Source organism: Canis lupus, chromosome 20, assembly GCF_048164855.1.
Source record: "Canis lupus baileyi chromosome 20, mCanLup2.hap1, whole genome shotgun sequence".
NCBI lineage: Eukaryota > Metazoa > Chordata > Mammalia > Carnivora > Canidae > Canis > Canis lupus.
In genome coordinates, this window is record NC_132857.1 from 36,348,568 (window position 1) to 36,420,656 (window position 72,089).

The window sequence follows — 72,089 nt, forward strand, 5'->3', positions numbered from 1 at the left end:
CGGTAGCTGTCAGGGTGTGATTTATGGAGGTTGTTTGTGAGATTTGATGTCACTGGGGACATAGCAATTAAAACGCTCTGCCATTGGGCCTGCAAAGCAGCCTTCTCTGCGGACCCAGGCCTGGACTCCAGGGTGGAAATGCAGTACGGCTCGGCAGCCAGGCACGAGGATGGATGTGGCTATCCCCCGCATACCCTCCCGCCCCTGGGCCTCCCTCCCTCCCCAATCTGCAGAGTTCTTGGTCCTTTTGGACAAAGTCCTGTTCTTACCTGACACCTGCAGCCAGATTAATCTCAAAATAAGCCTGACAAAGTCACTAAAAGAGAAAACAGTTGTCTGTTGCGGGACCCAGCTGCATATAGGAAACAGCTGCTTGCTGGGCTCCCTTTATAAAGAAGGCAGAAAAGCATCACTGCAAAGGGTTTAAAAAATGATCGGAAAGCATATATTGGAAAGGCCAACAGAGGCCTGTAATTAACACGATGCTAAGTATCTGTGCTTCTACTCAAAGCTGCGTTTCCAGGACTTGTTGTAACTTGGACATAAATACTCATTACGAACAGAAACCAAACGTACGAGTGAGGCCTCAGCTGGATGCTGTTTCCCCTCGCGTCTCTTTGCTCTCTAAGCAGAGATCCTTAATAACGCAGAGAGAGCGAGGTGTTTTGGATGCACACGCCTGCTCCAACCACGAGTCGCCGGCTGCATCTGTGCAAGCGCAGACACCTACGCCCATCGCACGTGTGCCCGGGGGCCCTTGAGCCCTGCTCGGCGCTGCGGTAGTGGCAGAGGCCGCAGAGTCCTGGGTAGAGGCAGCGGGAGGAAGCCCCAGCCCGCCTGTGGCCTCTGCCACAGAAATGTGGGGAGCCTTTGAAGTTCCCACAACTCAGGTGGAAGCCCCTTCGAGCGGCCCTGGAAGGAAGTCATTCGTTTTCACACAAAGGCGAAAATTCCTCAGGACCCTGGTGTTTCCACTAAAGCAAACCTCTGAAAAGTTGTTCTCCAGGGGATCAAGGACCAGCTGTTCCCCATCTCTGTGAGGTCGTGGAGAGAGGAGACGGGCCGCCTGAACTATAGCATGAAAGACGCAAGCTAGACAGGAGGAGGCACGGCCAGGGGGGCAAGGTCCTTGGTCCTCCCCTCCTTGGAAACTGGGGAGATGGCATGTGGTTTGCAAAACCCATGTGGCTGCATTCAGACGGAGGAGGACGTGTGGTGTGGCGTTTCAAGATCTGTTCTGTGTTCATGTAGAAGATAGCAGCCCGTTGCCTTCTGACCTGCCATTGAGTTCGCTGGGGTGCGTGTCACACATAGGACTCACGACTGAAAACCTGGTGACGGCCTTTGGGCATCCCTCAGCTCATGCCCAGAAACTTCCATGGAGATGAGAATGCTGCTTATTTGTTTATTTAAATATTTAAGATATTTAAAAAAAAGATTATTTATTTATTTATTCATGAGAGATACAGAGAAAGAGAGAGAGAGGCAGAGACACAGGCAGAGGGAGAAGCAGGCTCCAAGCAGGGAGCCCGACGTGGGACTCGATCCCAGGTCTCCAGGACCATGCCCTGGGCTGAAGGCAGTGCTAAACCGCTGAGCCACCGGGGCTGCCCAATATTTAAGATATTGTAAAAAATATCTTAAATGACTTGGTAATCATTTATTTATTTATTTATTTATTTTTGATCGCCCTACCTCTAACTCTCTTTTCTTGTGTAGGAGTTTCTCATCCAGTGGATCAGAGTGAAAGGCAAAAACTTCCTCTCATTGCTGAGGCTGAAAAGTCAAAGCCTTCTCTCCTCCTTTTGCAGACTGGACCACCGAGTCTCCTGCTGTGGACGAAGCTCGTCTCAGCTTTATGCTGGCTTGCCCAACCACAGGTGAGCTGCAGGGGAGGCACGTGCATTGTGTAGTTTGGCCCGTTGCCGACACGGTTTGGAGAGGTGATGATAGGACAAGTGTCTATCTGTTTGGGTGCCTCTAATACTGGCTTCAGGTTGAGGGCTGAGCAGATCCCATTAACCAACTCTGCGCAGGCAGACCAAATAATAAAGTCCTGAACAAATCCTGGGGGGCAGAGGGCTGTGGTGAGGCTCTTTCACATGACGCAGAGCTGCAGGCCTCATGGAGCTAGATTCGGATCCTGACTCAGTGGTCTTGGGCAAGACTCTTATCTTTTCTGAGCCTTGCTTTCCTTATTTTCAAACCATGGGCTCTTACAGGATTGTTGTAAGGATCACATGAAGCTCAGTGCTTGGCACATGGCAGGTGCTCAAAAATGGTAAGCTTTTTGCCATCAGGGGGAAATCCTGAGGAAGGAGAGATGTGAATTAAGGCTCGTGGGGAACATAACGATACTGTGGTGTTACACCAGAGCCACTACAAAAGACCCTCAAGTGGAAAATGTAGATGTCTCAAGTGGCAGATTCCTCCCTAGTTATCTGGTTGCAGGACCTAATGGAGGGGCTGGAATAAAGAGGTGTGCTCTTTTCCATTTACACCCCTACCCTACCTGAGGTCATTCTCTTCCCTTCTCTGTCCTGTGCTCTGGGGCCTTGGAGGCTGACCTGCATGCAACACATCTCCTTGGCTTCCAGCCCTCTGGTTTCTGCCTGGGTTTGGCCAATTCCACCTGCCTCCAGCTCTCTCCAGGTTCTTAAAACACCATTCCCTTGAGGCCAAGGAATGGATATAGCTTCCTGCCATTGCTAGTCTTTAGGGCTTTGATTTGCTGTGATGCTTCTTTAAGGTGTACTCACATTTCTAAAACTGGTCCCTTTATTAAATTCTCTTGACAATCGAATCTGAATGTGCTTTCTCTTTCCTGTCAGAAGTCTGAAAAAAGACTGTGACTGGACACAGACAGAGTTAATCTAGGAAGACTTCCTGAAGGAGGGTGTCTTTTCCCCAGATTTTTGGAGGAGAACCCCAGTAACTTGATAAGGACATCAACTAGAAGGCTGATGTTCCTGTGAGGAAGACTAGAGTCAATGAAGACTTAAGAGTTAGACTCTGCATGCTGCATGGACTCCTCACAGACAATGGTGAAGGTCCTTATCAACAGGACACCCCTGCAGACTCAGAAAGGGAGAGAATAATGGTGCTAAAAAGAGAAAACTGTGTCATTTATTTATTGCCTACTGTGTGACAAGCGCTCACAACTGTGCGATAGGTATTATTATCACTTTATGGCTGAGACATGGGAGCCAGAGAGGGTATGAAACTTGCCCAAGGTCATAGTACATGATGGAGTTGGAGTTCATAAAGCATGGAATTCATAAAGCCCAAGCAAGGCTGCCCAATAGTCATCACTCTACCCGGGACTAAGAGATTCCTGGAATGTGGGACTCTCAGTGCTAAATTTTTGTTAATGGCAGGATCTGTTGAGTGGTTGTGGAGGTGGTGAAAATGGGTACTGACAGTAATGCCTATAACAAATAAAGTTAATTTTCTTGCCTCAAGGATCCTCTAGAGTTGATTGGTAAAAGTGGAAGCATGGAGGGAAGGAAGGAAGGAAGGAAGGAAGGAAGGAAAGAAGGAAGGAAGGAGGGAAGGAAAGAAGAAAAGAAGGAGGGAAAGAAGGGATTGTCAGCTCAGAATATTCCATACAGCAGCAGAGAGGTGGTGCAGTCAATCCAGACAGCATGGGGATCCCTGGGTGGCGCAGCGGTTTGGCGCCTGCCTTTGGCCCTGGGTGTGATCCTAGAGACCCGGGATCGAGTCCCACGTCGGGCTCCTGGTGCATGGAGCCTGCTTCTCCCTCTGCCTCTCTCTCTCTCTCTCTCTCCCCCCCCGTGTGTGACTATCATAAATAAATAAAAATTAAGAAAAAAATCCAGACAGCAAATAACAACATTTCTATTTGTCTAAGGACTGGAATAGCATTTTCCCGTCTGATAGACTTTCTTCTGCAATTTTTTTTTTGCTCTAATTAATAATAAATGGTAGGTACATTGTTTAAGCACAGAGAACAGAGGAGAGAAAAGGTGGTGTCCAGATTCTGGAAGTAGCAAGAGGTAAGCCTCATGATGGGCAGAGCACAGCCTTAAGGGCCTTTGGAGGTATGCAAACTGCCACGCAGTCGGCCCACTGTTAACTCAGATTGGTGGGTGAGTGTGTGACGGATAGTGTTGTCTGTGTAGTTTCAGGATCGTCCCAGGCTCAGCCAGGATTCCCTGAAATAACAACAACAGCAAAGGTGTCATTTATGGAACTCCTGCTGCTTTTGCTCCAGGGATTTCCTAGACATTATTTTAAATACCTTCAGAGCAATCAGAACAATCCTTCAGAGCAGGTATTATTAATTCCATTTTCAAGATGAAGAAACTGAGGAAGAGCAGTGTCTATGGACCTCTTGTGTAAAACTGGCAGGTCTGGGCCCCCCAGTGACATTCCTTGGGCATCAAGTCCTGACCCAGGTGACAGCTGCATGGCACCTGAGTGCCCAGGGCTCTGGCGATGGCTGGTTACATTCAGTAAACATTCACGAGGGCCTGGCATATTCCACCAGAGGGGAGAGGGTGGGTTCATGGAGTTATCTTTGAAGAACTCAGATGGATTTTTTATGTTCTCCACCACTGTTGTGATAGCTGCCTATGTTCCTCCAAGTTCCATTCATTTGCACATGCTGTGTCCTCTTCTGGAATGGTCTTCCTCCATTTGACCATCTGCAGAGCCTCTACCCATCTTTCAAGATACAGTTCAAGTACCACCTCCATGGATAGGTCTTTCCCAACCCCCCAGCCCTAATCTGGGTGAGGTCCCTCTTCTGGGGTCTCCTCCCATCCCATGTGGATGGTGACCTCAACACTGATTATTCTGTAATCTTCTGGTGACTTATCTGTGACCCCCTTCTCACCACCAACCCTAGGCTGTGAGCTCCTCCAGGAGAGTGATAGTGGTTTCTTTGGTTGGTGCAAGGCAGATGCTCAACACTGTTGAATAAGTAAGTGATGAGGCCAGAGTGTTCCAGGAGCTCTGGCTGGGGCACACTGATCTCCATTGCTTCTGGTAGCAGCCGGTGGACCCCACTCAGAATCCTGTTTGCTTTGTGCTAGATTTTCCCCACACATGCTTCTGGGGATCATGCCTCGGGGACCCTCAGTGAGCTGCTTTCTCTACTTGGGTGTGACTTTTCACCAGTCCGTGAAAGACTAGATGCTGCCGGTGGTGGCAGTGACTTCGGAAGGGAGACACAGAGGAGCCACCATAATTTATACTGGATGGTTGCCATCTCATTTTATCAATCTCCTAAGATTTGATTAAAGAGACCTCTAAGGACAGGGGTATATTAGACACAAGCTGTTAGAGAAAGCATTTTTCACAAGGATCTTCTCTGGAGAAGGAAGGATCCAAGCTCCATAAATATGCAGCATGCCAAATCCTTAGGCAAGAGTTGATTCACAAATTTCCGCTCAGCCCAAAGTGGGTCATTTGCTTGTTTAGAGAGGGCTTTCTACCTGGGTCCCTCTGAGCAGTTGGCATCTCTGGTGTAGGGAAGGAGGGGTCAGAAGGCTGAGTTCCCAGCATTCTCTATCAATTACCAGCTGGGTGGCTTGGTGAGATCATAAACCTGACTGGCATCTCTTAGATGGTGGTGTGATAATGATGATGGTGATGATGATGATGAAGCCCTCACCAGCCTTCCTTGTAGAGCTACCAGTTGGACTGAATGAGCTCACACCTACTTCGCAAATGTAAATGAACACATTCTCATTTTAATGGTTAAAAACAGGGCGGAAGAACCAACTTGGACAAACAATTCTGCTTCAGATGCGTCTGTTTTGCAATCTAAGCAGGCTCAGTGAAACACAATTCACAAAACTTTATGTTAGGTGTTTGTTGGGCTTTGCATCTTGATCAGGGATATTCCCTTGTGAAAGTGCCACTTGATTCTGGCTTGCTGATGTCAGCATTGTAAATATGATTTAATTGATTAATAAGCATTAATGACTGGTAATTAAGGCATAACCTGTTAGCTGGAAAGGGCTCACAAAACATGCCCATAAATGGAAGGATGGCCTTGCTTCTGACTGTTCTCTGTTTGTGGACAGTAGCCCCATTGTAGGGTCCACTGCCTTCTGCAATATGGGTTATAAATAAAATAAAATAATATATTAATATATTTATTGTACTTTCATCCACTGAAAAAAACCTCGAGTTTTGTCAAATGAGTCTTTATTCTCTGATCTGAAGGTCATCTGTTGAGAAAGCCCTCTGCTGTGGTTGGTGGAGGTGGTCTACTCCAGCAGGTTTCACTGTCTATAAAATCCTGGGCTTCCACTGCATTCATTCCTCTTTGATTATCGAAAACTTTCCTCTGCTGCTAACACTCAGGAACAATGTAATAAGTAACTTCCAATTAAAGTTTTCCATATGTGGCAAAAATTGTAATGAATGAATAAGTAAAGACCACATAATGGAAGCCTATTAGCCAAGTGAATATACTCTTTTAAGTCAAATTTCTATAGCACTTTTGTATTATCTCCCATCAGAAGAGAACGTGCAATTACCAATTTTATCTTATCTCGGGCTTATTATTAAAGAGTAGTAACGGAAACTTCATTCCAGGAGCCATAATGTGATTTTTGATTAATAGAGGGATTCTTATGTGACAAGAATATTTCTCCTAGGCCAAGTGTGCACACGGATTTCTGCCCGAGTTGGCTTGTAACTGGAAGCTCCATCTCAGGTGGGAGCAACTGTTCAACAATAGAACATATGTTTCTACACAGGGATCAGATTCTTAAGGTACTCTGGAGGCGTGAGAAGGGCAGGGGAAGGTTGACATTGGCTTTGCAAGAGACCTATGTTTGTTTGGTCTCTTCCCAGCAGTGTATCAAACCTGACGCTGATTCGTGTCCAAAGGGGTGAGATGAGCACAGCTCATGGTTTTTCGTCATTCCTTCCTTCCCCTCTTGCAAGCTCTTCTACTACCTGCCAGTCTCTTGTGGAGTCCAGGTACATTCTAGGCACATAAGGGATCTATCTGTGAGTCAACAACCCACAGCTTCCCACTTCCAACTGCACACGGAGATGGTTTGAACTTGAATCCAATCCTTCAAGCCCAGCTTTTTCTGGAGAACTGTTCTCAGGAAGTTATTTGGAAATTTGCCCTTGGCTCCCAGTGGCCGGTGTTTATTCCAGTGACCTGGGGAGCATTTGTTAGGAGACTAGGAGAGGGTTGTCCCAGTTGCCATGCAGCAGACCTGTTTGACCAGAAGTCTGAACTGTCCTCTTCCTAGGGTGGGGCAGGACCCGTCCCTCAGAGCCAGAATGCTTCTCTTGGATCTGGCTCCACTCTGGCCAGCTACATGACACTGAGCAATCATCCTAATCCATCCGAACTTGTTCCCTCAGCTGGAAACAGGAATCCTACCTACTCAGGGACTTATTGTGAGAATTGAGGTGGGCAGTGTTTTAACACGTAGGTGTCATCATGATGAATGAGGCTACTGGATGTTGACCAAATGGGCTTGGGTGCCTAGTATTGGCTAAATTCCTGTGGCTCTCTGTTCCTCCTTGAGGATGCTCCTTGAGGATCATTGTCATTTCCTATCCCCAGGGTAGGTGTGCTCCATGCAGGGGACCCATGCCTTTGACAAGCTGCTGACATGGGATTTAATCCTGTGGAGAAAACATATTTTCTATCATTTGGCAGGATAACTCAGATGCCTAAAACAGGACATGCCCTTCCACCAAAGCTTTCCTTCTAGAAGTTTATCATAAAGGAAGTAATTGAGCAAGCATGAAAGCTATATGTATACAAATGTTCAGTGAAGCGCTATCTACAAGGGCCAAAAAATCAAAACAAAATACAAATGGAAGGTGCTGCTAAGTATATTCAGTATGGTACAGCAAAACTTTAGAGTCTCATGCAGCCTATTCCAGATGCCGTGGTAAAAGGATATCTGATGTCATAGAAAGATGGCTATGATTGGGTAAGCAGAAAATCAGGTTAGAAAACAAAATATGCCATGTGATTCTATTTTTGAGGAAGATTTAGGAATATAAGTCAGCAGAATAAATGTCAGTTATTTCAGGGTAGATTGTAGGGTTTTTTTAATCCTCTCTTTAGCTTATTTCTATATTCTAATTAAAAAATTAATCAACATAGGGATGCTTGGGTGGCTCAGCAGTTGAGTGTCTGCCTTCAGCTCAGGTCATGATCCCGGAGTCCAGGGATCGAGTCCCTCATCGGGCTCCCCGCAGGAAGCTTGCTTCTCCCTCTGTCTGTGTCTCTGCCTCTCTCTGTGTGTCTCTCATGAATAAATAAGTGAAATCTTAAAAAAAATAAAAATAAAACATAAAACATAAATTAATCAATATAGATGACCTATGTAATTATTTTAAAAATGAGAACATGTTATTTTGTTAAGTCTTTCTTTTAAATCGAGCCTGTAGAACAGTAAAGGCCCCATCAGCAAGCAGGAGCCAGGAGCAGGTGGTGGGATTTCAGGGGTCCCAGGGCCCTTTCTGCCTCTCTGCTTCATGTCCCCTAATGTCCTGGCTGGCACGCAGGTTCCCCACGTTGGGGAGAAGGCCCCTCACTGATGTTTCTGGCCCGGCCCCTTGGCGGAGCGGAGCAGCCCATCTGGCTGTGCCGGGCACTCTGTGGTCAGCGGTGATTCACGTCTGGGACGAGATATGATGGGAAGGAAGGAGCAGGCGAAGATGTGAGAAGGGCAGTCTGGAAGGCAAGGAGAACCTCAGAGCCTGAGGGAGGGGGCTGCGGGACAACTGGCTTCCGTCCAGCCTCGCCACACCATGTAGTGCCTTCCAGAAACAGAAGATGCCTGGGTCACCAGGGGGAGAGATGGGGCGGGGTTGCACCCAGGGGCTGGCTCACCCAGGCCGGGCTCGTGCCCTGGGGGCGCCACCCAGCGCCCACTGCCCACTGGTGCTTGGAAGGAAGGATAAATACAGCTGTCTGCATGGGCACGGGTAATTGGTTTCTTCCTCAGGAGCTCTTCTTTTTTAGGGCAGAATGCTATAACTGGAAGGCCACAAACACCGGTGTGTGAAGGTAAAGCCACCAAAGAGAGGGTGTTTTGGTCTCTGGTGGTTGGGCCTTTTTATTAACCTCCTGGGCTGTGGTTTGGCCGGTCTTGTCTTCCTCAGACCCTGCTGAACACAGAACAGGATGCTGCCCTGCCCCAAACCCACCAGTAGCTCCCCATAGCTTGTGGGGTGGGGTAACAGGGCCCCAGCTGACCTCTCTGGGCCTGCCCCGCCCCCTCTGATCACACACCTCCTCCAGCTTCTTCCTCTCACAGTGTGTTTTGATAATGCTGAGGCTTTAGGCACATGCTGTCCCCTTTGCCTGGAAACCCTTTCTCCTTCTCCACACACAGAGCTCTTGTTCGTCTTTCAAGAACTAAATGGAACTTTCTATCAAGAAGCCTTCCCTGATTCACTCCATCCCATGGAAGCCATTCTCCTGTGTTTCTTTTCTTTTCTTTAAAGATTTTATTTATCTATTTGAGAGACCGAAAGAGATGGTAAGAGACAGCACGAGCAGAGGGTGGGGGGAGAGGGAGAAGCAGGCTCTCCCCTGAGATTGTGACCTGAGCCAAAAACAGACGCTTAACCGACTGAGGCACCCAGGCACCCTCCTTTCCCATGTGTTTCTTTTTATTTATTTATTTATTTTTTATTGGAGTTCAATTTGCCAACATATAGCATAACACCCAGTGCTCATCCTATCAAGTGCCCCCATCAGTGCCCGTCACCCAGTCACCCCCACCCCCTGCCCACCTCCCTTTCCACCACCCCTTGTTCCCATGTGTTTCTTAAACACCTAGGTCGTTAGCCATGTGAAGGAAGAGCTGAAGGAATAAATGTGTTGAGATATTTTTCCTTTGAGGTTCCAGGCTGTGTATGAACTCTAAATATAAACCTCAGCCTTGCATTTTAAAGAATAATGCTTTTATTTTATTTTAAAATAAGTAGTCACACGGTTCAAAAGTATAACATGAATATATGCTGATCAAATATGATATTCAGCAGAAAGTCAACCTTTCACTAGAGCCCCTAGACCTACACTTCCAGTTCTTTCCTGGACAGAGAAGCCATGTTACAGTTTCTTGTAAATCCTTCTAGACACATGAAAGCAAACAGACACACTGCATTGGGATTTGCCCAGGTCTTAAACAATTGGGGCCATGCCCTGCCCTGCACTTCGCTTTTTCCACTCAACACAATAGTTTGCAGATTGTCTGATTGTCTATAAAGAAGGTTTTTTTTTTTTTTTTTTTTTAACTTTCTCTTATTGTTTCTAGGATTCATTTGAATCAGTGTGTCATACTTTCTTTAACTTGTCCTGCATTGATGGGGCATTTAGGTGGTTTCTAGTCTCTCACTCTTACATTTGCACTGCAATACATGGTCTTCCGTGGAGTCACTTCTCAGAACTACATGCATATGAGGATATTCATAGGATAACTTCCTAGAAGTGGAATTGTTGGGTTAAGATCCAGCGCACTTTTTGGGGTGCTCTTTTAATTTACATAATTTAGATAGTTTTTAATACTGTTAGTTTAGATAGTTATTACCACATCACCCTTCAGTAGAGTTGTGTTAATTTACACTCCCCACAGCAATATAAAAGGTGGCCAATTAATATCCATTTTGGAGCACACTGTTGTGAGCCACCTAGAACTCACAACCACGAGTTTCTCCAAAGGGTGTCAGTTTGAAAACCCGGTTTCATTTTCTGTTGAAACCTGTAGTGGACAAATGGTTTCAGCCTCAACATCTCTATGTTTAGGAAACCACTCTTCTTCCTTGATGGAGCTCTTCCAAGTTGACTCCCTGGTACTCCTTCCTTCCCACCAAAGGTGGTCTTGGCCACAGAGATGATTGGTTTAGGGCTGACATGTGAGCCTCTCTGTAAAGGACTACAAGCAAAGGAGACAGAGTGAGTGGTGGGGAGAAAGGCTGAGGCCTGATCGTCTCCATAGTGCTCCTAGATCCAGCACTGCCTGAAGCTGGACTTCCAAGTTATGTGACCTAATACATTTCCTTTGGGGCTTACTTTCTGTCATTTGCAATGGAAAGATTTCTTTTTAATTCTGATAACGGCCTTGTGAGACAGGATTTTCCTTTTCCATTTTAGGGATGAAGGTCTTGATGCTCAACGAGTCTAAAAAATTGTCCAAAGCTCACAAAAACAAGTAACAGAATTGGGTTCAAATTCAGTTTGTCAAGCTCCGATACCTGTGCTTCAGAAATTTTTCTGTACTTACTTCAGTAGTACTCAGTTTGGCCGAGTGTGTTCTTCTTGTTTCCTTCATATTCTGACTTCTGTTCATGCCCATATATCTAAGCCATGCATTTGGAACAGCATCGAGGAGAAGGTTCAAGAAGCCTGTCTGTTGGAGTTCATACTTGTTTTTGGGAGGCCAGCTGGCAAGGTGTGGTAGGAGAGGATGTCCTATGGCTTCCTTTTGAGGGAGCTGCTGAACGAGGAGCTATCGATGAACCTGTTCTGTTAATGGTCAGTTCTGACCCAAGCCCTTCCTCTGGTACCACAGTGGAGTCACTCTGAAGCACACAGACTGCCTAAGGGCCTTCCATTTGCTGGCTCTGTCCTAGTCACAGAAGAAACGGAGGTGGACAGACCCATATGCCCCCTACTGTGTGTTTTAAAATCAAATGTATTAATAGAAAGTTTGAGGTACAGTGAGATGAGTAGGACCAGGAGATGACTGCCATTGAAAAGACTGTTACCCATGGTTTCCAAGAGAAGGGGGCACACAGGGAAGCACCAGTGTTGGTCAGGGGTCAGAGGGACCAAAGGGAAGACATGTGCAAGAGCCTTTATTGTGAGTTTCCCGGGGAAGGAACAGGAGAGGCAGGACTAACAGAATTAGGATTGGCTAGTTGGAATAATCTCAGTGGCTCTGGGATGTAGGGACTGTCCCTAATTTTCTAGTACTTGGCCCTGGGGTATTTAGGGCAGCAAGCAGTGGTCCAGAGTGTGAGAGCCTGTCGAGGAGGTGTTTGGGGTGTGGGCTCTGAATCGGTTGATTCTTATTTGGGAAGGGTGCTCTCGGGTGAGTCCTTGACTATTGCTAGAAATTGGTTAACCCTGGGAGGGGCAGTAACTGCAAAGTCAGCAAGGCTCCCAATGTCACCAGAATACAGAAAATAAAAGCCATGGTCAATACTCAACAAGACTAGAAATTGGGGCCGTTGGGGGTTTAGTCAGCCAGCCAACAGTATCCACCCTGGTACATACTGTTTTGGTCCAACAAGTATACCTTTCTTTTCTTTTTTCTTTATACATTTTTAAAATTTAAATTCAATTTGCCAACATATAGTATAACACCCAGTGCTCATCCCATCAAGTGCCCTCCTCAGTGTCCATCGCCCAGTTACCCCATCCTCCCACCCACTTCCCCTTCCACAACCCTTGTTTGTTTCCCAAAGTTATGAGTCTCCCATGGTTTGTCTCCCTTTCTAATTTGTCCCACTCAGTTCTCCTCCTTTCCCTTATATTCCCTTTCACTATTTCTTATATAAGGAAATAATTGAGAACCTGAGCAGGGAACTCTGTCAGCATGATGTTTACAATAAAAAAGGACAAGAAACCCTAACTGTACGACAATTAGTGTATGGCACATAGTTTATCACTAATTCCACACAACGAATCACCCGTGTGATAATTGAGAGTATCAACTTAGAGACATATTTACTGAGGTAAACACGTGATCAGAATATAGTATTGAGTGAAAACATGAGTTACAATCAATAAATATGTGTAATCCTACTTTTGTTAAAAATACATATCATTAAATGTCCACTTATATTTTACAGAGTTTTCTCCTTCTTTGAAAAAAGATTGAAAGGAAATGTATCAAATTGTTAACAATGGCACTCTCTCGGGGATAGGATTGTTGGTGATCAAAACACATCTTTTTCTTTTTTTCCATCTGTGTTTCTGTATATTACATAATGGGTGTTTATTACTTGTGTAATAAGTGGGGGAAGTTTGTAATAAAGATACATAAAATATCATCGCTGTTTGCCTGTGACTCTGTGGAGGGCACTCTCCGGGTTATGAAACATTCATTTGCAGATTTCATTGAATGAAAATAGTTCCACATGGGGAAGAAGTAACAGCAGTGTGAATACAGACAGTCCCTCATTTGTCCCTGGGACGACGTGGGCTCATGGAGTGAGTTCCATAAGTCATGTTCTGTAGATTTGATCTGTGTTTGATCCTTCTACCATGTTCTTGTCATGACCGGAAACCACCATCCAAACCAAGGCTGGAAATTTGTTTGATGTTCACAGAAGGAAGATGGCAGATCCAGCACAAACTTTGTGCTTACTTAGATTTGAAGTAAAAGTGAACATTGAGGTTGCCAGTGCTGGTAGAAATTGAGAGATATTTATCCTGAAGCATTTCTGTTGGGTCAGGCCATATGGAATTGCCAATAAAATGATAATTTCTGTAAGGTAGGCAAGACCTCTCTGAACTAGATGATGAAGGAAGTCAGAGAACATCTGTTTGGGGATTTTGCATAATGTTTTATTTGAAGTTGTTTCTGAAGCTCAAGAACTATATTAAAAATACTGGAGTAGAAGATCTCTATGGTCCTTTTTAAGTAAAAAGTATTGCCCTCTCCTTCCCCATCCCTCCTGACTCAATCCAGGCAGCCCATTCATATTCACCATTCATATCAGCCCCAAAGAGGATGTGTAAGTCCCAACTAGCCTTTCCAAAAATGGCTGAAGGTCCCTCCCACCTGCCTAGTCTCTGGAGCTCAACCATTGGCTCCCTGACTTCAGCTTTGATCCTTGTCTCAGACTTCCCAAATTAGTCATTCATCTACATTCTTTTGGACATCCTGACCAAACTCTCCCTTTTTAAAAACTGGGTCAGGCCACTCCTTTGTTCTAAAGTATGTGGAACAAGACTGGAATACAAATTCTGTTCCAATATGGCCCCATGGAAAGCCAACCTCATTTTGGTGATTCAATGGCTACCGGGCAGCCCCCAGGGAGGCTCATGCAGACAGATTCACAGTGCTGGGGCTCTCTGAGAAGTGCCATGCAGTCACAGGCCAGCTGGGGCTCATATACATTCCAATGAGGTCCTCAGAGACTGGGGGTGGGAAGGAGTCCCATCCATGATGGGAGGTCTTTGCAGCCATCATTTTCATCATCATCACCAACAACATGATCAAAGCTTCTTGGAGGAGGGAAATTTGGGGGCTGTCTGTATCTAGAAGGAGGCAACAGAGGAAACTTGGAGGAGCAAGATGTGAGGGATCCCCCAGGTGGAAGCCCGCAGGTTACTCAAGGATGCAATCATCAACCAAGCAATGTGTTGGTGTACAGAGGAGCCTCCATAGTAATCAAGTCCGAAGGCTGAGGGAGAAGCACATGACACCTGCCTCAACTCAAAGAACCTATTGGAGAGGAAGAGAGTGAAGGAGCACAGAGGATGGGGTTGCCGGCGGGTGGTGGGTGGTGTGAAGGGCCAAGACAGAGGGGCCAAGGGCATGATGAAGAGAATGTGAATCTCAAATAGAAGGAAGACTGTTTAGGGTGGGCAGGGAGGGGTGATGTGATCGGGGTAGGATGGGCTTGCACTGTGGAGTTTCCAAGGCACCTGCAGAGGTAGGTGACTTGCCGCCTTGGATGCTCAGAAGGACCCACCATGGCAGATCCTGCCTCCTCCTATAAAGCTCTATGGGAAAAGCTGTGCTGTGATTAAGATCTTTTAATTAAGGAAGCCGTTTGCACAGGATGCAACAAGAGGCTGATGGAGAGTTTGCTTAAATTGGATTTTTTTGGTTAACTAGAAAATAGTAAGAGGAACTCGTCTTTGTATAAGTAGAGGGATGTGTCATTTTGAAAGGTGCTGTGCAGCTATCTGTGAATGAATTCATCTGCGTATATTGTAGCCACTGGAAAATAAACATTTATTGAATGCTGACTCTGTGCCAGGCATCGTGCTAGCGGCTTTACACGAACTCTGTCCCTTATTCCACACAGCCACCCCACAAGGCACAAGCCCTCCCTTTCCTGCAGATGAGAAAATGAGCCTCTTTGTGTAGAAGATGACTTCTCCTTCCTTGAAGGAAAAGCTCATCATGAAGGGGGAAGCAGGACAAGGGTAATTCTGAACCCTGATTTCCTCCTTTCTTACAGTTCTGGGGTCTTTCTCTTTTTGTCTTAAGGCCTCGGCCATGTCCTTTCTGATTGGACCCATCGGCCCATCGATCTCAGGGTCCCCTCTCTCCTGCCTCAACTGTCCCCAGGGACACACTGCAGAATATGCTGGGGCTCCATAGCGGCTGACATCCAGGTCCCAAACCCAGGCAGGCAGCAAGGCACTTACTATGCTGGTCACCTGTCTGGTCCTTCAGTGCCCCTGCAACCCTGGATTTGATGACATACTAGACAGTCCACGGATGCTGGAGCCAGTCCTAAGTCAGAGCTCCTGCCTCCCTCACAGGACTTCTGGTGTTGGCTTCATTCCCAGGACTGAATTTTTCTTGGTTCTGAGTGACACAGTAACCTTGTTTTTTGTCCCGAGTCAACTGAAGGACATCTCCTGAGCGCTATACTCTTTGGACGAGACCCTAACTGTCTGGTCTATGCCAGGAGCCAGTTTCCTGACCTCTGCCTCTCTAGTCTAAAGTCAGAAGCCAGGTCCCAGTGCCAAGGCCCATTTCATGTGTTTTGTGTATGGCCCAGCATCTTTTTCTTTGGGGGAATCCTTCTCCTACTGTTCCACAAAACTCCTGCTCAGTTGATGGTTTGGGGATTGGGGAGACTACAGCTGCCACTCTGTCCCAGTGGCCCAGTCCTTTTTGGCCTCAGTAATGGGTTCCAGGAGGGCATGTGACCCGTGCCAGGCTAGAGTCCTCAGGGCTTCCTGACGGTCCTAGCAGGAATGACAGGGCCCATCCCTCCAGGGCCATGAGAGCCTGTAGCAGCTCAGAGCCTTTCAGAGAGGGAAGCAAGGCCAGCCTAGTAGCTCCGAGAGAGGCCGTGGCCTGAGGACCGTTTCAATTGCCCTCGATCCCACTGTGCCTGAAGGCAGTGTGCCCCTTGGACTTTTCAGCTTTGTGAACCATAAATTTTGTTTTTTCCAAATGAATCTAAATTTAGTTTTTGTCACTTGCAATGGTTTTATTTTGCTCTTACACCTGAATGATAGGTTGCCTATATACAGAATAAAAAAAAAAACTTTTCCTTAAGAAAAAATTCAAACATATATAAAAATAGAATAACATAATAAACTTTCTCTTGTCCATGGATATTTTAAATGTTTCTAGCAGCATAGAATCCTAAAATTTGTTTGAGAAATATTGGTTGGACTCTTGTGTGATGGGGAGGTTCTAGGTTTGGAGGTACAGCAGTGACAAGACTCAGTGCTTCCTCTGTTGGGGCTTGCACGCCAGTGGGGAAAGTGGCCATAGCAAGTTCACAAATGCACACACAAGGTCATTTCAGATAACGATAAATAATGGGAAGAGGGTAAGTCAGGGTGCTGAGTGAATGGTGAGGGAAAGCTCCTTTCGAAAAAGGCTATCTGAGCTGATATCCAAACGATGAGAGGGAGTCCCTGCCGTGATGACTTGTGGGATGACTTGTGTTCCTGGCAATTTGAGTCCTTTGTCCAAAATTTCTCCAGATGATAAAGGAGGCTTGCAACTGAGGTAGAGTGATACATATTGGCCTAAGCAAAAGGAGCATCACATGCCTAACCAACCAGGAGCCAGGACTACAATCTTGGACCAAGGTTGCCATGTTTGGTGATATAGGTTGTATTCTGCACAATTCAAAGGAGAGCCATTCACACACACCAGGGGTTGGCCAACAGTTTCTGTGAAGGGCCAGATTGTAAATATTTTAGCCTTGCGGGCCAGATGGTCTCTGTCACAACTATTCAGTTCTGCTGTTGTAACACCAAAGCAACCACAGACAATATATAAATGAATGGGCGTGGCTATGTTCCAACAAAATGTTATGGACACTGAATTTAAACTCCAAAATGAAAATCAAAATAATTAAGATGAGTCTTTTGATTTTTTTCAACCATATAAAAATGTAAAACCCATTCTTTTCTTGTGGACTGTATGGCAGACAGCAGACTGGATTTGGGCCACAGGCTAGAGTTTGCTGACATTAAACCGCGTATGTAGTAAGTAGCCTGGTCATCTGAACGTCCCCGTGTCTTTCACTGTCTGTGGTTGCACTGTTACTCCCACTGGGAACCTTTGCTGTCTTCCATGTCCTACACTCACCGGGAAGCAGGTGCAAGCCAGGCATGGAAGTTACAAAGATGAGCAAGATGCCTTCCTCTCCTGCAGGAAGCTCCCAGATGGTTCACCCCTCCAGGGTCAAGCAGAGCCCCTGCTGGGGTTAAACACCCTATGTCACCTGCCCAACGGTGCTTTCTCCCTCCCCTGAACTCCTGGAGTTTTTCCTGTCCTCTTGGCACTTACTTCCACAATATGTCTTTGCTGGAGCTGTGTGGCTGGTTGCGAGTATGCCTCATTTCCCACCTGGAGCAGGACCCGTGTCTTTGATTCCCACCTGTCCTTCACTGAATGTCCTGCTGTTCCATATACTTTGAATCGGTTTTAAAAATCCTGTTCATATTGGGAAGGGTTGGCTTCCTGTGATGGGTGGGGTTCAGGGAGCAGGAGGAGAGGAGGTGGTGGGGAGTTGGGAGAGGGGTATGCCCAGGTACTCAGACAGTTTAATTGGGATTAATTACTGCTATTTCTACTGTTTCATTTGATCTGTAAATGGATTTTTTAATGTTCTAATGATGAAAGGATGGCCATTCATAGAAATAAGTACCAGCTACTCTGCTGGGAGTGCTGTCTCCTTCCTGGCTGTCTTCTGCAGTCACCTCTCAGTGATCTCTGCAAGCTTTATTTTTTTTAAAATTTTTATTTATTTATGATAGTCACACACACACACAGAGAGAGAGGCAGAGACACAGGCAGAGGGAGAAGCAGGCTCCATGCACCGGGAGCCTGACGTGGGATTCAATCCCGGGTCTCCATGATCGCGCCCTGGGCCAAAGGCAGGCGCCAAACCGCTGCGCCACCCAGGGATCCCATCTCTGCAAGCTTTAATCTCTTGGTGACTTCTCACCCATGGCCTTGTTAGCCCCTCATTCAGTAGTTCCTGTTGGAGCTGGGAAAAATAAAACCACCACCCTAAGCTAAGCCACTATCATCCATTGCTGAGTTCGCTAACTGGTCTCCTTGCTTTTGCTCAAAATATACACTCAACTCAGGAGTCACTCTGATCCTATTAACAAACACATACAGCTTCCCCCTGCAGTGGCTTCCTTTCCCAACTATAATAAAAGTGCTTTTTCTCATGATGACTCAAAAGACCCCATAGCAGGGATTCTTCAACTTTATTGTGGCCTGGAAATCTCTGGAAGTACAATGAAGCCCATGGATCCCATCTCAGGATGTTTCAAAATACATGAAATAAAATTCACAGAATTTCAAAGGAAATCAATTGTCTTAGTCTGCTACAGCTGCTATAAAAAATAAATGCCATAGACCGAAAGGTTTGAACAACTGAAATTTATTTTCTCGCAGCTCTGGTCGCTTGATGTTTTGTTGAAGGCTCTCTTCCTGGATTTCAGAGGGCTGCATTCTGCTTCCTCACATGGTCTTTCCTTGGTGCATGGCCATCGAGGGAGGGGGGGAGTGGGGGGAGAGAGAGAGAGAGAGAGAGAGAGAGAGAGAGAAAGCTTTTTTTTCTTTTTCTTCTAGAAGCACGAATTCCATCCTGAGGACCCCACCCTGATGGGCTACTCACCTCTCAAAGGCCTTATCTCCAAATACCATCACATTAAGAGTTAGGGCTTCAACATAGGAATTTTAGGAGGACACAGCATTCAGTCCATAGTGCCAATTATATTGGGACATAGTTATTAAACTATTGATTTTCAATAGTTCAAAATTGGGTTATAGTAATATATTTACTTCTTTATTAATGGAGTGTACAGTAGATATAGTTAAAATATCAGCAAGTCAAAGTTTATTTTTGAAAGGCATATTAGGGTGAAGGTTATAGTAGCTTAGCTTGAATAAGAACATCCAGTCATGGGGTCGTCTTTGGGAAGAGAATATGCATGGGATGCTGAATATGAAGGTTCAGTTATAATTTTTTTCTCAACCTAGTTCATGGACACACTGAATGCTCCCCACGGACCTTGCTTGATATAATGTAACCTGGTCTTAACCTCTCAGACCTCATCCCTCACCTACTCACCCCTTTCCTGCTCTTCTCTAGCCACAGTGGCCTTGTCATTTTTTCTCTAACGCTCTGGCACATTTCTGCCCCAGAACCTTTGAGCTGGCCATTGTCTCTACCTAGACTGCTTTTTATGGTGAATATCTATATGGCTCATGCCCTCATTTATTTCAGATCTGTTCTCAAATACCACCTTATCAACACGTCCTTCTTTGACTATTTCCACCAACACTGTGCTCCTTATTCCCCTTCCCTACTTCATTTTTCATATTTCCCACTAACTTGCTCTGTATTTTCCTAATCACGGCCTCTATTTCCTGTATCCCCCAACTGGAACATAAGACCCACGTAGGTGGTGATGTGTCTGTTTTGTTCACTGCTGTGTCCACACTGCTGGGCACAGAGCAATTACTCAATAAGAATTTACTGATCGGATATGCAAGCCAACATTTACTTTGGCCTGAGCAAAACACAATTGGAGCGGCAAGTCTGCCTTTTAACTTTCTGCCAAATTTTGATATGCAGAATCCTATTTCTCATTCGTCTTCACTACTGTGTTGGAAATGTGCTCCTAAGTGCTAATAAAACCACTTTTAAGAATTCAGTGGGTTGGGCAGCCCGGCTGGCTCAGTGGTTTAGTGCCATCTTCAGCTCAGGGCATGATCCTGGAGACATGGGATCGAGTCCCATGTCGGGCTCCCTGCATGGAGCCTGCTTCTCTCTCTGCCTCTCTCTCTCTCTCTCTCTCTCTCTGTTTCTCATGAATAAATAAATACAAATCTTAAAAAAAAAAAAAAGAATTCAGTGGATTTAGGGGATGTCTGGGTGGCTCAGCAGTTGAGCGTCTGTCTTCTGCTCAGGGTGTGATCCCAGGGTCTGGGATGGAGTCCTGCACTGGGCTCTCTGCAAGGAGCCTGCTTCTCCCTCTGCCTGTGTCTCTGCCTTTTTCTCTGTGCCTCTTATGAATAAATAAACAAAATCCTTAAAAAAAAGAAAAGAATTCAGTGGATTTAGGAGAAGACACCTACCTTAGGTAAGATAAATCAGTCAGAGAAAGACAAATATCGTATGATTGCACTTATATGTGGAATTTAAGTAACAAAACAGATGAACATGGGGGAAGAGAAGGAAAAATAAGACAAAAACAGAGAGGGATACAAACCCACAAGAGACTCTGAACTCTAGGAAACAACTGAGGGTTGCTGGAGGGGAGGGGGTAGGGGAACAGGGTCAGCAGGTGATGGGCATTAAGGAAAGCACTTGATGGAATGTGTACTGGGTGTTATACACAACAGATGACTCTCTAAAGTCTACCTCTGAAACTAAGAGTACAGCATATGTTAATTAAATTGAATTCAAATAAAAAAATCTTAAAAATGAAGCTAAGATTTGATTGTTGGGACGATATGTGAGGGCAGGTATGGCAAAGGGGTCTAATCCTGGTTCCTCTGTGAGCTGTGCAAGCCTGGGTGGGAGCCTTACCTTCCTGAACCTCCCTGCCTCATTTGCAAAAGGAGAGAGAATCTCCCTCCTGATCTCAAAGGGTTGCGCTGAGCTTTAAATGAGATGCTTCATGAGCGCAGCAAAACCAGACTCTAGAAATAAATGACAGCTGCTGGCCACACTTGTGATAAGTCAAAGAAGAAGAAGAAAGCAGATGGTCCTTGGAAGTTTTCTGCTCTGCTGGAGACCTTCAAGATTCTGGGGAAAAGCCACGGTCTTGCTGAAGGGAACATACTGTTCTGCCGGCCTCTCTGTGCTCCTGCCGGCTTTCCCATCAGGACAACTTCGTGCTCAGAGCTGCCCCAGCTCTGGCCGCCTGCAGATGCCTCTGGCTTTGAGGAAAGGTCCTGTAAATCAGAGCTGAAGGGACGGGATGGAGCCACTCAGGCCAGGCCAGGATTCAAAAGGCAGCAGGAAATGAATACATTTGTTGGAACACATGGCAAAGGGGACTTCAAACGTCTGAGGAGTGAGTCATCAGGTACGCTGAGCTAGCGAGCCGTCCCTGGCTCCCAGACCAATGGTCACTATTGGGGGATCCAGCTACAAATACGATGGTGTACATTCCATCCAACAGAAATGATTTTCAGATTAGCTTCTGTTTCAAATTATCCATTGCCTGCCTCCCATTTGTTAACGCAGATGATTGAAAGTTGACGGACCATCGACGCATTATGTATTATTTTACTCACTCATTCATTAGTCATATGTAAAGTATTGAGTTCGACACTGAGGGCATAAAAAGATGATCAATCTGAAAATTATAAAGAGTTTGGGAGTTTACACAAACAATCTCAGGGCACCTGGGTGGCTCAGTTGTTGAGCATCTGCCTTTGGCTCAGGTCATGATCCTGGGGTCCTGGGATCGAGTCCTACATTGAGTCCTGCTCACTGGGGAGTCTGCTTCTCCCTCTGCCTCTCTCTCTGTGTCTTTCATGAATAAATAAATAAAATCCTTTAAAAAAATTCTCATGTTATCCTTAGAACATGAAGTAGGTAGAGGCTAACTTAATGATTGATTTGTTGAATGACTGATTCATTAAATCATCCAATACACATTGAGACCCCGCCATGTGTCAGATACAGTGCTGGATACTAGGGAGTGGAAAATAAACAAAACAAAGACCTGTCAACATTGAACTTACTTTCTCTAGGAGAGACAGAACATAAATAAGTAAGCCATGCAGTGTAATGTCCAGAAGTGATAGTGGCATCAAAAACAATGACCCTGGGCTGGAGGTGGCTGCTATAGAAGTCTTGGTAGGCAGGAGGTAGCTTTGAGGAGTGAGAACTGAAGGAAATGAGAGTCATCTGGGCACTTATGTGAGGGAGGAATGGTGCTTCTGGATTCCTCTTTGGAAACTGAGCCACAGAAAAATGAAGTGAATTTCTCAGGGTCACACGACCAGATGGTGGCTGAGTTGGGGCACTGTTCTAGCCTCGAGACTGTAACCCATACTAGTGGGTTTAAAAAATCCCAGTCCTGCCTGCAAGGAAGCCTATAGCCCAGTGGTCAAATACAGCCTCCAGCCAACGATGGCTCCATAAAGAGCATGCGATGCCCTAGAGCAAAGTGGACACATATCTTGGATGGGTAGATAGAGCAGGGGCAGGAGAGCTCATGGAGTCATTAATTAAGACCCTGTTCATTTCTTTCTTTAAGATGAGTGGCCTATTTCTGCTCTTTCATTCTGGAGATTAGTGTATGAAACTGTTTGCCAAGTTTTATACCTTGAGGTGAATGAATGCAAAACTCACCAAAAGAAAATGTGTGTCATCCGCAAATTCTTTTTTAAATAAAGACAGAAGCAGTTTTCAGTCACAATATCTTCAGAAATAGAACTGTAAACTTTTGTGTTTTAGAGGAATTTACTCCCCATTCTGCCTTGCTAGCCAGGGGGCTGGAAATGCCTGTTGAAGACCCAGCCTCTAAGGAAGATGGGCATTTAGAAGCTTCCCACCCTGGGTGCCTGGATGGCTTGGTTGGTTAAGCACCTGCCTTCACCTCAGGTCATGATCCCAGGGTCCTGGGATCGAGTCCCACATCCAGGCTCTCTGCTCAGTAGTGAGTCTTCTTCTTCTTCTTCTCTCTCTGCTGCTCCCCTTGTTTGTGCTCTCTCTCTCTCTGTGTCAAATAAATAAGTAAAATCTTTTTAAAAAATTAGAAGCTCCCACCCTGACTCCTACCTATTGCCTGGGTAAAGGAACTCTACTACTAGGTCCCCCCAAATCCCCCAATACCCCCAAAACCAAAAACACCAATGGAGAGATCCTAAGGACAGGGGAAGGGACTAAAATACATTTTTACTTTCCTCTGTACTTTTGGAGGGTTTGATACTTGAGATACCAGAGAGTTTTTTCCCTCCCTCTTAAATGTCATTTTTTCTTCTTCTGCATTTAAAAGTGAAAGGCATAAAGTGCCTTTATGATAGGAAGTTCGAAAACTTAGAAAACTTAGAAAAACAGAAAAGTAAAAAGAGTAAACATTTCACCCTAATCTTACCTCCCAGAGAAAACAGCAAAAAATGGTTTGTTTTCTGATCTTTTTGTCCTGGGCTCGTATTTGTTCCTTTATTGATATCTGATTGTGTTTATAACTGAGCTTCTTGTTTTAATTAGTTAGATCATATTGCATATATATTGCTTCATGTTATTAAAAACTCTTCATAAGCATCATTTTGATTTTTTAAAATTTTCCCCTCTGTTTTGAAAATACCACATGTTTATTGTAGTGACTTTGGAATACACACACACACAATTATTTTGCATGTGCCAAAGCACACCACCAGTAGGATGAGAAGGCAGCCCTGTGAATCAGAGAATATGTTTGTAAGCTATCTATCTATCTGATCAGGGATTGATCTCCAGAGTACATTAAAGAACTACTACAACTCAAAACAACCACAACAAAAGCCAAACAACCCCATTAAATCCCATGGGCAAAAGAGGGGCGCCTGGGTGGCTCAGTCGGTTAAGCGTTCAACTCTTGATGTTGGCTCAGGTCATGAGCTTAGGGTCTTGAGATTGAGCCCTTCATCGGGCTCCCTGCTCAGCATGAACTCTGAGATTCTCTCTCTCCCTCATGCCCTGCCCCTCCTCCCTCCCTAAAATAAATAAATAAATAAATCTTTTAAAAAATGGGCAAAAGATTGAATAAATATTTCTCCAAAAGGAGATGCTCAGATGGCCCATCAGTACGTGAAAAGATGCTGGACATAAGTAACTTTTAGGGAAATGCAAATCAAAGCTACAGTGAGATACTACTTCTCCACAGTTCTTAGCATGGCTATTATCAAAAAAAAGAGACAACAATAATATGAAGTATTGGGGAGGATGTGGAAAAGTTAGAACCCTGGTACAGTGCTCCTGTGTAAAATAGCACAACGATTTCTGGAAAAAGTCAACATGGAATTACTGCATGATCCAGCAATTGCACTTCTGGGTATCTACCACAAATAACTGAAAGCAGGGAGTTGAACAGATATTTGGCACACCCATCTTCATACCAGCATTGTTCACAAGAGCTGAAAGGTAGGAGCACCTGGGTGGCTCAGTCGGTTAAGTGTTAGACTCTTGATTTCAGCTCAGGTCATGATCTCAGGGTTGTGAGAGTGAGCTCTGCACTGGGTTTGGAGGCTGCTTGAGATTCTCTCTCCTTCTCGTTCTGCTCCACCCACCATTCTTCCAACAATCTCTCTCTCTCTCTCTTAAAAAAAAAAAAAAGAGGGGATCCCTGGGTGGTGCAGCGGTTTAGCACCTGCCTTTGGCCCAGGGCATGATCCTGGAGACCCGGGATCGAATCCCACATCCGGCTCCCGGTACATGGAGCCTGCTTCTCCCTCTGCCTAGGTCTCTGCCTCTCTCTCTCTCTCTGTGTGACTATCATAAATAATAATAAAAAAAAAGAGGCAAAAGGTAGAAGCAATCTCAATGTCCATAATGGATGCATAAACAAAATGTGATATATACATATGATGGAATATTATTCAGCCTTAAAAAATAATGAAATTTAACTGTTAATAAGTTATTCTGACTCTTGCCAAAACAGTAGAAGAGTCTTTTTCCGGACTATTGCAGTTGGTGTCAAGACTATTACTGGAGATGAGAGAAAATGGACTCAACTTGAAATACAACAAAGACAGCTGGGGATTTGTAGCCAGGGAACAGAGCAAGGGGATCAGTGGTTGGGAAATTACCAAGAGGAGACACCCAGGGTAAGGTGCTTCTTGCTAAACTGACATAACGGATTCTTGCTGACAATAGGCCGGTGACTTGCAGGAAACTTGCTACAACAACAAGGTGATATGGGTCCCACTGGAATGGAGACCACAGTTGAAGCCTCATTGAGCAGAGGGCTCAGAAGGGCCTGGGTCACGTTTGGTTAAAAAGACAGCCTTTGATGGATGCCTGGGTGGCTCAGTGGTTGAGCATCTGCCTTCGGCTCAGGTCACAATCCCACGGTTCTGGGATCGAGTTCCACATTGGTTCTCCCGCGGGAGCTTGCTTCTCCCTCTGCCTCTGTCTCTGCCTCTCTCTCTGTATTTTCCATGAATAAATAGATAAAATATTTAAAAAATCATTAGTCTTTCTAGTACCCAGAAATAACGCCCAGTAACATTGTGATATATTCTGTTCTCATCCTCTCTATATGGATCTATACACATATATAGCTGTTTGCATGTATAGATATGCACATCTGTACACACACAAATATAACAGTCAAATTCATACTAGATATAAGATTTTATATATTTAATAAGCTTTAAACATATACTGGTCAATAAGCAATCTTGTTAAGCAGCATTTAAAGTCGCTCCATTCCGTTTCATCCTATGACTTTTACCATAGATGTTTTCACATAGAACCTATTGTTGACATTTATGTTACTTCTATTTCTTCATGATTATAAATAATTCTACAATGAACATCTTTATTTATAAAACTCTTTCCCCTTGCATTTCAGATTCTTTCTTTAGTTCAGCTTCCCCAACAGGAAACATTCAGATAGTGTGAATATTTAGACGTCCTACATCAAATTAGCAAGATGCCTCTATTCTTTCCTTCCTTTCTACCTTCCTTCCTTCCTTCCTTCCTTCCTTCCTTCCTTCCTTCCTTCCTTTCTTCCTTTCCTCCCTCTCTTCCTGACTCCCCCTCTCCTTCCCTTCTTCTTTCCTCTTCCTTCTTTTTATCTACTTTTTGAGGAATGGGGCAGGTAGACTTATAGATGGGCCTCAAGATCCTTGACTCCCGGTGTAACACACAACTTCTCCCAATTTTTCAACCAAACACTAATCTAGATCCTGCTGCGAAGAGGTTTTTCAAGAGTCATTACAGTTCCAAGTCGGTTGACCTTAAAATAGGGACATTATTTGGATGGGCCTGACCTGATCACATGGCCCTTTAAATGTAGGCTTGAGGTCAAAGACAGAGGGGTCAGAGATTTGGAGCACAAGGGCACTCAAAAGTGTCCCATTGCTGGTTCGGAGTTAGAAGGGACGTGTGGCAGAGAACGCAGGTGGCTTCTGGAGCTAAGAGCAGCCCCCAGCTGACAAGCAGCAAGGAGATGAAGATCCGGCCTCATGACTGCGGCCACCGAAACTCTGCCAATCCTGAATGAGCTTTGACAGTCCTCCAGAGCCTCGGATGAGAACTCAGTCCGCTGACACATGGATTCAGCCTTGTGGTGGCCCCAGCTGTGCTGTGCCAGTCTGCTGACCCATGGGAGTGTCAGCTAACAAGTGCGGGATGATGTAAGCCACCGAATCTGCAGTAATTAGCTATGAAAAATAGAAAACAAATATAGGGATGTATTTGTGTTTGTAAAGTATATGGCTGCATGTGTGTGTGTGTGTTTGTGTGTGTGTGTGTGTGTATTTATGAGACAGACAGACTGAGGGAGAGATGCACAGCCAGTTCTGTGAAGCGTAGATTTCACATGGCCCGCTATGGTTTTACGGGCCACTCGTCCCTCTGCCAGGCTTTTTCCAGTGGACCCTTTACATACAGTTGCTTGTTTAATACCTCCGTCAGTTATATGATTAGCCCCATTTTGCAGATGGGGAAACTGAGACACAGAAAGGAGAATTGACTTTGCCATGGAGACACAGCTAGTGATCATCAGAGACGGTACTGGAAACCAGACCTATGTATGCTGACAGTCTTGCTTTCTTCTGGGCCTCACAGTTGATGCAATCTCAAAAGACTAGATGACAATGTGGATAAAGGACTTTATCAACCCAGGGAGGCCAGAGGGGGAAGGCCATAGATCAAGAAAGGAAGCACAATGTGTCTAAACACTAATCTCTCTTAAAGCCCATTTAGTGTCCTGCCTCCTCTGGGGAGCATCAGCCCCCACCCTCAGCCTCTTGTGGACTCCCTGTCATTCCTGTGCTGTGGATTCCACCTCTTGGCTTGTGTGCCTGTTTCCTTGCTCTGTTGGTGTCCTGCTCCCACGTGACTGAGCAGGTCACAAGCTCCTCTGGGGCCTGGGGCCTGGGGCCGGGGGCCTGTTCTTCTTTGAATCCAAAGCACCCCAGCTCCTCACCCAGAACTGCCTAGTGCAGTCCTCTGGGGAAGGATGATCAGTAAGATTTTGTTGAAGAAATAAATAAGGCAATGGATTCTTCTAGAATGCTTAACTCCTGCCCTTGTGAGGAAGTGCCATCTCCTTTCATGAAAACAACTGTCACCATCTACGTGGGGACTCTATCTTTGCTTGGGTCTTGAAGGCCTCAGGGAACGCTATTCCTTACTAGGTACATGATTCTGCAGTGATTATGTTCCCTTTGCCATCTCTCTTTGTGTAGAGCAGACCTGTCTGAATGTTCTAGCTTCTCTCATCTTGGCCAGGGGACATGAAGGGGGTGGGGGAGGACTGGCTGGCTCTTTGGTCATTCTGCTGTAAGTCACAGGGTACAGCAAAGGGGACATGATCCCAGATAGAACCAAGCATCTGGGTCATCTGGTTCACAGGACACATGGCTCTTCTGCAGCTCGTCATCAAGTCTAGAGATTTCTGCCCGCCACCCAGGAGCCCATGCAAGGCCCTGGGACACCAGCCCAAGAAAGAGAGGCTGATTCCAAAGTCCAGAGTCTGGCTGACTTAGGGCCCATTCTTAACATCTGGTTTCCCATCCGAAGACCACTGCCTTTTCCTGTGACTTCAAGAATGCCTTCCCCACCTCCTGGCAGGTTAGCCTCCCCTGTCTAAATGCTGGTGTACAGCTGCCTTTCCAGCCTGCATAGCGTATCCCCACACACCCATCAACCCCCAAAAAAGCACCCATCTAGCAGGAAGAGGAGGTTGCCTTCTGGCCAGCAGTCTCAAGTCTAGTGGTGAGCTTTGTCTTACAGAGTGACGGACTCAGATGTGAGAGATCAGGGTGAAATGGAGGGTGGGTAATTGGGGTGTCTCCAGGATGCCCCAGATTGGAGTGGGGCCCTGGGTAGGGGACCTTTTCAAACAACAGTGGCTGAGGCTGAAGAGAAGGACCGGGCACTGCAAGGCGCCCCTGGAGCTCCAGGGCCTGTATTGTCTTAGCAGTGGAGCTTGAGCAGGAGGCTCTGGGAAGGCAGGAGGAAACCATAGTCTGGCATTTCTGAGTGAGGGAGGAGAAAGAGGCAAAGGAAAGAAGACTTGGCAGTACAGAGGCAGGAAGCAAAGAGGGTAAGCGGGACGTGCCCAGGGGAGTCGATATGGAATCTGCGCTTTGTTTACGGAGCGAGGGTCCAGGAGAGACCCAATCCATGCTGGGGAACACTGACATGAGGATGGGTTTGTCTCACATCTTGATCTACTTTCTGAAACTTTCTGGATGGAGAAAACCCCCAAGCCCTTGTGCCAAGCTATTTCCCCCTCTATTTGTTAAACCCATCTGTAGTTCAAGGGAAATCAGATTCATGTGTTTTCAATTCATTTACACTTAACTTATTAAAATATTGCTTTGGAAGAGCTATTTGATGTCCAGGAAGCCATTTGCGTCTCTTAAATAAATCTTTAAAGTCCCTTTTTCTTAGAAACAGGAAATTGCATTTTGCCAAATGCAAATTAACTTGCACCTCATAAAGTTCAAGTTGAGCTCAAAACATACACTGCGCGAGGGTCGGGTGGGTTTCAAACTTGGCAAGGTATCTCAAAGTTTAATCTAAGCCAAAAGACAGCAATTGGAGGCTCCAGGCACATTCCAAAGGGTGGGATTATTGCAAGCTGCCAGCAGAAAGTCAAATTCATATTTTGCTTCTCTCTCGGTTATCTGGCAGTTCACTATCATGACTCCCTCCCCACCCCTCCTTTCTCCGTCAGCCCTCTTTGCCCCAATCCAGGTCAAGAAGACAAAATTAAGATGTGGGTGTTCCCCCCACTGCCTTTGTCAAGAACTGGGGGAGGCTGGGAGAAGGTCTAAAAACCTGAGCCTGTGGCATCAGATTTTATCTGGCTTTCTTTGTTCCCTATGAACACCAGAAGCAAAGGGCATTATCCTAGCAGTGCCTGGCCTTGGAATCAGACACACTCATCTTCTCCTCATATGTGTGGAGTGGTGAGTGTGTTCCACATATGCCTGGGCCCCTTCCCTGAAGCTTTTCAGATCCATTATCCCATCTGTCTGCACTGTCAGAGTGGGGCAGGGTGGGCCAGGACTATTAGCTTCATTTCACACAGGAGAAATGGAGGGTCATTGACAGGTGAGGTAATTCACCCAAAGTCATTAATAAAACCAGGCTGTCTTCCTCCAGGACCCTGAGAAACCAACTGTGACACTTTATCTGGGCTAGGTGGAGGGAAGACTCTCCCAGAATGATGGGGCAAGGCACATAGGATGCTAGTGAATGAACCAATAGCTGGACCAGCGATGTGAGTCGTGTTCTGCTGAGTTCCATAAATGTTTCTTGAGCACTCATCCTATGCTTGGCCTGGAATAAGATCCAGGAAATACAGATGTGAACAGCAAGTGTTCCCTGACCCCAAGGCATCCCAGCCCAGTGGGGAGACAGGTGCGTGGATCAATAGCTAGAACAGATAATGGTCAGTATCACCCCTAAGGCATGCATAGGGCATTCTAGAAGAACACAGGGAAGGTGCTTAGCCCAGTCTGAGCATTCTGGAAGGCTCTCTTTGGGGAGGGGGCTACCTGTACTGAACCTCTAAGGATGAGCAAGAGGCAGCCAGGAGAAGAAAGGAGGGAGGACATTCCAGCCAGAAAGGGCAGCAGGAGTGAAAGAGTGGGACATAGAAGCAGCATGGTGAAAGTGGGGAATTCTAAGCCCCTTGTAGATCGGAATTGTTAGAGCACAAAAGTATCAAGAGGGAGGGAGGTGGTGGGCGAGCAGCAACCAGACTTTACCGACTTTTGTCTGCCACGCTAAGGAACTTGGACTTAATCCTGAGTACAGGGTTTCTAAACCTTTTCTTGATGGATCCCTTGGAAATCAGATGAAGTCTATGGACCTTCTTTTAAAAACACCGCACTTAGTGTCATGCACACAAAATTACAAGGCTTGGATATCTTTGAAGCGCAGCCTAGGGAACCCTTGCTTAGGAAACAGAGATCGCTGACAAATGTTGAGCAGGAGAGTCACGTGATCAGACTTGCACTTCAGAGTGACATTCTCCTGCAACATGGAAATCAGACTGGAAAGAGAGTGAGACTGCAGGTAGGGAGACTGGCTAGAAGGGCAATCTAATAGTCGAAGCGGGGGACGGTGAGGACCTGGCAATGCCTCCTTGGAGAGAAGCTGGAGCAGGGGACATGGGCTTGGCTGCAGAGCAGACCCTTTGAGGATGGAGAACTGGTCCTGAGGGACAAGTCTAGAATGACATCTGAAGTCATCAGTGGGACAAGTAAGAGTTGGAGGTTCCCACAGATGCAGGAGGAAAAGGGTAAAAGACATGAAGAAAGGATAAAGTTAATATAAGATTAAGCTCCTGTTTTTCTCAATGATTGGTGATATGCTTGGAATTACTCATGGCTGCAAATTCTGGGAGCGATGCTTACTATATCCATTATTGTGCCAATCAGATGACATCCATAGAACTTCTGTATGCAGTGGGTATATTTTATTATTAAAAGTCAGTTTTTGACTTGGGATTTCAAAAACAAATGTAGTATTGTTAACACAGACATTTAAACTTCCAGTAATTTTTAGGGGGGAGGAAGAGTTCTTTCATGGTGCTGTGTAAAGGCTATGAAAACGTGCCATTCAGATCTCCCACCGCTGGGAGCATAATTGCTTTAAATGCTGCTCTTTGATCTTCCATCACTTTGGTGGAGAGACCATGCTGCTCTCAGCCAATGACTGTGCAGGGCAGGCCCCATTTCAGTGAGACGAGATCCTAGTGAGGAAATCCATGTTGTTACCTTCCCATTCTTTGATCCTCAGACTCATTTGCCAATTATCCCAGTAATGTCCTTTACAGTAAAGGGGCTCAGAACAGAACCATGGTTGTGTTTACTTGGCGTGTTTTTTAAGTCTCATCCAGTTTGGAAAGGTTCCTCAGTCTTTCCTTGATTTTCACGCTCTTGGTACTGTTAAAGAGGATGTTTCATTTATTTTATAGAATGACCTATACTTTGGGTTTCAACATGTCCTCAATTATACAACTTTAGCAGCAATATCACAGAAGTGATGCCGTGTAATTTTTAGTACATTCTATCAGAGAGTACATAATTAAAAATTTTCCTATCACCAATGATGTTAGTTTTCATCACTTGATCAAGAGAGTGTCTGCTAGACTTCTCTACTTATTTTTTTTTCTCTTCGTAGTTAATAAGTATTTTGTGGAGAGGTAACTTGAGTGTGTATATATATATATATATATACTCCATTTCTCATAAAAATTTTAATGTATATATATATTTATTTATTTATAGAGTGTGAACTCATAGATTCCTGTTTTATTGAATAGGTTATGATTATCTATATGTAATATATAATACATATAATAAGTTTCGACCTACCATCTATCTACCTAATCTATTGATTGATCTATCTATACTGATGATCAGAGTTTCCTAAATTTGGCCATTGGGAGCGCCTTCAAACTGCCTTCTGTGTCCTTTAGATACGATTCCATCAATCTTTGAGCAATTCTTTGCTTTCTGGCACCAAAAAGACATCTCAGGCTCATTTCATTCTTTCTTTGCCCAGTACTGAAATCAGCCATTTCTCTAAGGAACTCAGCTTCTTTTTGGTATAAACTGGAATTTAGAAGCCACAACTGGTTCTCTCGGAGTGCTCACGGTTATTGAGGGGTTGATACTCTCCGGGTCTCAGTGGACAGAACTTGAAAATAGGTATATATTTATTTTTAGAAACCATGAATTCACCTTTGATTTCAGTCTAGCATCTTCTGTGCAAGTGAGAAATCTCTCTCCTCATTATCTTTATACTATTTACTTATTTGACCCATCCCTCTCTATGTAACCAATCTCCTGTCACTGTTGCTCCTGCTCCCTGGTGTGGACACTCTCATATCCCCACGTGGGCTCTGACACCTGCACTGTGTAGCAGCACCCTGCAGGGATGCTGACCTTAACCCAGGCTCCAACACTTCACAGGGGACCACCCAAACCACCCCCACTCCATGAGAATATTCTCTTCATGCTATTCAACACCCTCCTCCCCATGGACATTGTGTTTATTTTCTTTGGCTATTGTAACAAATCACCATACATTTAGTGACTTAAAAGAACATAAATTTGTTATTGTACAGTTCTGGAGGTCAGAAGTATAAAATGTATTCACAAGATCATGTTCCTTCTGGAGAGTCTAAGGAAGAATTCATTTCCTTGTTTTTTCTAGCTTCTAGAGATTATACCCATTTCTGGGTTCATGGTCTCTTTCTCCATTTTTGAAGTCAACAATGTAACATTCTCTCTCTTCTCTGACCTCTGCTGCTGTCTTCACATCATCTGTGAAGTCCTTTTTAGCACATAGTAGCATAACCTATTCATGGGTTCTGGAGATTAGGATGTAGACATTTTCGGAGGGGCTATAATTCATCTTACTTCAGGTCCTTTTCAGTGCCACTTAATGATTTGGGAGTGAGTCATTCAAGGAGGAAAGGGAAGAGAAAATAAGGGGAAGAGACAGAGGAAGAGCAGATTATTTCAACTGTATTTGTAGATAATACTGGGAGGATTCATATGACCCAATACCTCATAGTTTATGTCAGGGCCAAGACCCGAATACAGATATCTTGATTCCTAAGACATTTAGACTTCTTTTTCTCCTCAGTGTGTCCTGGGTTGTCACTTTCCAAATTACATTCCCTTACGTGACCCTGCAGATCACTAGAGAGCTGGGCACTTTCTACCATAATCATAGATCCTGACTGTATTTTCCTAGGTTTATCAGGCAGGCATAGTTGCACCCCATCATTTGAGTGTTCAGTTGTTGTATTGTGGTGATGGACAATAGTTATTCTGGAGGAAAAAATCATCTTTCATTATTATTATTATTAATTATTATTATTTTTAAAGATTTTATTTATTGATTCGTAAGAGACACAGAGAGAAAGGCAGAGACATAGGCAGAGGAAGAAGTGGGTTCCCCGCAAGGAGCCTGATGGGGGACTCGATCCCAGGAACCCGGGATCATCATCTGAGCCAATGGCAGATGCTCAATCACTGAGCCTTCCAGGCATCCCTCATCTCTAATTATTGACACGCTTCTGCTGACCTTATCCAGACCCCAGCAGGAGAAGGAAGTGACACCTGCCACTATCTCAGTAATCAAGCTATGATGTTTTTTCAAAACCTCTGTGGGGGCAGAAGAGAGGTTAGAGTATAGAAATAAACAGTTGGTTCACATTCTATAACTATTTCCTTGCAGAGATAGTATAAGCAAAATCCACAGCACCAGACATATTAGCCCAAATAAACAAAACACCAGCTTCTCCAGTGCCTCCATGGGGTCCTTGTCGATCCACCCCACTGGCCACATTAAGAAAATCAATGTTATCACAGTATGTCAGCTCTTGTATCCTGAGGATACTCACCCCATCTGCTGTGCTGGAATCCTGAGATGTTCTCAGCATCAGGGATCTCTGTGGCTGGAATGAGACTCTCTGTCATTTGGTTTCACTAGGAAGGAAGTGATTGGCTAAGAAAAGAAATGAGATGTATGAGATACAAGATACTTCTCAGAAATTGTCCAGAAAAAAAAAAAGCCTCTTTTCCTATAAACATGTAATCTCTTGTCCCCCCCCCCCCCACCTTACAGAAGTGTTCTTGATACTTTGGGGGGATTGCATTTATAATTTAAGCTTTTATCTACACATCTCACCCACTCATTCAGTGATGTTTATGAAAGATTATCTCTAAGCCAGGCACTGTGCATGGGATCGAGGGCTGTGAGGTAAGCTGGACTCAGATCTTCTTTCCAGGAGCTCACAGAGCTCGGTTATGGAGAACCTTGGTGGGCTAATCTAAATGTCTGGTGCCCCTGCACATGCTGAGCTGAATTCAGAATTCTGGGCACATGGCTGATAGACCATAAATATTTGTTGAATGCAAAGGCGCTGCTTTTGCCATGAGGACCCAGAGTCCACATGGCTGCTATTATGTTCATTTTGGCAGATGGTAACACAGGCTCAGAGAGAATATGACTGGCCTACAGTAGCACAGTCAGTAGACAGCAGAATCAGGATTTGAACCCACATTCTCCGACTCCTGTCCTATCTCGTTGAGTGTGTGTCCCAGACTCACACACATTGAGGCTTGTTAAAAGGTAGCAGGGTGAGTTCACAGGCATAGCTGCTGATGGTGTGGTTTTCAACCCGCTAGACATGTGGATTACTCTCAGCTCGCTCCTTTCTGGGCATCCTGGAATTTATGGAGGTTTCTGCTCCTTCTCCTAACCCAAGCCTCCTGCTCTCACCTTGACATGCTCTCCTAACATCATGGTGAAGATTTCTCTCCTTCTGGTGGAACACTTCTTTATCCCCACTTCCCCACCAGGGTACAGCCTTGGGGAGCACCCCAGATCCTCTTTCCCTTGTCAGCTGAGCCCCTTAGGGCTGGGCTCTCTTGTCTGTAGGGACTATCACTGCAGAGTGGAGGTTTTTAAATGTATTTGAAAACATGGGTGGGGCCCTTTGTTCAAACAAAAGCTTCTGTGGAAACCCAGAATGTGAAATGGCTCTAACAAAGGTGGTGGTCTAGTGGGTACGGGTTGGGGGCCTGAAGCTGGGTCCCTCTCCTGCTTTCTTCCTGCTCTCCTCTCTCCTGGAGGGGGTCTTGGGGTCTTTGGAGCTCTATCACCAGGTTTGAAGACACTGGTTCCGTGAATACAATCCCATCCCAGGGCAGGACTGTGAACTCAGCATCTTGCTTGTGATCTGAGGGAGTTGGGAGCAGCAGAGTAGGGCTACGGGAGACCCAGGCCATGTGTTTGAAGATCCCTGCACCAGTCTCTAAGGGAGACACATATGCATTTTCCTTACTTCTGCATCTCCCTTCTTCCCTGTGACCTTTCCCCTTAAGGTGTTCAGACTTCTGACATGTCACCTGACTGGTGACCAGTAGAGACAAATCCAGACACTTCTCTGCCCCATCCCTTTCCAGCTTGATGGACCTGCTTCCCTTTGATACCACTGTGCCCTGTCCCAGATTTCTGTCCTTAACCACTGAACTTGCTTGCTTTTGGCTTGATGGTGGATACTTGGCTCTTTCTCGGTTATGCACTCCCCAAACTTGGCCATCTCAAATAAGAGACTCTGTTTTATTTCTGGCCACGTGGCTCCAAATCCCACCCCACCTCACATTGTTTAACACAAAAGGAAACCCATTCTTCCCAGTTCAGCTCTGAAGAAGGTTGGAATTGTCAAAAGGGAGCTCTACTAAGATGCTATGGCAAAACAAAATGGAAACAAAGAAATCACAGCAGCACAAAATGATTGACTTCTGCAAACTCAAATTCCTTATTCTAATTCTTCCCACAGAGTAGTTTGGCTGGTGCCAATTCTGGGCAGGCTGCCCTGGGCACCTTCCCCCACTCCCTGCTCAATCCTGAGATGGTTTGGGCATTGCTAGGAGACTTGGTGGCATTCTCTTCTGGAAGTGATTTCTTCATCTTCTTTCTCCTCTAGCCCCAGGTCAGCACCCCCTGGCCCTGGGTCAAGTTGCCTGTAGGCTCAAAGTTGCCCTGGTCTCCCTGGACCCCTGTCCCTGGAAAGCATCTTCCTTCTGGGGCTCCAAGTAGTCCTCTCCTGGCTGCTGTCAACTGTAGTTTTCCCTCCACCCTCTTGGTGGGTAGGTGGTCTCCCTGTATCCTTGTGGTCATTCTTCTCTCCACTCCTTTTTGCTATAAAAGTTTCTCCTTTAAAGACCATTCGCTTATAGGCTTGATGGGCTGTTTTAACCTTCTTGGTCTGTATTTTTTATTTTAAAAACATTTTACTCCCCTTTCAAACAAAAAAAAATAACACATTATTTTAGAATTAGGTCATACAAAATAAAGTCAAGTGCATTTTATTTTAAAAATCAGTAAATAAAAAATAACATTTGATCACCTTGAAGCAAAGGATGCTGCTTCTCTCTGGTATACCCTTTCTCCGTGCTCGTATGCATAAGTACACAAATAAGAATCTTTTTCTAAAAATCTAGGATTATACTCTGCCTTTTCCTTAACTTGCTTCTTTTCACTTAATTTTTCTTGCTTTGTATTGTTGATATGTTGGTAGACCTCGGTTCCCTCACGGTGTTCTAGACCAGAAGTTCCCAGTCATGCTTCTGCAGAACATAGGGTTTTCCTCAGTTGAATCAAGATACTGAGCTGTTGAAACCCAGTAATAGTCAGTTTTTTATTCAGTTTGTAGAAAATTAAATGAATAAGTATAATTTTCACCGTTTTGATGTATTGCCATGACTTTTTATTAAAACATTGGCTCTACTACCAGTTGGACACTGCCATATTCTTATCCCAAAGGATTTCTAGATTAACACAAACTTCTACTTAGTTACCTTCAGTTTAATCTGCCAATATCTCATGAGGTCATGCCAAGAGCCCTGTGACCTCCAGGGTCCTTGCTATCTTCCCACACTTGAGATGTGCTGTGGGTCTAGAATGCAATTTTGACCTAAAGCCGCAGTTTTAACTTGATCTAGCCATCAGGGAGTATGTGCCATGTCAGAAGAGGTGGGAGGACAAGGTGCTGTGTACAAGCACTCACCCAACTCTGTGGAGGGATGTCTCCAGAGAAGTGAGACACCAAGAAGGGGAGGTATTTCTCCACCTGCAGCACAGAGCTAAGTCCAGGAGTCCAGATGAGCAGGGAACCCTGGGAGAAGTGGTAGTGCTGAAGCATATCAGCTAAGGGAGTCTCTGAAGGGCAGCAGAGGGCATGGGATCCAGGAGAGCATTGGGTTGTTTCCTTGGAGGGAGTGATGGTAGAGTTCCAGGCAAGGGACTGGATTGAAGTAGCTATGCAAGAACATGGGAGATTTCCTTTTGGGTCCTCCAGAAAGATCCTGGAGGGTATAAAAACTTTGAGGGGAGGGCACCTGGGTGTCTCAGTGGTTAAGCATCTGTCTTCAGCTCAGGTCATGATCCTGGGGTCCTGGGATCAAGTCCCACATTGGCCTCCCTGCATGGAGCCTGCTTCTCCCTCTACCTGTGTCTCTGCCTCTCTCTCTCTGTGTGTCTCTCATGAATAAATAAATAAAATCTTAAATAAAAAACTTTGAGGGGAAGCTGAGGTCTTGCAAGGGTGCTGTTTATCATGTGGCGACTTATTGGCACTTACGTGCCATGGGAGAGATTTGCATCAGGGACAGGAAATCTAACTTGGAGTGGCATAAGCCAAAAGGAAAGAGCAAAGACCCTTTATAGCCACTGCCTGTAGGAGCTCAGGTAACATCATCATCACCTGGCCTTTTCTCAGTTTCTTTTTCATCTGCGTTGGCTCTGTGCCCACCTGAGCCAGGCTCTCCTTTCGCCTTAGAGATGATGGCAGGAGCTCCAGACTTGACATCTTCCTGCTTCAAGCCCAGTGGGAGGGCATCTGCTACTCTCCCATCCAGCCCAGTACCCCCTTCACTAAATTGATCAGTGATGGATTCACTCACCAGGGGGCAGCTCATGCTGACTGCGTTAGGTCTGGGCCATGCGTTCCTCTCCTGGACGCTGGCATGGGCCAACCCATCCCAAACTGCCAGGCTGGTGAGGGGTGAGTCCACGAGAAAAATAGAGAATCCTAAGGAGTGTGTGTGAAGAGCAGATACTTAGAGGCCAAAAAACAATGCCCTAAAGTTTTAAGTAAATATTTAAGTTGCATGTCTCTGAGAAACTCAGGAAGAAGAGAAATCGAGGGCGGGTGAGGTAACCATTTTTATATGCATGGAAGTCTTTTCAAGGAAGCTCGCAGAGGTTTATTCTAGTGGTTCGAGAGGATACAGTGGCCCCAGTGCATTCTGAGCCTCCATCTCTGGGAGTGGAACCAATATTCCTTACAGTTAAATTCCATATCTCCACAACAGTCACCGGTTGTGTGAAATATTTTTGCATAATGCATACTCATGGTTTCCTCACCAGAGACAAACATGGTGAAGTGGGTAATGTCTAGCAGGGCTTAGACACAGCAATCCTTTTCAGCCATGAAGATTTATGAGAAACAGAAAACAAGTTGGCTGAGTCTTCTGGGCGCATATGTGTGTGTTGCACGTGTGTGTACGTGTGTGTGGGGGGCATGTGCATGCCTCTGCACTGGGGGGAAGGTAAGGGAGAGAAATGGAATGAAAGTTGCCACGGAGATCTAGAGTTGCTCATCCCCCATCCTGATCATAAAGAGGGGCTGGTGTTTGGACGAGTGATGGATTTGCCTTGAGCCTCTCATAGCAGAGGAGCACAGCAGGACCAATCAGTGCAGTGTGCTCACAGTGGAAGCAGCTGGGGCAGGGGACCTTGGCCCTTCTTCCCGGTCTGGAAGTCCAACTGGCCTCCTCCTCCTCCGGTTTCTGCAGAAAATCTCTGTGAGGCTATGGAAGCTGTCACACACAGCTCCCTCCTGAGTGGGGAAATGAGGCACAGTAACAGGTTTGATACTCCTCTTTTCTCCTATCAGGCAACCTTTCTGATCCCCCCAGGGCTCACTGTTCTCTCTCTCTCTCTCTCTCTCTCTCTCAGTTTCTCTCTCCCTCTCTCTGTCTCTCTTTCAATCTCCTCAAATCCCCTGTATTAAATTACTGTTGAAATGTTTCGAACTCTCAGCACCAGGATCATATGACAGAATGCATGGGGGTTTGCTTTTTAATCTTGCCCAAGAGAGAGAAATGAAAATGACTTGCAGGATTTTGACACAATGATCAGACAAAAAAGATTTTTATCCCCCACCCCTCGAATAAATAGGAACTTGTCAGATGCCATTATCAAATCATATAGATCAGAATTCGTCTCAGTTTTTTTTTTTTTTTTTTTTTGGTGGGCCTAGAAGCAATAAAGAGTTATAACTGCATTCCAAGTTATGTTTGGATTATTGACGACTGCATGACCAAAGATTTGTCTGTCCTGAAGGCTGATGGAATTTGAGCTGATTTATCTCCTAGAGCTGGAGGCCTGATCCCTCATTGAGCCATAAAACACCGCAGTGAGCTCTGCCCCTGACCACTTTGAACCACTGGACCTGGATTTTCTGAAATGACCAGCTCTGAGGCTAAACTCTCAAGATTCAGAGAGGTAGGGGAGGCACGGGGATGAACTCATTCTCCACTCCTGGTTTTCATTTGCATGGGAAAAAAAAAAAAGAATCTATTCTAATAAAGACCTCCGCCAGCGCTGAGCGATGTTCAGGAATTATTTCCTGCCGCTGTTCCTCCATTAAATAAATAAATTGCTGTTGCCTTTGATTTGTCATCGGGGGACTTTGACAGATCTCGGATGGGTGACTTCAGGTTTAAAGACTTATTTGGGTTAGTTTGGCTTTGGGTGACATGGCCACAAAGACGATGATAAGTAAAAAGTCTAGTTTCTTGACCCTCAGGTGAAGAAGGGAATCCGGACCACCCACTGCCCCCTCCTCCCCCACCAGTCCATCATTTCCTTGGTTCTTTTCTAATGAAGACAGATGCCAGGCAACTCTGGTTTATCCAGCTACTCAAAGGTGTAACTGACTTCCCAATTTATTAACAATGGTGATTCATTACCATGACAATTGGGAAAAACTGATTACCTTTGAATTTCTGATGAGGTAATCCTGCCTCTCTCAAGCCCTGTAATGAATCACCATATTCCCTCCCTCCTCTGACCTAATTTTCCAAATCATGTACCTGTATAAAATATTGTGCAGAGGCGTGCATCTATTTATCTTATAGGAGTTCTCTCCTTCTGAATTCAAGGGAGAAGACAACCCCTCCAACTGGGAGGGAAGATTCATGAATGTTCTGGGTATGGAATTCACCAGAGTCCAATCTCTTGGATAATCAATCTGCACTGTGACGAGTCTGGGAACATCCATTTCCCTCCTGCTGGCCGGGACGCTGGAGTCTGGACCTGATGGAAGTGGAGAAATCTATAGGGACAACATGATTCCCCTTCTCTCTGTTGAAAGACAATACCTGAACCTTAGTCTTAAAAAGCTGGGGTTTCTTGTGATAATTCTTCAAGCTCTATGATGTCTTACACAAGAAGACTTGATGGTCTCACAGTTGTTAGCTGAAGTAAATGGTGCCCTTGACTCATGGGTCTCAGGATCAAGGGTCAGTTACAGAAATTGATATTTGCAAGCTAGTTCTCCCTTAATCATTGAGTCTCCCAGACACAGGAATCTTCCCCATGGTGCCAAGTGAGTCTTTGACTAACCAGGCTGTGTTGTCAGGAACATGTAGCTATAGGGTGCAGGAGGAGGACAAACCACCACCCACTTTCTCCTAATCACTTATTAACAAACTCTTTTTATCTTTCTTTCAGCTATGAGAAGCATCCTTAACTCCGTCTCTCTGTTTTTAGATCCCTCATTAAAAACACTCTACTAAGAGTGCCTGGGTAGCATCATTTGGTTAAGTGTCTGACTCTTGGTTTTGGCTCAGATCATGATCTTTTTTTTTTTTTTCAGATCATGAGCTTAGTGTCATGATATTGAGCCCCTTATCTGGGCTCTGCACTGGGCATGGAGCCTGCTTAAAATTTTCTTTTCTTCTGCCCCTCTCGCTCTTGCTTTCTCAGTCTCTCTCAAAAGAACAAAATAAAACAAAACCCAACCACTCTACTATTTTTCTTGCTATAGGAGCACTCACCTCTTAGTTAATGTATGGCTATACGGGCAAGGAGGCACATCTCCTGGATACATACACTGGGTAGTTTGATTCCCTTTAATACATACTTGCTGAATGTCCACTATGCTGGGTGCTGAGAACAACCAAAGATAAATGGGGCACACAATGGATGCCTCCAGAAATTCTCTTTCACTGAGAAGATCAGTGTCAGTGTGGTCCAGATCAGCACATTCCAATGGCATTTTCATATTTGTCCAGGCTTCTAGTCTAATCAACTTTCTGGGTTTGGAATTTCCCAAAAGCAGATCCAGGGATAAAGTCTTGGTTGGATGTGGCTGTTTAGGAGGCTTAAATGGGGAAGTGGAAGAAGTGGGCAAGGAAGGGACAGAACCAGTAAAGCATGTGTTGGTAAAGAAGGACTTAAGTCCATGAGGTAAACTCTGCAAAACTGTGGGGAACATGCCTGAGAATTGACCCAGGGGACATGGGTAGGCTGGTCATTTATCTACTGAACCCCTTAGTGGGGTGTAGCTTCCTTCTTTTCAGGCTGTACTTGAGTCAGCCGAGCAAACTCTGTGGTGCCAGCGAAAGAACCCTGGGAGGAGGGGAGGAGAAGAGTGGGCAAGAGAGAGAGGGTAACTGACTACCATAGCTATGGTGGGACTGTGGGGTTGTGGGATGGTGGCTCTATAGTGGCTCATATAAAAGGAGGAGAGTCGATGTGAGCTGGTTATTTTCAAATCAAACAGGCAATACTCTAGCCTGGGCTCAGAGAGATCCAGAACTGGGGCTGGTGGAAAGCAAGTAAATCTGCTCCCCTTGCCTGTTCTTTGAAAAGCAATCCTTCTTTTCCTACTGAGTCCATCTCTTCTCTGACCTGGTAGAAGGCCTTCTAACTGTATGTCCTTATCTAAAACTCAGATTATCCAGTCAGGATCTTTTGGGAATTTACATGGGTATGTGAAGACAGTTTATCTCTTAAGGGTCATTTAAGTCTGGGTAGATGGTGATTTTTTTTCCTATCATATTTAAAAATAAATCCAATATACTGGACAGTACAGCATTAAAAGGAGGGAAGGAGAGAGAAAATGAGAGAGAGAATTGGGACATATCATTTGAAAAATATAATCAAAGTCTCAAGTCCTCATGAAGGCTCCTCTGATCCTTCACTCCTACCTCAAGCTGGTAGAGGTTGCCTTCCTCAGATGGCCAATAGCACCATGTTAATAAATCTATGCTTCTACCGGTCATATTATATTGTAGTTGTCCAAGTGCCTAGAGCAGCCTGTCACTCAGATGTTAATGTTGTTCCTTGAGTGGACGAGGGGCCACGTTGTCACTTTTCTGGTTATCCTTTCATTGGATTGAAGGAAAAGTGCACTTCTTGGAGGTTACTAGATGCTACAGCGTCCTCATTGCTTTTTATTATCTTTCTTCATTGTGGTATTTCACATCACATGGGATGAGAGAACCTTGCTGTAGGCCCAAGGATGGTTGGGTTGAGTCATCAAATGGAAGCTCTTCTGAGTGGCTCTTTGTAGAATTACTTCATTCAATAGGCTTTTCTAAAGGAACAGATAAAAGGGAGACACAACTTCTGATGTCAGCTAGAGGTAGTCTATCCATTGAGAGTTGAGAGGTAGGAGGTTGAGACTTTTCTGCTACATTGATCTTCTTCAGTTAAGTTACCATTATGGTTAAGAAGGATTTTGATTCGGTCAGGAATGATGACTCATACAGAGAAGTATAAACAGAACATTAGGAGAGTCTAGGAATTCAAGTAGTTTCAAGATTTTTTTGAGTACATACTATGTGCTTAAATATCCTTAGTTGATGTGGGGAGTTCAAGAAATATTAGAACATAGTTCTGGAGAAAATGGAAAACATTGGACTGAATATGAAGGGGTTAGATGCCAAGCATAGCCTTGTTACTAAGGACATCACTTTTAAAGAAGTTACTTACCACTTCTATCCTTTAATTTACTCATTCCAATCATATTGAATAAGAGTCTAGTCTTTTCTGAGAGCAGGTAAACATCTAACAAGAAAGTGCATGTAGAAGGACTGCTAGAAATATGGCTGGTTAGATCACGTGAACCATTATTAAGGGGATCTCAAATCTGAAGAACACTTGCTACATGCAAAGCACCCAGGATATGTGAGCAAAAATGAATGAAACATAGTCTGTCTTCTGCAATGGGGGTTCTAAATCTTAAATCCTGGAAGTAGTAGACTGGTTTGTTTGTTCGTTTATTTATTTAACAGATATTTGTTGAGCACCTACTATACGTTGAGTGCTGTCCTGAGAGCTGGAATAATAGCAGTGAATATAAACACACAGAATCCTCATCCACATGGAGCTTCTGTTCTTGAAGTACAAGATGCAAGGGAGTACATGCATCTTGAGTACAGATGCAAGGGAGGGTACCAAGAAGAAACAGGGAGTGATGCCTGTGGACTGCAGACCAAAGACCTTAGCCTCATGTTCATCATTTGAAAACAGGGATCATGAGATGGAGTGGCTGCTTCAAAATTTTAGTTGAGGCAAGAAAGTAGGACTATTGCCTTTTTCTTTCTTCTTACTCATGGTCCCTATTTTCAAAGACCTAATCATTTTGAAAAGACCATATGTGACAAACACATGTCCTCTCAGTGTCCCAAATATGAAAAACCATGCCAGAAATTTCTTTTAGATTTAAGTATCTGGGACACCTGGGTGGCTCAGTGGTTGAGCGTCTGCCTTTGGTCCTGATCCTGGGATCCGGGATAGAGTTCCATATCGGGCTTCCTGCATGAAGCCTGCTTCTCCCTCTGCCTGTGTCTCTGCCTCTCTCTCTCTCTCTCTCTGTCTCTCATGAGTAACTAAAATCTTTTTAAAAAAAGATTTAAGTATCAGTGGCATGTTTGTTTCTCTTGAAGTGAATTTATTTTCTCTTACACAATGTGAATTTTGTAACTAATCATTTCTTATTTCACTTTGCCTGCTTGGAAGCTCAGGGCTGAGATTGTAGCTCAAAATTCATCACTAGAGATTTCTCTTATGAATATAAATATGTATGTTCTACCTATCTACCAGCCTTAGCTTCCTAGTCTATTTATATCTTCCCTAACCACTCCTTACAATCCTTTTCTACATTATCATGTTGTATGTATTTTCTTATGCTGCCTCTAATCCTGGGTGGAATAGATTAAGGGTATAGATTTTAGCTGAAGAAAGAAATACAAACCAAAATCTCTAAGCCTGGAGTCTTATCAGTTATCAGTTCTGACTGGCATGTCCTCTTTTGATGTTTCCCTTGCTAATCTTGAAAGGTGGGATGCTAAAATGAGCCTTTCTTGGTGTGAGGGGCTAAGGAGAGCTTCAGCCAACCTACGGTGCGGTGTGATGGGGTGTGCACCAGAGAAGTTCTGACAATGTGTTGTATGTAGCCTGCCTATTACCTCAGCACTTAACACAATTCACATATATTATGTTTCTTGGCTTGTTTCTTGCTTTTCCCCCTGCATCTTTCCCATTAGAACGTAAGCTCCTGGAGGGCAGGGAGGCTCTCTCATGTTCACCAGTGTCTATCCAGGACTGTGCACTTTGCTTCACTCTCTACTTGGGCTCAACAAAAATGGGTCCAGTGAATGAACAGACTATACACTGATCTAATTGACAGTTAAATCTCAGAGACTGAGCTCCAGAAAGTTCACAGACAGAGTAGAGCAGCCAAAGGAGGTGGAGAGGGCTTTCTACTAGTGGCACCTGAGCTGGGATCTGTGCAGGAGGCTTTGCAGGCTAGTGGTCTGCCCCTGGCCAGGAAGTCTGATGGGGATGTCACCTCCAGACTCACCCCCACTGCAGGAAAATAAGCTGCTCAGGAAGGCCAACAGATGGTATCCTGGCATGCTCGTCTTCCTGCTAGAGGCATGACTCTGTGGGCTCTGGTACTTTAAAGTGGATTTCCCTCCCTCCTTCCCTCTCTCAGTCCTTCCCTTCTTCCTTCCTTTCTTCTGTCCTCCCTCCCTTCCTCCTTTTCTTCCTAACAAAAAAATCTTGAGCACTCCCAAACTCTGGAACCTCTCCCTCCTCTATTAGTTTCCTATTGCTGTGTAACAAATTGCCACAATTTCAGTGGCTTAAAACAACACACATTCATTATTTCACAGTTTCTGTAGCTCAGAACAGCACAGCTGGGTTCTTACTTAGGGTCTGGCCAGACAGAAATCAAGGTGCCAGCTGGAGCTGTGGTCCCATCTGAGGCTCAGGGTTTCCTTCCAAGCTCACTTGTTGTTGGCAAAATTTCGTTTCTTGTGGCTGTAGGACTGAGAGCCCTGCTTTCTTCCTGGCTGGCAGCCAGGGGCTGTTCTTAGTGCCTCAAAGCTGCCTGCTGTCTCCTGTCATGTGACTCTCTCCACAGTGAGGCACTTTGTCCCTTTAAGGCCAGCAGGAGACTCTCTCCTGTCTAGAATCACTCTGACCTTTCTGAAGGGGTCTACTGGTTAGGTCAGGACACTAGGGATAATCTCTTTGATTAAATCAAAGTCAACTGATTCATGACTTATTTATAAATATCTGAAGAATATCTTCCTCCGTATCATGTAACATAGTCATAGGAGTCATGTCCCATTATACCCACAAGCCCAACTCACCCTCAAGGAGAGGTAATGACACAAGGCATGTATACCAGTTGGATGGAATTTTGGGGACCATCTTAGAGTTCTGTCTACCACCTCTCCCTTCTCTAGCCTTTCCTTAAGATCAAAAAAGGATTTTGTCCGAAAATGGTGTTGTCTGTCTCTTAGGAAAAGAGGAGAGTTGTTGTCATGGGACAGAAGTTCTTAACCAGGCTGATTTGGGTCCCAGAGAACATTTAGCAACGTCTGGAGATATTTTTGGTTGTCACAATAGGGGTGAGGGGGTAGGTGCTTCTGTCTGGCGTAAGAGAGTAGAGGCCACAGACTTTGCTAAATACCCTACAATGCACAGGACTGCTGCCCCCTCCCAACACTGACTGATGGATTATCTGGTCCCAAAGGTCACTAGTACCGAGGCTAAGAAATTCGAGCATAGGGGATGAAGGAATGAAGTTTCTGTGCTGGAATGGGGGAGTGAAGTGGGTAGGGCTAGTGTAGCCATAGGAAATGGAAATCAAGCCTTTTAGAAGTGAATGGACATGAACACCTTCATGGATGGGTTGTGATACAGGATCTATATTCCATCAGACATGGAACAGGTGCAGGAAGGACCAGGATACCTGAAGAAAGTCAGAAATTCTGAAACCTGCAGTTTCTTAGCATATTTAGGATTTGAGCCCAGGGGACTTTCTGCAGGGAGGAGATAGAAAATCAACTATCTTAGTAGAGTTAAAGCATCAGGCTAGAAACAAATAAGAACAACTTACTGTGATCAAATGAAAATGTACTTTATCCAACAACCTTGCGATTTACTCACAACTCTTTTCTAGACATTCCTTATTAGACTTTTGGGGTTAGAAGGGACGTCTAGGGCTGAGGCTGCAAATCCCAATGTCCACAGGCATCAGGTAGATGAAGTAAAGGAGTCAGGGCCTGAGATGTGCAACTTGTATCCTCTCCTTCATACTGCAGGAATAACGGTCCAGGATTGCATGCCTGATTTTTCAAGTGAAGCTGGAAAGTCAGATTTTTATTTAAAATCTCTCAGTTTTCAAATGTTGGCAATGGATTTCTCCATCGTCATCATCTTCACCATCATGGTTCAGGCCAGCACCCCAGGTCACCTCCAGCACGATGGGTTGCTGACCCCTGGACTACTGCTCTGTAGCCTAATTCTTGTCAGCCAGCAACAGCCTGTGGTTCTGGTAATGAGAATCCAAGTTATAGTGGCTTTGACCAATTGGGGATTAATTTCTCACACACAAAAAAGCTCAGGGATGGGTAATCCAGGGCTGATATGGCGGTGCTCCAAATTGGTTCACCAAGTACCCAAACACCTTGGTTTTGCAAGAGAACATGGATTTACAGTCATTGCTCCAGTGCTAATGATTGCCTCACTGACAATAAAATTCTATGACCACGTGTATGCATGTTCCAGCAGTGACAACTATGCCATGACTGGTACCTGGTTAACACCAACTCCAGGATGCATCTTGTATTACTCTGGTTACATTGTGGGGGGAAAACTCTGTCTTAGAATCAACAAAGCATGTGGTTTTATCTGGGCTCAGCTCTAGGGATGAATCTACTCAGAGACTCTGTGTGCTGATCCCCATCCTCGCTACTCATCTGTCTTTTTCTGCATTGGTTTCTCTCTTTCAATCATATTCTGAGTGGCCCAGTCTCAGTTCTGGGTTTCAGCTGGCTCTGGGTATCTGCAGTGAGGACTCAAGGACGGGACAATGATTTCTCCTGTGTCAACTTTGTCAGAGAGCTGTCCTTGCCAAGGTTCACCTTCCTCATTTATGAAATGGTAATAATCGTGTCTTCTTCCTGGTGTTAGTCTGTGTGTATGGAGTTAAATATATATAAAGTTCCTAGCACAGTATTTGACATACTAGTAGCTTAATAAACATTAGCTTCCTCTTCCCTTTACAGAACTCACTCACCTATAAGCCATTTTCTATTCCTTGACTCACTGGGGAAAAGCCCAACAACTGACAATGTGAGGGCTGTGGTCTCTGATCTGGGCTCTTCTGTCCTTTCCAAGTCAGGGTCTCTTATGCCTGCTCATTAGGGTCTAACTGGAGCTTTACCTTTCTGTCTTAAGATATATCTCTAGTTCGTCTCCCATTAAAATGTCCCTTTCTCCTAGATAACATCACAGAATTGCCACCAGGCACATATGCCTTAGAATGAGTGAGAAGAGATCTGAAGAGACAGGGCCTAGAGATCATCAGAAAACTGAAGGTGGAAAGAGGATGGAGGAAGAAGGAGGGTGGACATTGGAGAAGCTAAGAAGGTCCCTATTTACCCAGTGAGTTTCACAATTGGTTGTTGTCTATGGTGGCAGACGGTCTCACTGCAGATTTATGTTTCTTAATACCTTAACCCCCTGTCTCCTCTTCTAGTATTTCTTCCTTCCTGCTCTCCTTAGGGCTATTTTGTTCTTTTTCCAATTTCTTTCTTTAAGATTTTATTTATTTATTTATTCATGAGAGACACCCAGAGAGAGAGGCAGAAGTAGGCTCCCTGTGGGGAACCTGATTCGGGCCTTGATCCCGTGACCTGGGATCATGCCCTGAGCTGAAGGCAGACGCTCAACTACTGAGCCACCCTTTTTTCAAATTTCTTGAAGTGACAGCTCTGTTCTTTATTTTTCTCATGCTATGCATTGACCTTTGAGAGGAGCTTTGTTTTGCACCCCACCTGCTGTGATTATCCTTTTAGTTTCAATATTTTCTTAAAACTGTGTAATTGTAGCTTTATTGTGTTTCTTTCCTTTTTCTTTGTTTCTTCCTTCGATTCTTTCTTCTCTTTGTTCATATCACTATGGTCCTTTCTTCCCTACCCACCCCCACCCCTAACACCTAAGATTTGCAGATATCACAGAAATCACAAAAGGCAGCAAGCATCCTGACTCTACCAGAGGCACAAGACCTGTGTTCATGTCCCCAGATACTCCAGTCATCAGAGCCTGCGTAGAAGATAAAGTGAATACTCCACGACCACACACATCTATCACTGAGCCAAAGTGAGGACCCAGCACATGCCAGCCGGGTAGCCACAGTTTGTCATTGTGGTTACCTACAGGAAATACTCATTTTTCATGATCATTTTCACTTATCAAGTTGAAAATCTGTGTACATTAGACAGTGAAGAAGACAGAAATACCCCTTGCTCTTATAGAGCTGTCAGTCTAGTAGGGAAGATGCACATTAAGCAAGAGATCACCCAGGAAGAGTGGGGGAGAAAGTGCTGGCTGAGAAGGCCACAGCTCTGCCAGGGCTTAAAATAAAGAAGTCCATTTTGTGAGTGAATGGTATCCCTGGGAGTGGAATCCCTGGGAGTGACCTTGAGTTGGGAGGTGAGGACCGAAACCACAGAGACCTGAGTGATACAGAGCTGGGGAAGATGAGGGAGGTGGATGGGCAGAGGCAGTATGGGCAAAGGCCCTGGGGCTGGAGCCCCAGCTTAGAAAGGGAGGGTGGCATGGTGGAGCTGCAGCAGTGGGCTGGGACCAGGCTCATGGATGGCCTTGATTAGATCGGCATTTTGAAGCTTCTGTTTTTAAGAAAGGCTTGGATCAGGTCTGTTCCTAGATGTGCTTTCTAGCTGCTGAACTGGGAACACATTAGTAGGGATGCATGTGGGTGCAGGAGGCCAGAGGGCAGGGTTCTATGGGTCTGGGGGAGACTAGAGTAGCTTGGATTGGGTGGCCCAGCAAGAGTGGATGGACCTAGGGCCTGGTATGCGGAAGGAGAGGATGGCAACCTCCTAGTGTGGCGGACAGTCTGGAGTGTAGAGCAGCAGTGCTGCTACTGCCAGGCCTGGGGGCTTGCCAGGCCCGGTGGAAGTGGGTTTCCCTTGGTGGTTATCTCTCTCCATCTCCATTGTCTGGTCTCTCCTCACTGTTTTGAAACGCAGTTCCATGCGAGCTGATTTGATGCGTGTTTCTGAGTCGGAGGGTTTGGTTTTAGTTGAGGTAGTGGCACCCCCACCCTTAGCAACCCCCCTGCAAAGTCAAGTGGAACCAGATGTCTAACAAGCTCCTGGCACCGAAAGGCTCATTTAAGACTAGATCAAGGGCCAGAGTGATTCCGGTGAGGGATGGGGGTTTTGAAGTGCTGGCCACATGAGATGATGTTTAGAAAGTCTCTTGTCACACCGTGTTGAACTGCTTAAGAGAAAGGCTTCCCTCCTAGCCTTATCTTTGTTATGACTGCAGCGGCAGCAGGAGGGCGGCAGGGACCTAACTGGCTGCATTCGTGGAAAGAGAATGCAGAATGTGGGGTGGTGGCCACAACAGGGACGGGCCAGGGCTCCATTTGTGGGAAGGGGTTGGGGGCAGCCCCTTAGAGGAGGAGTGGCCTGCTGCCTCTGAGGGGAGCAGTGGAGGCCATCCAGACCTGGGCTGAGTAGGCTAGGGCAGGGTCTACCAAGCAGTGGGATGTGCAGCACATTAACCATGGCTTCTGTATCTGTGTTCTGATGCTTTGGCATCTTGGGACCTTGGTGACTTTGGAGGGACTTCCCTCTGGGGTTAGCCAATTCCTAGAGATAATAAACAACTCACCTGGCACACACTTTTTAAATACAAATCAACCAGTCCAGAGTCCACACCTTCAACTACCTCCTTTATCAGGCTCTGACACTCAGACTACTATTCACCACCACTACTCACTCCAGGGCCAGGTACCAGATAACTGGGGCCAGCCCTGCCCCACCCAGGGGTCCCTGAGATCATCCAGACTAGCCTATCTCAAATATGACTACCCTGCCTCATCCCTGCCTTCCTGTGGAAAACACAGTCACAGCACTTGTCCACAGTTCCTCCCACTCCTTCTGCCTCCTGACCCACCCCACTGCTTCTCTGTGTGGTCCCTCAAGGCCTGTGCGCCCGTCTCACTTGGGAACAGTGAGTTACCAATTGTATTTTCAATGGCAGTTGTCTCCTGATCTGTTGGCTTCACTACGTAAAAGGTTCTGTTAGAACTTTTTTCTTGTATTTTATTTTTTTAAGTTTTATTTTACTTAAATTCAGTTGATTAACATATAATATATTATATATTATAATGTATATTATAACATATAATGTATTATTAGTGTCAGACGTAGAGTTCGGTGATTCATTAGTTGTAATAACACCTCGTGCTCCTTACATCATGTGCCTTCCTTGATGCTCATCACCCAGTTACCCCATCCCTCCACCCTCCTCCCCTCAGCAACCCTGTTTGCTTCCTAGAATTAAGAATCTTTTATGGTTTGTCTCCCTCTCTGATTTTGTCTTATTTTATTTTTCCCTCTCTTCCCCATGATGCTCTGTTTTGGTTCTTAAATTCCACATATGAGTGGAATCATATGATAATTGTCTTCCTTTGATTGACTTATTTTGCTTAACATAATAAACTCTAGTTCCATCCATATAATTGCAAATGATAAGATTTCATTTTTTTTGATGGTTGACTATTCCATTGTGTGTGTGTGTGTGTGTGTGTGTGTGTGTATCACATCTCTATCCATTCATCTGTTGATGGACATCTGGGCTCTTTCCACAGTTTGGCTATTGTGGACATTGCTGCTATAAGCATTGGAATCAGGTGCCCCTTTGGATCACTACATTTGTATCTTTACAGTAAATACCTGGTAGTGCAAATGCTGAGTCGTAGGGTAGCTCTAGGTTTGGTTTTTTGATGAAGCTCCATACTGTTTTCCAGAGTGGCTGTTCCAGCTTGCATTCCACCAACAATATAAGAGGGTTCCCCTTTTTCCTAATCCTTGCCAAACACATTATATTTTAGAATGATGGGAAACCAGGATTTCATAACAAATAATAATGTTTCACACTCTCTTCAGCCCCATGCCTACCTATAGCTGTCATGGGGTTAGGGAGGGTGACATTTATTGGGTCTAGCAGATGAAGATAACCACACAGGAGTCTTTCCTCTTTTGTGGATTCAGTTATTCACCATCTTCTATGGTCTGGAAGCAAATGATCCTCCTTGTGACACATCAAAAGTCAATAGCAGCCTAATGCTACATCACTGTGCCCACATCATTCCCTTTATGTCACTTCATTACATAGGCATTTTATCATCTCTCAGCATCACAAGAAGAAGGGTGAGTACAGGATAATAAGATATTGTGAGGGAGACAGAGACCACATTCACATAACTTTTGTTATAGTATGTTGTATAATTGTTCTATTTTATTATTAGTTATTACTAATTTCTTACTGTGCCTAATTTATAAATCAAATTTTATCAGATATGTATGTGTAGGAAAAAGCAGTGTATGTAGATTTCAGTAATGTCCCTGGTTTCAGTAATATCTGTAGAATACTCAGCATTAGTAATATCCAGTGTTCAGTAATAGCCACTGGGGGTCTTGGGACATATGTCCCATGGATAAGGGGTAGACTAATAGAGTTGTGGCGGTTTTCAACATGATCCAATTCTTTGACACTCTTCCCATTGAAAAATGGAGTCTATGTCCCCTCCTCTCAAATCTGGGCTGGATTGGGACAGCTTTGACCAACAGAGTTAAGAAGAAGTGATTCTACTGGCTTTGAGAGATGAAAAATGCTTTGCAACTTCCATCTGGTCCTTTTGAGATGTTTGTTCTGGAAGATCCCAGATGCCATGCAGCAAATCTGATTACACTGAGACAGCCATGCCGGAGAGGCCACATGTTGGCCAAGCTCTTCTAGAATTCCTGATTCATAAAATCATGAGCAAATGGAAGTAGTTGTTTTAGGCTCTTGAATTTTGGAGTTGTTATTTAGTAATAGTAACTGAAACAGTAGAGTACATTTATTTTGCATTTACCATGTGCTGGGTGTTGGATGAAGCACTATGCAGACATTATGTCATTTGTTCGTATTAACACTGTAAGGTAGGAATTATGCTCCTCATTTTACATACAAGGAAGCTGTAGCTCAGAGAGGTCAAGTGGTTATACCAAGGTTACACAGAATTTGGTATATAGTATAACCAAGACTGAGATTCAAATCGAGGGCTATCTGGGTTCCAAAATATTTCATCATTTTTTGGAAATAGTACTGAGGACTCAGCTCTCTTTAAGGCAAGCCTGCTAGGAATGTTGCTACAGACACTCTGCTTACTTAGGGTTAGTATCCAAAATATATAAAGAACTTATACAACTCAACACCCGAAAGACAAATAATCCAATTAAAAAATGGGCAGAAGACATGAACAGACATTTCCCCGAAGAAGACATCCAGATGGCCAATAGACACATGAAAAGATGCCTGATATCACTCTTCATCAGGGAAAAATGCAAATCAAAACTACAATGATATATCACTTTACACCTGTCAGAATGGCTAAAATCAAAAACATAAGAAATGACAAGTATTGGCAAGGATGTAGAGAAAAAGGAACCCTTGTGCAACCCTTGTGTTGTGGGAATGCAAACTGGGGCAGCCACTATGGAAAACAGTACAAAAGTTCCTCAAAAAGTTAAAAATAGGACTACTGTGTGATCCAGTAATTGCACTACTGGGTATTTGCTGAAAGAATATGAAAACACTAATTCAAAGGGATACATGTACCTCTTGCACCCCATTATTTACAGTACCCAACTTATGGAAGTAACCCAAGTGTCCATTGATAAATAAATGGATAAAGAGATGTGGTGTTTATATACACAATGGAATGTTACTCAGCCATAAAAAAGAATGAAATCTTGCCAACAGCCACAACATGGATGGATCTAGAGAGTATTATACTAAGTGAAATAAGTCAATCAGAGAAAGACATATACCATATGGTTTGACTCATGTGTAGAATTTAAAAAACAAACAACCAAACAAACAAAAACAAGCAAAGGGAAAAAAGAGAGAAAGACAAACCAAGAAACATACTCAGCTATAGAGAACACACTGATGGTTACCACAGGGGAGGTAGGTGGTGGATGGGGGAAAGAGGTGATTAAGAGGAATTAAGGAGTACACTTCATGATGAGCACTGAGTGATGTATGAAAGTGTTGAATCATTATATTGTACACCTGAAAATTAATATAACACTGCATGTTAACCATCTGGAATTATAATAAAAAACGAATTAAACAACATTATATATTTTTAACATGTATTATTTTAAATTGCCATTAAAATTATTATTAATTTCCTCATTAGTAGTTCCTTTTTAATTTTTTTAAAGATAGGATTTTTTAAGGGAGACAGAACGTAAAGACTGCTAACTCTGGGAAATGAACTAGGGGTGGTAGAAGGGGAGGAGGGCGGGGGGTGGGAGTGAATGGGTGACGGGCACTGGGGGTTATTCTGTATGTTAGTAAATTGAACACCAATAAAAAATAAATTAAAAAAAAAAGATAGGATTTTTTAAACTTATTTAAATTCAATTAGTTAATATATAGTTTATCGTTAGTTTCAGATGTAGAGTTTAGTTGCATATAATTCATCAGTTGCATATAAAACCCAGTGCTCATTCCATCACGTGCCCTCCTTAAAGCCCATCATCCAGTTACCCCATCCCTCCACACTCCTCCCCTCCAGCAACCCTGTTTTTTTCCTAGAGTTGAGAGTCTCTTGTGGTTTCTCTCCCTGATTTTATCTTATTTTACTTTTCCTTCTCTTCCCCTATGATTCTTTATTTCTTAAATTCCACATATGAGTGAAATCATATGATAATTATCTTCCTCCAATTGACATATTTCACTTAGCATACTATGCTCTATTCCATCCATGTCACGGTAAATGGTAAGATCTTATCCTTTTTGATGGCTGAGTAATATTACATTGTATATAGATACTACATCTTCTTTATCCATTCATCTGTTGATGGACATCTGGGCTCTTTCCACAATTTGGTTATTGTGGATGTTGCTGTAAAAATAGGATTTATGACATAGAGAAGTAAATAACCCAGAAGTAAATAAATATATAATTTCCAGTATATGTATTTTATATATTTTATGTAAAATTAATAATGTACATGTATATTTACTTATTATATACATCATTTGAAAATATTACCCGGTTGTGTTTTTTTTTAATTTTTATTTATTTATTCATGAGAGACACACAGAGAGAGGCACAGATACAGGCAGAGGGAGAAGCAGGCTTCATGCAGGAGTCCAATGTGGGACTCGATACTGGGACCCCAGGATCACGCCCTGAGCCGAAGGCAGACACTCAACCCCTGAGCCACCCAGGAGTCCCCAGTTGTGTTTTATTGTTATGACTGTGTCCTGAGTTCTCTCTCTAAAAAGCTTATCACCCTCGCCATCAATACAGTTCAAGATTCAGACTTCAGTAAGTCTACTTTTTATAGCTTAACATATTTGAAAGATCAGATTGTAAAAAACAGCAAAATGAGAAATGATTAAAAGAAATGTTGCTTGTCTGCCAAGGATTATCTAGAAAGTTCCAAACATTATCTCTGCATTATTTCCTTATCATTTTAACATTTTGGTTTTTTCCCACATGGATATTGTAGGTATTGTTTTATTCTTCCAGTTTTGCTCTGTAGATAGGATTTTGTGTTTAGGTCAGCAGGACCTTAGTTTATTTTTTAATTTTTTAATTTTTTAAAGATTTTTATTTATTTATTCATGAGAGACACACACACAGAGAGAGAGGCAGAGACACAGGCAGAGGGAGAAGCAGGCTCCATGCGGGGAGCCTGACATGGGACTCGATCCCGGGTCTCCAAGATCACACCCTGGGCTGAAGGCGGCACTAAACTGCTGGGCCACAGGGCTGCCCAGGACCTTAGTTTAAATGAACAAACCTTGTGTCCTATCCCAGGTGAGTGTCTTAGGATAAGTTTCTGGAGGGTGCAGATGCCTTTGAATCACTCTGCTTCGCTTCTAATGTAAGGCTTTTCACCGACGAGGGGCGATGTACCCATCGCTGTGTTAAGATTAGAACATGGCCTGGCACATAATGGGCGCTCCCCATAAATATTTGTGGATGAATGAGTCACTGAATGGGAGGAGTTTTTAAATTTAGTAGCATTTCCTAGAGGCTAAAAGTAATGGTGTTATTTGAATATTGAAGTTTCCTAACAGACAGGCTTCCTTTGCAGTCTCATTTTGGAGTAGACATTATCCCAGGTCATTTAAATCATGACCTTAATAGAGTTAGCTCCATCGCCCCACCATTTCTCTTTGCAGCCCTGCTGGTTCTGGAAGAGAGGCCCACAGCTCCACCGGGCCTTTCTTCCCATGGTAACAAATTCGCTTGACTCAACCACAAAGTTAGCTCTTCTTATGCCCAGTGGAGCTGTGGGCCCGGCCAGCTGCCCCCTCCTCAGGATCTCTCTTTCTCTTACTACCCAGAGGGGAGCCCGTTACACAGATCTCTCCTGGTTGCACCCAGAGAGGGAAGTGGGGCTCAGAATGCTACTGGCCTGGCAGGGAGAGCAGGGAGAGATAGGCAGGCTGCATTTGAAGCAGCGGCAGCAGAGGGCACCTGTGTGCTCATGGCAGAGGCGAGCCATCTACGATGCTGTGTTTGAGGGAGGGCGGGGAGGATGGTTTTAGAGCAGCTCCTGACATAGGTTCCTGGCAGGGCGGGGATGAAAGCCCACGTCCCAGCTCACTGACATCTTTCTAATAACTGACAGTATGAGGCCCTCAATTTTAAGGCCAGGTTGGGCAAATGTGCAGGCACCAATGAAGGCAGTAACACCCACCACGTACTGTGCTTAGGCCTGTTGTGTGCTGAATATACTGTTTCCATGGTGACAAATTCATATGACTTAACTGCAAAGCTAGCTCTGCCTATCCCTCTTTTAAGGCTAAGGAACTAGGTTCAGAGAGGTTAAGTCACTTAGGCAAGGCCACACAGCTAATAATGGCAGAGCTGGCATTCAGAGCAAAGTTTTCATGATTTCCTTCATCTAACCAGTCTTACTAAGAAAGTCCTAAGGATGTGATGCTCCAGGAACTGGTAAAGCACTGGGACCATCACAGCAGACAAGGCAGGTAAGGTCTAGCAGTGGGGGAGACAAGACTTTGGGAGAATGGCAACACAGCAGCAGAGTATTTTCTGATGGAGGTAAACCCGGTGACAGAGACAAGTGGGAATGAGGTGAGAGGGAGTATTTAGGGATGCAAGGGATAGAAGATGAGTCCACCATTACAGCCCGTGCTCTGATGTTGGTGCCAAGGCTCCCCCAGTCAGTTGAGTTGAGGGACTCTGTGCCTCTGCCCTGCCCTTACCCTCAATCCTGTCTCCTTCTCTTGAGTGGGGGTTGAGGGATGGGAGAAATCAGTGTTCTAACCAGATGCTACAAAAACATTTTAATTCTTTGTACAATTAGCATCCTATGTAAAGACGAAATTTGTGTTGAGTTCAAGATTTTCATGGAATAAAGATCACACAGTACTTGAGGCAAAAAAAAAAAAAAAAAAAAAAAAAAAAAAAAGCTCTGATGTTGAGCTATGTCCAGCTTATGTCTATAGAACTACAGCCTGTGGACAAAATTACAGCCTGGGCCCCTTGGTGTCATAGGACTGTAGGATCTACTAAAGCTGGGTAGCATTGCTAGACAAGAGGAGGAGCAGATATCTTGGCAGAAAGGATGCTGGACTAGGAGTCGGGAGATCTGGATGGTGGTGCCAACTTTGCGGTTGATTTGCTGTGCAACCTTCAGCAAAGCACTCACCCTCTCTGGACCTCACCTCTACAGTGGTGCATGATGACGAAGGTTACTTGAGAAAAGCTGCACGGTGCCCCTAAGGTGCCCTGAGATCCTGAGCCCTCTTTCCTCTCCACTCTCTTTTTGGATTGACCAGCATCTCTCTTCACAGGTTGAGGGGAAACAGGTCACGGAGAGTGGATACCACTTGCCTTTCCTTGGCTGCCCCTGAGCCTCACTCTTCCCATCCTCCTGTCCTGGTGGCATGGGGGACGAGCTCTCTGCTACCATTGATAGCAGCTTGATATTAAGCCGCCCCTTTGTCACAGCAGGATTTAGCGCACTCTCCATTCTTGGCACTTGGCGGCCTGGGAGTCCCCGGCTGCCTCTTCCTCTATCAGAACCCTCCACACTTTCCTCTCTTTGTCGCTCCAATTCCTGCTCAAAAGCTCTGAGTTATCCCTTTCAAGCACATGTGCTCCTGCAAATCTATTTCCCCACTGACACCTTTTGCTTTGTCAGGAGAGACCTGTTGGTTTTTCCAAGACAGCAGTCATTGTGTCCGATGCCCCACCACCTCCCCCACCCCTTGGGAGCCCCCACTTCCTTCTCAGGCTTGTGCGTGGTGAGAATTCCCTGGGTGGGATTTTTATTTTCTACTGCTGGGGCCAGTCCCTGGCTGGTGTGTGCCCCAAACCCTGTCCTTGGCATTCTCTTTCCTTCTACTGACTTCTCCTTTGTTATGAACTCCATATATTCAGAGGGGTTTGCAGGCCTCTCCTATAAATTCACATGATTCGGAAGCTCTAGCAGGAGGTTTGTAGTGTGTGTGGGGGTGTGTCTATGAGAAAGATAGAAAGATAGGATAGATAGATAGATAGATAGATAGATAGATAGATAGATAGATGATAGATAGATAGATGAAGAGATTTTATGCACGAGTGGGTGAATACATGTAAGCACATCTCAGAGCTAGACAGAAAGAAGGAACCTCTGGGGTACCTGTGTAGCTCTGTGGTTGAGCATCTGCATTTAGTTTAGGTCATGACCCTGGGGTCCTGGGATCGAATCCTGTGTCAGGCTCCCTGCAGGGAGCTGCTTCTCTCTATGTTTCTGCCTCTCTCAGTGTCCCTCATAATAAATAAAACCTTAAAAAAAAAAAAAAGGAAAAAAAGAAAGAAGGAGCCTCTGTCACCTGCTTGCCCTAACCCACCATAACAGATAACCACTCCCTCTACCCATCCTCTTGAAATATACACCCATGTAGTCACACAGCTACTGTGTTGGGAGGTGGTCCTTTAGAACCAGATCTCGTACTTGGTCCATAAGCATTTATTGAGCACATACTAGAGCCCAAGAATTTAACACTGCTCTCATCAGAGTGTTGAGGTGTGTTGGTGCTGGTGGGAGTGTTCATGTTTCAGTGTGCAGGCAGGTAGGAGCCTGGAGCCAGATCTCAGAGCTTCACAGGGAGAGGGCTCGCTCCGGACTCTGGCCTCCATGCACCACACGCAGACTCGTTCGCTCTCTCCACTGTCACTGTATCTCTCTATCCTCTGCACATGGCGATTGTCACACGTCCACCTCCCTGGCTAGACCATCAACTGGCCGGGAGCACGGATGTCCGCACCCCCGCATCTCACTCTGTTCCTGGCATCTAACAGGGGTTTAATACTCGTTTGAGGACTTGATGTTTATAACCAAGAGAACAGAATTTCTTCATCTCTGGGCTGAGGATTATTTTTGAATTCCAGGGCAAGAAAAATAGTCTAGGTGGCTTCTTTGGCTCTCGGAAGTGTGAGTAATAGCCTGAGGCCTGGGGATTTGAGGGTACCTAGAGGTAAACAAGAGAGATTGGAATATCCATTTTTGAATACAAAACTGTATTCATTTGAATATGTTCCCTTCCCAAACCCTAGCAAACTACAGTGAAAAGTAAAGACTCCTGGGGACAAAGAGAATGAGAGAGATGAAAACACTTGAGAGAGGACCACAAAATTTGAGGAGATGGAAAGTGGACAAATAGGAACTTACTTAGCAGAAGAGGAAAGCAGAAAGCCAGCTTGCTGTGTTGGGGAAGGGGTAGTGGGAAGCCGGCAAGAAGCAAGCATCCCACAGCAGAACCGCAGGAATGCTCAGAAGTTGGAGGCATTGAGTAGTTCCAAGGTGAAGTAGTTTCAGGAGCCTCGAGCAGCAAGACAGTTCAACGTCTGTGAAGAACAAGTGGACCCCAAGCCTTTCCCTCCCATTCCGTGCAGCAGGCAACTGGCCCTGCCCTCCTGCAGCAGCACAGTGGAGGTCGGCTCTGGAAAAAAGAGCAAAAGAACCTCTATCCTCCAGGACCCCTGCACGGTGGCAGGGGGGTGGGGGAGGGGTGCCACATTTAGAACAGGGGACTCAGGGTGAATCTATATTCTGAACTATGAGATTCCATCCTTCTCCTTCCCCACCCTGCCACTTGGCTCCTTGAAAACCAGCCTCTGGGGTTTAAGCCACCTCACAGAAGATGGGGATTGCTGCTGCCCAAGAGCTGACCAGTTAAGAAAAGACAGACTAGACATTTGGAGGATCCTTTTTTTATTTTATAAAGATTTTATATACTTATTCATGAGCGATACAGAGAAAGAGGCAGAGACATAGGCTGAGGGATAAGCAGGCTCCCTGCAGGGGGCCGATGCAGGACTTGATCCCAGGACTCTGGGATCACGCCCTGAGCCAAAGGCGGACGCTCAACCCCTGAGCCACCCAGGTGCCCCATTTGGAGGATCCTAATGAAAAAGCTGGCTCACCGTATCCTCACCTGCAGGAAGCTGTCCTGTTAACACTCCGTATCCCTGCACACAGAGCTTCTAGCCGGTGCCCAGGCCCATCATGTGAGCATGACCAGGCAGCAAAAGCTCAGCAAACATTGAAGGAGAGCTTCCATTAGGAATATTGGGCAGATAAAATGCAGAGACAGAGAAAGACCGTAATATATTAATATAATCAGAGAGAGAAAGTAGGTTGTATCTATTAAACATGAATAGGAGGCTAGAAAAAAGGATATTCAGAGAATAAGAAGGAACTGTTGGAAATTAAAGATATAAACATATTAGAGAGTTTATTTTTTATTATTCTCAAGATTTTATTTATTTATTCATGAGAGACACACAGAGAAGAGAGAGAGAGGCACAGACACAGGCAGAGGGAGAAGCAGGCTCCACACAGGAGCCCGATGTGGGACTCGATCCCAGGACTCCAGGATCACACCCGGGGCCGAAGGGAGGCGCCAAACTACTAAGCCACTCAGGGATCCCCTATATTAGAGAGTTTAATAGGAACTTTGGAAGATAAAACCATGAAATTTCTATGATGGGGGAGAAAAACACAAAGAGATGGGAAATAGGGGACAGAGGATGAGAAAATTAGAGGATCAGCCACAATGGCCAATAATTTATTGATGGCTTTCAAAAATAAGGACTGGGTTAAATATTAAGGGGTGAATTTTCAAAGAATCAACACCAACAGTTTTCCTAGAAACTGAAAGTCATGGGTTTCCTGACTGATGGGGTCCATGGAGCACCCAGCACACACAGGCCTTGCACACACATACCACACGTGCATACACAATGTACACATCACACACATGCACAAACATACTGTACTCAGACAATCCATACACCACACACATATATATACCACGCACATGTTAATACACACAACACACAGAACATACACACATTCACATGCTATGCGCACATGCATGCACATATATGTATACACACCACATACTGCAATGCCACACACATGCACACACATATCATATACTATCACAAACACCATAATGTGCCACACACATACTCATCCCAACATGCACACACCACACACATACACATTCCCACACACCACATGCATATCATACACACACCTCACACACACTGCACTATAAATATTCCACAATATACACACATACACTCTCACAAACACCACATATACTCACTCCCAAAATTCACACATCGCACACTACATATGTCATACACTTTCACAAATACATCACACACTATATACATACCACACTTCACAAACACTCCCCAACACACACATACTTCACATGCTAAACACATGCACCACACATATACATACACATCCATACCCACACATCCATCCACAACACATCAATACCCACAAGGACATCACACGCACACACACCATACATACATACATACACCCAGCCCCCACAACATGCATACAACCACACAAAAACAACATACCACACATATATGTCACAATAGACACCCCACACATTATGCACACAGGCCATACATACACACACCACATCCTATACATATGCTTAAACCAAGAAAGATGGACTTTCAGAACACTGAACATCAGGATGGGATCCTAAGTTTCTCCAGAGTAGGAGAAGAAACTAAAAATCGGACAAGTAATGGGGCAGAAAAACCATATAATTTTTCTCCAAGTGCAGCCTCCTGGAGATTCGAGCCCTTATGAATAAGAAAAGATGTGACTTATGAATTTTTCAATGAAAAGAAAATTGGCTGATTATCAATGCTTTTCAACGGACTCACTTTGAAACCTTGCTCAGAGTGAAGATGCTACAGGGAGTCCCAAGCAGGCATCCAGTGTCTGCTGTGTGGCGCTAAATAAGCCTGGTCCCAAGCCTGGCACTCAAGGCTCCCAGGACCTTGCCCTCAGAACTCACCTGCAAAGTCAATCATTCACTTAATTAATGGGCGAAGTTTGGAGGCAAATCGTCCCATAAGGAAGGGTTTATTGTTGGCCCCCTGGCTCTGTGACTTGCAGTGTCCCTGCCAGTGTGACAAGGGGTGGCTTGGCCTTGCCCGGGGCTCTCCCTGGCGAGAGCGGGCACATTCCCAGGGGCCACCTGCACAGCCCTTACAGAAGTGGTGCGTGGATGCCTGCACCTGCATCTGCACCTGCGCCGTCCACGCTGCCTCCAGCCTCCAAACTGAGGAACCCTGCGCAGAGCAGGTGGGGACATTCCTGGAGGTGTCACTTCTCACCAATGTGGGGTTAGTATTTATCCAACTGCCAGCCTTCAATGTGGGGTTAGTATTTACCAACTGCCAGCCTTCAGGCCCATTCTGTCTGACTGCTAACTGCCCTACCCCTCCCCAAGCAGAAGACAATGGAGGGGGGGCCCAGGTGACAAACTTACAGACAGACAGGAGTCTGAACCCCAGCATTGTCTCTTTCCAGGAGCACATTCTAGAAATCTATGAGCCTTAGTTTCTCTAGTCCCAAACTGATAGGAACGAACAACAAGATTTCTAAGGCTTTTCTCAAATCCAGGCCTCTGTCAGCCCTGGGGATTTATGATGAACAAGACACAGGCTTTCTCGAGGGACTCCTAGGCGTACAGTCCAGTCAAGCAAATACACAGAAATTATAGCACTTGGAGTATAAAGGTTGGGAAAAGGGGAATCTGGAGGCACATGACCGGTTGGGGGCAGAGCGGGGGGGCGGGGGACCAGGCAGGCATCCCTGAACTGAGTCTCAAGGAAAGTGGAGGACTTTGCCAGGGGCCGACAGGATGATCTTGCTGGCTTTGGGGTCCACTGGGACATGTTGTAAATGCTGTGCTTAGAAAGGAGCTGTTTACCATGCTGGTGAACAGGTATTCCTCAGCTGCGCTGAAGAGATTTATTCTGCTGAGACGATAAAACATACAGTTCTTTCTCGTCCTTTGGGCCTTTGTTCATGCTGTTCCCTCTCTCTGGAATGCCCTTCCTGCTGAGCTCCCAATTACCCTTTACACTTCAGCTCCTGCAAAGTGTTGTTTGGGAAGGCTCCCTCCGACTCGTTTCACATCTGGTAGACTTGTTTTGAATGAATGAAGGAATGAATCAATGTGTGACACATGGGTCTTTGGAACTTTGTATTTTCAGGCAGTGGTGCCACACACATGCATAGTGTCAGGTCTACCCTATTGGTTAAAGCTCGCTGAAGCTTTCTGCCCTGGCTCTGGCCTCCAGTGTCAGCCTCAGAAAATTGAAAAGGTTAGTTCCCCAGCTCCTTCCTCTCGGCTCTGCAACCATGGGACCCAAGAGAGCTGTACCAGCTGTGAGTGACTTGTTAGATCAGAAACTGTAAGGGACAGAAACATCTGTTGGCGCCCCGTGTCACTAATCATTGTCATGGTTTCCATCCTGACTGCTGACACCTGCAGCTGAGCCCAGAGTTCTGTGATCTGAGGCTGGCGATTGGTAAAATGCCACTTCAAGTGCACGCCTGTCAGAGCAGTCAATGTCGGCCGCACGGCCTGGCCCCGGGGCAGGCAAACAGGCAGGCAACTGACACCGTGACGGTGGTAGAAACGGGGTCCAGCACAGTGAGCTGGGCACCTCACTTTCTGTTTTGAGTGATGTGTGAGGCTATCTCCTGACAACATGTGTCCTTGTTGACAGCTTATTCTCTGACAGAATATGTAAGTGACAAGTTTAAAGATGTCACTGGAAGTGTAGTTATAACTGATTGTGGACAACTAGAGAAAAGGGTTAAGAGGTAGAGATAGGAGTTTCTGTCAATCAAAAGCAAATTTCAGTGAAACAAATCTGACAAAGGATTGGCAGTCTTCATATATAAAAAGCACTTGGAAATCAATAAGAAAACATTAATATTACCCAGGAAAATGAACCAAAGACAGAAATATTTTGAGGAGAAGAATTAAAAATGAGCAGCAAACATAGAAACATCTTCAGCTTTGCTAATAATAAATATGTGTATAGAAATGAGAAGATCTTAATTCTTACCTATTGAACTGGCAAAATGTTTTTAATAATTAATCTTCAACTTTGATGAGAGTGGACTAAGATGATTGCACAATCTTTTGGGAGTAAATACTGGCATTACATTTCTGGAAAACTATTTTGCTGTAGTACCTAGAGACTTAAAAATGTTCCTAATACTTGACCTGTAATTCCTCTTCTCCAAATGTCTGCCAAGGAAATTGAAATTGGGACAAAGATTTATATGTACAAAGATGTTTATTGCAAAGTTACTTGGAAGCAACTCAAATGTCCAACCATAGTGGAATGGTTAAATAAACTTTAATATAACAATGCAGTGAAATATGCAATGATTAAAACAGTTCTTTTGAAGAATTTTAAATGACATGGGAAAATACTCATGATACCATTTAAGTGAAAGAAGTTGGATAGAAGACTGTATGTACATTGTAAATTCAATTATGTAAATATTGCTTCTCTCTAAATACTATTTTCAGAAAGCAATGTTGGAAGAGAAATACAAAAATACAGTGGTTATCTCTGGATTGTGAGATTATGAATAATTTAAATTTTCTTCTATACTATTCCTGATGTGTCCAGAGTTTCTACAATGTATTATTTGTAATTTGTAGACTTATTCATTCACTCAAACAATTTAATGATGGTGTCCTGTGTCCCTGACACTATTCTAGGTACCAGTTTACAAAACCTACATTCTCTGTGTCCCTGGTTGCACACATTGGAAGCAGACAGATCGTTGGGGTTTAATACTTGTTCTATTGCTCAGACCACTACTCTCTCTATGCATCATTGTCATCAGGAATAAAATAAAGAATGATACTAATACTTATCTCATCACATGCTTGTAAGGATTAAAGAACAAAATATATGAAAAGGGTATGACTTAGGGCCTGGAACACCCTAAGTGTATCTCAACTGCTGGGAAAGGCATGCATAAAGAATTCCTCCTTCCCATCAATCCAAATCCCACCTGAATTGTATAGAAGTATAGAGTACAAAAGGGGCTCTCCTGCTCCATCAGTGCCCTTCTCTTACCACATAATCCTGCTTCTTTTTCTAGAGGTGCCACACAAAGTAGTTTTGTTTGTTTATATGTCAAAAAAGTGCCCTCTGTTCATTCACGTGCATATGGAGCTATAAAGTACCAGAATCCTGTGAGTCACATCTGATCATGCCCATTTGTCAAATAAAAAAGCAAAGGCTCAAAGTCAGTAAGCAGAGTGACTACTCTCACATGGATAGTTAGAGGTAGACCAGGAAGGCAGACTCAGGCTCTTCAGGCCAGCCTTCCAGAATGGCCCTTTGTCTCTGGGCCCAATCTGGGATGAGGTGCTTTACTTTATAAAGACCATCACCAAAGTTGAGCCAGGACTCAATACAGTGAACATGGAAGCCACTGTATCTTTGTTTCCTACTGCCACTTGAATCTTAGTGGGATTGCCCTCTCCTTTGCCCTTCAAGCCAACTTGGGAAGACCTATGACCTTTGTCTTCAACTTTGATTGACCAAATCCTATATTGCTGTGGTCCAGACATAGTTGAGGCATTCAGTCTTCTCTTTCCAGATGTCCTGATTCCAGGACAACTTATGGGCAGGAGAGGGATGGGGCTGCTTCTTTCTGTCTTGTGAAATCTCCTTCTCTATCCCCTGGCTCCTGTCTCAATGGATCCTGGGTGTGGGAGGCAGGGAGGAATGGTAGAAGGCTAGGAAATTTTTACTTTTACTTGCCTGATGCCCAGTAACTTCAGGCTGTCTGCATGTGCCACATGTTTGCAGCTGCCTCTTGCTTCTGTGGACACTTTTGGGGGTTCTGAGAGACTCTCTTACTGGGCCTTTCCAAGCACTCTTTCCTATTGGGTAGGGCTCTTTCAGGGGGCCAGTCCTGACAACCCCACAATCTGTAGCCTCTTACTTGTGGATTCTACTTTCTATGCCAAACTATAAGCTACATTCTTGGGGGAGGATCCACTTCAATATGATCCCTGTGTTCCCTATTAACTCCAGATCTGGCCCCCAGGATTCACCAACCATTGATTTTTTCCAAAGCAGGACAGGACAGCACACATCTAAACCAGTTACTAACAGGGAATGGAGCCATCACGATTGTTTTGCGTGTGTAGGTACACACATATGTTCGTGCACCCTGGGTCTCTGATTTACAGGTGAAAAAGTTTAAACTCAGAAAGACTGTTTTGGGTAATATCTTATGACTACTTGGTTGTAAAGTCAGAACTCAAACCCAGGTCTTCTGACCCTTGGAGCTAGAGCTCTCTCCCTTAAATAGTTTCATTGTCTATGAGAATAAGGAACCAGATTGGATCATCTCAAAGAACCACTCAAGTGTTCTAGGGCTCTGAGGTTCTGTGTCCCCTGGCTCCCCCTCAAAAGCATGGATGGCACTTCAAGTTGTCTGTTCTGAGGGACCTCGTTCACCATGACTCAGGCTCATGAACGTTTTCATTTAGAATCAGCACCAACTCCTGTTGATTGATTGAGGCCAAGGGCTTGGCACTCTCTTCACATTATCTGTGAATAACAATCAAGGAAAAATTAAGAGTAGTGAGTAAGAAACAATGGTAGATATTTTAAGCCTAGTTATTTTTTAAAGAGAGGTCAAACAGAAAGAAATCTTCCAAATTATTTTAAAACCCTGTATGTAAATAGCTGCGTTGTTCATAATCATTTTAACAGTGGAAATGCACCTAGGTGGCTCAGTCGATTAAGTGTTCAACTCTTGATTTCAACCCAGGCATGACCTCAGGGTCATAAGATGGAGCACCAGGTTGGGCTCCATGCTGGATGTGTAGTCTGCTTGAGATTCTCTCTCTCCCTCTGATCCTCCCCTCCACTCTAAAAAAAAAAAAAGTGGAAATAACCCAAATGTCCATCAACTGAGGAGTGGATAAACAAAGTGTGGTTCATCCATACAATGGAACAGTGCTCAGCCCTAGAAAGAGAGGAAGTACTGACACAGGCTATGATGTGTATGACCCTTGGAACCATTCAGCTAAGTGAAAAAAGCCAGTCACAGAAAGACAAATATTGTATGATTCTTTTTCTAGGAGATGTCCAGAATAGATAGAAATAGAAATACAGAGGGAGGAGAGAAGAGTGATGGCTAACAGGTTTCTCTTTGGGGTGATAGAAATGTTTTAAATTTAAATTGTGGTGATGGTTGCGTAATTCTGAATATACTAAAAACCATCGTATTGTACACTTTAAATGGGGCAGATTTTACGGTTTGTGATTTATATCTCAATTTTATGGTACATGAATTAAAAAACCGAAAAACCTAAGGGGCCGAGCCATGAGGATTTTTCCTGGCTTGTTTGCCCAGAGACCTAGGAATCCGATCGTAGGAATTCATCAATGCATTCACTTTAGAAATAGAATTACAGTTTGTGCTTGTGGTTCCAGAAAGCCATCCTTCCCTGTCTCTGTATTAGGACTGAGCCCTATTAGCTCTGTATTAGAAGTCTGATCTCCTGCTGAAGATGTGAGAATAAGTAATTTACTTTCAGTCAATCAAATGTGTTAAGGGGGAACTCTCAAGGTAGCCGAGGGGAGGAGGGATTGTTTTGTTTTTCTAGTGTTATTGAAGCCCCAGCCGAGCAACTGGCAGCCTTTCCACAGCTGGGTGAGGCCCCTCAGCAGGCGGCCCAGTGGGCTGGAATCCTCAGCAAATCATCCAGACAGCCAGGACCATGAAATCCAGCCAGACCCCCAAAAGGTGACCCCCGCAGCCCCAGAGCCCTCTGAAGCCCTCTGAATAGGCTGGCTTCCATTTCTGGTCCAGCGTGGCCACTGAGGAATGCCAAGCATCTCCATGCCTGGCAGCCACAAGGCCACCAGGTGTTCCCGGGGCCAGAGTGCAGGTTCAGGGCTGGGGAGGTGTTTCTGCTCCTTCACGCCGCCCCACACGGAAGTCCTCCTGAATCTCCCTCCTCTGTCCCTTTTCCTATTTCTGCTTCGCTGCTGGCTGGAGAGTGCGGACAAAGCCACAACTCTCTCTGTGGGCTGGAGGAGACTGCCAGAGTCCCATCTTCTTGGGGGTATCATTTCTTAGGGAAACGGTTGAGCTAATTGGAGACAGGTGTCCCCAGGTGCTAACATGCAGACTCCCACTGGAGAAGTGGGTGCAAAGTGAAACCACATGGGCTACTTACAAATAAGTGAGGTGTGAGCCGGCTGGCCCTTTACCGCTCCTTCCTCCTTCTGCCCCTGCCCCATCCCTGCAGTCTGAAGGGGGGAGAAGCCCCCAGGCTCACACGTCGGGTGGTATGGTTGTGGTTTCCGCATGGTGCTTTGCTAGGTGCAGAGGAGCACAAGGCATGAGGCTTCTCTGAGCCTGTTCCCAGCCAAGACTTGAAATTGGGGTCACGCAGGGAGATGTGCTTTCTACGTGGCAGCAGGAGGGGGATTCTAAGAGGAGCCGAGGGCAGTGAGTGGAAGTAGGTCCTTTGAGAAGAGGCTCAAAGAACAGAGGTCGTTTGCTTCAGGAAGTCTGGAGACCCTCTGCACACATACTTTAGAAATCCATTTGACCAGCAGGTTTGGAGCTTTGGGGGAAAGTGTATCCTGACATTCTGAAGCTGCAAAGACCCCTGTGGACATCCAATTCCACTCTCCATTTTTCTGGAAGAGAACTAAGGCTTCAGTCTTTCTTGTCTGTCACAGACAGAGCCAGGACCCTATGGGCCTATGGGCCTATGGGCCCCTGAAACCAGGGCTCTTATTTGGACTGTGGGTTAAATTTGGGTGGGTTAAAAGACAGGCAGGGAGCCTAGGTGGATGAGCTAGAGCCCATTTTGGTAATCCCTCTGCCTTCCTTCTTTCCGTCCACTGGATCCTCACTTGCTTTCTGGGGCAAAAGCCTGGTAAGAAGGTGAGGGGGGCAAGGTAAGATCAGGGAGACCTGATAGCCCCTGAAATCACACCTAAAACACTTCCAAGTCTGTCCTGTCATCTGATCCCCACAATATTAATGATTTCATTACAGGTGGATCAGGAGCTTCAGATGAACTGATTGGAGAGAATATGTGTAGACGTGTCTTGATCAATTCTAACATTGGAGGTTGAGACCTTGGCGGTGGGGCTCAGTGGAGAGGACGCAGTGCCAGGAGGCAGGAGTCCTGACTCCCAGCCCTGATCCTGCCACCAACAGTGCCTGCATTTTGCTAAAGCATTCTCCTTAGCTGGTGTTTCAGCTTCCTTATCAGTGAAAAAGACCTTTTCGTTCTGTGGATGGCTTCCTTTTCTCTGCAGAAACCCTTTCATTGCTTCAGGCCCACTTGTCTATTTTTGCTTTCATTGTCTGAGGTTCTGGTATCCAAAACCACAAGAAATCATTGCCAAGACCAATGGCAAGAAGATTTCCCCCTATGTTTTCTTGAAGGAATTTCACACGTTCAGACCTAATCATTTCGAGTTGATTTTGCATATGGGTATAAGTTAGAGGTCCAATTCCATTCTTGTGGGTATGAATGCCCAGTTATCTCAGCACCATTTATAGAAGAGACTGTTCTCTCTTCCTTGCACCTTCTTGGCACCCTCGTTGAAGACCAGTTGACTATATATGTGTGTGTTTCCTACTGGGCTTTCTATTCTGTTCCATTGGTCTATATGTCTGTCTTGCTAATACGGGAGAGCTTGGTTCTTGTCTCACAGAGTCGAAGAATGAATCTCTGGGACACAGGAAAGTGAGTAAAGGGATAGAAGTTTATTAAGTAAAGATAGAGAGGAAGCTCTTAGGAGTAAGAGGCCTCGGACAGAAGGGTTGGTCTTTTATTGAAAGCCAACCAGGGAACCTAAATCTTTTAGCATATCTATTGATGTCACCATTGAGTAAGGACTAGTGATAACACTTTCAATGGCTTACTTCTTTTTTAGGGTCCAGTAATTCTTTGTTGATCACAAGTAGCCATCATAACAAGACCTCACCTCTGGCACCTGGGACCGGATGGTCTGGTTTATTTATATCTCTGGTTTACTTTCATCTCAGCATTTTGGGGATTTTTGTGGACCTGATTCTGTGGCCCCCTACTTAGCCCTGCCTAGCCCCATTTGTCCTTAACTCATTGCAACCTATGGAATAAGAAAATATCTTCAAATCATTGATCTGATAAAGAGTTAATATCCCAAACATGGATTATTCTATAATCTAATAGCAAAATAACAAATAAACTGACTAAAAATTGACTTGAATAGACATTTCTCCAAAGAAGATATACATTTCACCAGATATCTAAAAAGGGGCTCCATGTCACTAATCATCAGGAAAATGCAAATCAAAAGCATGATAAGCTATCACCTGTTAGGATGGCTATTATGTGCAAAAAAAATAAATAACAAGTTTTGGTGAGGATGTTGAGAAATTGGATTCTAAGTCCAGTTGGTGGGAATGTAAATTAGTGCAGCTGCTATGGAAAACACTGAAGGTTCTGCAAAAAATTAAGAAGAGAACTACCATATGATCTGGAAATCCTACTTCTGGGTATACATACAAAACAATTAAAATCAGGATCTGGAAGAGATATCAGCACTCCCGTGCTCACTGCAGCATTATGTACAATAGCCATGATATGAGAACAACCCAAATGTCCATCAACAAATGAATGGATAAAGAAAATGTGGTGCATACATCAATGGAACATTATTCATCCTTTTTAAAAAATTATTCATCCTTTAAAAAGAAGAAGATTCTACCATTTACAATAACAGATGAGCCTGGAGGAAGTTATGCTAAGTGAAATAAGTCAATCATAGAGGGACAAGTGCAATTTCACTTACACAAGATACAGAGAAAAGAATAGTGGTCACCAGGGCTGGAGGGCTGGGAGTTGCTATTCAAAAGGTATCAAAGTTTCAGCCGTACGCAGTGAATAAGTTCTAGACTTCCGCTGTATGATCTGATCTGCAGTGCCTATTGTGGCTATGGTGTTGTGCATTTAAAAACTTAAGGGGGTAGGGGGATGCCTGGGCAGCTGAGTGGTTTGAGCGTCTGCCTTTGGTTCAGGTCGTGATCCCAGAGTCCCGGGATGGAGTCCCACATCAGGCTCTCCACATGGAACCTGCTTCTCCCTCTGCCTATGTCTGCTTCTCTCTCTTTCTCTCTCTGTGTCACTAATAAATAAATAAAATCTCAAAAAAAAAAAAAACAAACACACTTATGAGGGTAGGTCTCATAATGGTTCTTAACTCGAAAACAAAAGGAAAATACCATAAAAGGACACCAGAAAACTTTGGGAGGTGACAGATACATTAATTCCCATGATTATGGTGATGGTACCACAAGCATATGCATATGTCCTAGCTCATCAAATTATATACATTAAACAGGTGCTGGGTTTCTTGGGGGCAGGTAAATCAATTATGTTTCAATAAAGCTGTTTAAAAAAACCAAACCAAACCAAACCAAACCAAAACAAAAAACAAGTAAAAAAGACCTCGAAGCTTGCCTGCTAGGCACTAGACATTAGTTGTCTCCGTAAGAGCCACCTCAGCCTTTTTTCCTCCTTGCTTGCCTCCTATGAAAAGACTAAAGTCAGGCCCTCTCTCTCCATAAAGTCCTCGTTGCCGAGAGGGAAGGTCATAGGGACGGTCATAGGGACGGTCGTCTAACCCAGTTCTAACCAGAGAGCTGTAAGAAGAAAAAGTCTGGAGTACCTGGAAAACACTATTCCTTCTCAGCCAGAGGAGAAGCTTCTTTTCCACTCACTGCCTTCCTTGTTGCTGGGGACAGGATGAGGGAGTGTCCAATCGATTCCTAGAACTGGAGCAGCCTTCTTGTCATGAGGTGAGACTGTCACTTCCCTGCCTAAAAATTTCTGTGGCTCCCACTGCTAGTGGAAGGAAGTCCACGCACCTGCACAGGTAGGGGGAAGGAAAATCCCCACACCCTGACTTCTGCCCACCAGCCCCCATCTTGTCTTTCCTGCTCCCCTAGTCAACTGCAGTTCCTCTTCCTTCCCTACCATGTCCTGTGGTTCTCACTTCTTGGCCTTTGCAAATTCAGTTTCTTCTGTCACTATCACTGTCTGCCCTGTAGCCTCTTCACCTGGCTCCTTCCTCTGCATCCTTCAATGTAGATGTGCCTTCCTCTGAG